Source organism: Astyanax mexicanus, chromosome 17 (genome assembly GCF_023375975.1).
Source record: "Astyanax mexicanus isolate ESR-SI-001 chromosome 17, AstMex3_surface, whole genome shotgun sequence".
Lineage (NCBI taxonomy): Eukaryota > Metazoa > Chordata > Actinopteri > Characiformes > Acestrorhamphidae > Astyanax > Astyanax mexicanus.
Window position 1 is genome coordinate 17,318,681 of NC_064424.1, and position 72,089 is coordinate 17,390,769.

General features: G+C 39.1%; 1 protein-coding gene across 1 annotated transcript; it reads left to right on the top strand.

The window, feature by feature from the left end:
• The first annotated feature begins 23,454 nt into the window (after nt 1–23,454).
• fgfr4 (fibroblast growth factor receptor 4) lies at nt 23,455–37,566 on the top strand. Its single transcript, XM_007244436.4, has 21 exons — nt 23,455–24,202; nt 25,669–25,874; nt 27,873–28,054; nt 28,141–28,279; nt 28,384–28,437; nt 28,719–28,982; nt 29,071–29,160; nt 29,288–29,454; nt 29,567–29,690; nt 30,544–30,734; nt 30,838–30,976; nt 31,088–31,275; nt 31,375–31,520; nt 31,615–31,736; nt 31,849–31,959; nt 32,264–32,454; nt 33,119–33,241; nt 33,569–33,639; nt 35,293–35,430; nt 35,536–35,641; nt 35,754–37,566. The coding sequence occupies exons 2-21, from the start codon at nt 25,781–25,783 to the stop codon at nt 35,928–35,930; spliced, it is 2,817 nt and encodes a 938-aa protein (XP_007244498.2). The 5' UTR covers nt 23,455–24,202; nt 25,669–25,780; the 3' UTR covers nt 35,931–37,566.
• The last annotated feature ends 34,523 nt before the right edge of the window (nt 37,567–72,089 follow it).

Below are 72,089 nucleotides of genomic sequence, written 5' to 3' on the forward strand. Positions count from 1 at the left end.
TTCAACTTACATTTAATTGTAAGTCTTTCTTACCTGCCTGAGACCTCAGGTGACACAAACAAAGCTAGAAACCTAAAACACATCCCTAAAACAAAGAGTAAAAGCTCATTAATACAAACTTCAGGAACATGCTGGTAGAAAAAAAACTGAGTAGCTTTAAATTTAGAGGTTAAAAGCTTAAAACTAAACCGTACACACTAAGAAAGGTAAGTACAGATTTGTACCTATAAGAGTACAAAGCTTGTCGCTGAGGCTGTACCTTATATTGAGGTACAAAAAAAAGTACCTTTCAGTGAAAGTCCTTTTTTGTACCCATATTTTTGTGCCAGTAAAGATTATAAAGATTATAAACATTATCATCAACTGAATATGTGTCAAGAACTTGATGATCTAAAATTGTCTGGCTTTCAAATGAAAAATGTGCAATTAAAATATTTATTGTTTATTGGTACAGTGATACAGAATACTGAATGTACCCTTTGGCTGGTTAAATGGTACAAATCTGTACTTATTGCTGTTAGAAAAGACTTTGTACTTCAGCGGGAACAAATCTGACCCTATAAAGACCAATATGGTACCATTGAGGGTACAATTAGGAAGAGTGTACCTTTGAGTACAAAAAAGTACTCATATTGTACCTCTGTTTTTTAGAGTGTAGCACATGATGTAACAACAGTCCTTTCTCTCAGGCAGCCATCTTGGATTTCTGCATTTAAAACGTTGGCTCCTCCCCCAATACTCCAGCCAGGTCTCCCATTGGCCAGCAGGTGGTGGAGTCAGCACCACTTCCTGTGGAGGGAGAGCCAGAGAAAGAGTGAGACAAACAAAAAATAAGACAGTGGTTTGGCATACAGTGGCATATGTCTTCAAGGAAGGGTTGTATGCTTTTATTATTATTACATCTAAGTACAGGCCTGTGCATGGTAGTGGGGGGAAAAGTGGACCTGACTACCCAGGGCCAGAGTAGGGAGTACTGTGTACTATGTCTTGTGTACTGGCATGGATAGGGGCGCACTGACATTCAAATTTATTTGTATAGCGCTTTTTACAACTGGTGTTGGCACAAAGCAGCTTTACAGAAACATGATTACAGGACAAAGAATCAGGCAAAAACATTAAACATACAAAATACAGAATACAGAACCCCCAGTGAGCGCGGAGGCAAGGAAAAACTCCCTCAGAGCTGCAGGAGGAGGAAGAAACCTTGGGAGGACCATCCTACCACTGGTCAAATGGCTTTTAAATTAAAATTTAAAAAGTCTTTTTTATATCCACATACATTGAAAGTGTACAGGACCCAGAATTTGTTGCTACGCCCCTGAGTACAGGTACACAGTGTAAAGAACATTTTGCCAACAGAATATTTAGTCAGACAAACTTGTATCAAGAATATATGTAATAATGTCATTTTAGACAATTAGTTTGCTTTTTAGCTTAGCTCAATCAGTCACATCATCAGACCAAACCCTGATGGAAATAATGTGTGGGATGCTATGTTATGCTCTATCAACACTTCAGCCCTATCATCAAATTTGCAGCAATATTAAAGCTGCATGGGATGGATTATCACTGACTCATCATCAACTAGATGTATATTTCTCAAGACTAGTGAAATTAGTGTTAAAGTCACAGTATGTTGTTGGTCCCTTAAATCCTTTAATACCAATGTCTTATGTGCATCTGAAATATGATGGATTATTCTAAATTAACTACAAGAAAAAATGTAGGTCCTTTCAAATTCCACACAGTACAGTAGACCCCAGAGAGCACTGCCCTATATTAGGTGCACACACAGCAGACATTCTTCCACAGGGACCACTGGAGCACTACTAGGGGGCCCATCTTTTTCAGCATAAAGGAGGGGGTCCGCATCCGGCTCCAAACGCCTTCCCAGAGGCTCCCGGGGGTCTGCCTGCAGCTGTGGCCCCCTTTGGATCCGTCCGCAGCACATCACAAACACTCTCACCTTCCGTCAGTCAGGGGGGCTGATCGTTGCGCATGCCACTGGCCCGTAGAGACCCTCATTTAGGGGGGAGAAGAATGTAGCTCCCTACTATTCCCTACACACTCGTGACCTCTGAACTCTGCTGGGCTCCGGAGAGCACTCACCTGGACGAGGCTGACCACCTGCTTCATGTTTCCTCTTGTGCATGTGTGTGTGTGTGTGTGTGTGTGTGTGTAAGTGTGTCTTTCTCTCTCTTAAAACACTCAGTGGTTGTTGCTATATTTACATTAAGCCTGTCTGCAGGCCAGGCCTGGGTCTAAATCTACACATATGTTTGGTCTCCATTCCTGCATTTTAGAGACATGAAAACATCCAATGAAATAAAAGACCCTATTTTAAGGGTCTAACATATTGTGTCTGACTCTTACCAGCTGTGTTTTGGGCATACAGGAGTTTCAGTGAAGTTTCTCCAGCACAGAGGCTGGAGCAGTATTAGCATTAGCTGCTAACTGCACTAAGCCATAGCCAGGCCTGTAGCCTGCTGCTAACCCCAGCTAGCACTGCTGGAGCAGCATTAAACCAGAAAATAGACGTTAATTGATAGTGCGCCTTATAATCCTATGCACCTTATAGTGCGAAAAATACAGTTCTTGAGTACTTGTGACAGTCTTGAAAACTACAGGTAACACTTTAGCATAGGCCAGTATTAATAAGGCTACATAACACCTACATAAGTGCTTTTTGACAAACAACATAATTAAATATACATAAACATACATACATACATTGTGTAACGTATTAACTGGCATTCAAGATGCATAAGTCAACTTTAATGTCTAATAAATGTCATAAAAATGTCTAGAAAATGTCTATGTCTATGTAAATATTGATACCAAATTCAAAATTGAATTGAATTGAATAAATTCAGTGAGAAGCTCCTTCAAGTTTTTGAGTTTAAATATTTCAAGATAAAAATTCTGATCTAATAAACTACAGAACGACAATTTCATTAACTGTTATTTTAACATCATGCTCTTAAAATCATGTCAAAACTAATCATATGAAACGTAAACGTAATTAAAGCATTTGAATGGTTGGAACAAAGTGACTAGTTTTGTGACAGGTTGTTTTTACAGGTCAGTTTTCATGATAGGGGAGCATTAATAATATTTTATAAACAGTGTTATTCAGGTGTGCAGAAACACGGGCTATGGAATAGCAGTATGAAAAAATGGATCATGAAGTGTTTCTTCAGAGGACAGCTTGTGTAAGTTGTAAGGTGTTATCTGTTATGTGGGTGAGGTTGACCACTATGTAGGCCAGTATTAATAAGGCTTTATGACAACTGACATCATAAACATACATAAACATTTATAAATGCTTATTCCAAAAGTGCATTAACTGTCATAAAGGCTGCTTATATTAACAATAATGTCTAGATACCAGAAGTACTACATAAAGTGACATTGACTTGCTGTGATATAAAGTTGTCTTCACATTTTCTAGACATTTTTATGACATTTATGAGACATTAGAGTTGACTTATGCATCCTGAATGCCAGTTAATACGTTACACAATGTATGTTTATGTGTATTTAATTATGTTGTTTGTCATAAAGCACTTATGTAGGTGTTATGTAGCCTTATTAATACTGGCCTATGCTAAAGTGTTACCTGTAGTTTTCAAGACTGTCACAAGTACTCAAGTGTATTTACATGTACTCACTGTATTGTTTGCACTATAAGGTGCGCAGGATCAATTAACGTCTATTTTCTGGTTTAATGCTGCTCCAGCAGTGCTAGCTGGGGTCAGCAGCAGGCCACAGGCATGGCTATGGCTTAGTGCAGTTAGCAGCTAATGCTAATACTGCTCCAGCCTCTGTGCTGGAGAAACTTCACTGAAACTCCTGTATAATGCTGTACTTTAGCAGAGTGGCTTTACTGCGCCTTACAACCTGACTGGAAAAATTCTTATATAAGGTGCACTGGATTATAGGGCGCACTGACGATTTCTGGGGAAATTAAAGGATTTTAAGAGCACCTTATAGTGCAAAAATACAATAAAAGTTTGTAAGTTGTACTTTACTGAGTATTTTCAAAATACTATATACAGTAGTGCTTAAACGTTTGTATATTTATGCATAAATATGACCTAAACATCATCAAATATGTAATATTAGATAATTTTCCTCAATAAACAAATTACCAAGTCTACATTTTTTTCTTATTTGTTTAGCTGTATTCGCTTTATCTACCTTTAGGATTTCTTTGAAAATAAATTTAATTAATGATGTTTTGGGTCAAATTTATGCAGAAATAGAGAAAATTCAAAAGGATTTACAAACTTTACAGGATTTACAAATGTTTAGGCTACTGTGAAGTTAATGTAGGTATGTTTGAGCAGGGGGGCTCAGCAGGGCAGTGGTACTTAGCTCAGCAGTGTCTTTAAGTTATTTATGGCGCTAAATTGCAGTTTTACATGATGCTAACATTTCAGCTCAGGTTTCACTGTGTATTCAGTCTAATGTGTCTGGACTTACTGACCTGAAGTCATAAACTAGGACTTTTATATTTACATACAAAACAGACAGAAAATATGGTCATGGAGGAAAAAAAACATATTCATGCTTTAACGTCCTCATCCAGTACAAAATATATATATTTAAATGTTTGTATTTTTTCTAATTAATTTAGGTTAACCTTGACAGGTCAGGATTTTTGTCAGTTGCCTGCCTGATATTACACCTCTAAATCTTGAGGATTTCTATTCAACCATTACATAAAAAGCTTTTTTATGTTTGATAAGGAACATTTATAGCATTAAAATCATAACTGTAATTGTTAATAGAAAGTATAAAAGAATATTTAAGTAAATCTGCTAATGTCAAAATTTAATGAATACAATCATAAAATTGTCTCTTTCCTGAACTTCATTTTAAAATAAATATTTTTCTGAATACAAATCAAACAGGTCATGTCCTCCAAACCTTTAGTGTTGTTATGTTTGTCTTGTTTTTTGTCAATTTTCCAACATGCAGAATTTGGGTTGATTCCTGTAACTGATTCCTGATCTGGAATTATTAAGTGAAGTAGAGAGAAAACAGGCAGCTTCTCTAAGTGTCCTGTAGGAGATTTCAAACGCCTTTAAATTTTAGAATGTAAATAACTTATTTTATTGCAGAAAAAAGTTTTGTATCACCTACACCTGTAGCCTGTATACGGGTCAAGGCACGGTAAAGGGTTTTTAATAGCAAAAATATTAAGTTTTTAAAGACCCACATTTTTGAAATAGAGATCTATCTAAATATCTATCAAACATTTGGGATGAGATATTGGAACATGTAAGAAGAATTGGAACTAAATAAAATAAAAATAAAATAATAAAAATTAATAGTGTATTTTTTTCTATAAAGCTACATAATTCCAAACAGCAAAACAGCTCCAACTTTAATATGCTGTGAATAATAGGCTTACATGCTTATATGCCCAGCTGGCATTTCAATGTTGAATAAACGTTAAATCAACGTTGATCAACGTAGATGTTATGGTTAAATCAATGTTGAATCAACTGTTAATTTTGAAAAGTTAATCAATGTTGATATAGGAACATTGTTTCAAAGTCATATGTTCAACCTTTAATAAACCATAGCTCACTAAAATGAGAAAATCCTATGGTTAACAAAGTGTTAACAATAAACTGACATCACTGCTGTAAATCTGATTATAACGAAAGTTACCCACCACTACCAATCGAATTCAACATCTGATCTCAAAAACACTAAAACAGTACAACTGTTACAACATGAACATGATGTTAAATTACAAAGCAGTTACTGCAAATAAAAGTAATGAGTACAATTCCACACTTTATTTACTTAGAGGCAGTGATTTAAATGTGCTCCACCAAACAGGTTAGGGAATGTTTAGGGTTAAAGAGGGTTAAAAAGAAAACAGAACTGTCTTAAACCTCTTGAAAATCCTATTTTCTGTGTCTGGGAAACAGACCCTATCAGCCGCAGACCCAGCCTCCGAGGTTCACCCTGACCGACTCCAGTATCAACCCTGCCTGAGGCCTGTCACTCGAGCCGCTCTCCGTCCAGGCCATATAGAGCTGACAACATCAGCTAATGACATGTTCCGTTCACCCCCCCGAGCACACTGATATGTCTCATTAACCATGCTTAGCCGGTCACGGTGCACTTAAGCTTCTTAGCGCATATACCTGCAATTTCCTTTCCTCTAGCACGCTCTTCACATGTGGGGAATCCTCTAAAGCGCCGGAGGGAGGAGAGGACTGGGAGGAGGGCTCCAGTGAAGCCATACTGTGTGAGTTAGAGGCAGCCAAAGTAGCGCCGTAAACCGGCGACGAAATAGCCAGTGCCTAATTGTTCAGTTTAACGCCTGCCGATTACTGAGGCCCGTAAAGCCTGACGTTCCTCTCTCTCTCTCTCTCTCTGTCTCTCTTTCTCTCTCTCTTTCTCTCTCTTTTTCTGCCCCCACCCAGATCCAGACCACACAGAACGCTTTCTGTGGATCAGCAAACTGCAAGCCTTCGCTGGTTTTCATTTTACTACTTGTGAGGGGGTGGTTGGTGCAGGGGTGGGGGGGCGGTAGGGAGGCCCCAGTATATTTAAGAAGGGGTAATAAACACTGGAAGCCAAGGGCATTAATTGACCATTCACGTGGAGGAGTCGTGAATCATTGTTTTGTTGCTGGAGAACATTAGCACCTTGTTCTGATGTTAGGCCATGTTCCTAATGGCCATTTGACACTCAGCACCTCCACTGGATGCTGTTACTTATAAGGTCCATGCCACGGCATGTGCTCCGTCTGTAGGGATATATACCGGAGATGTGGTGTTTGATGGAGATGGACCAATTAATGCTTAAAGTGTGAGCGGTAGATTTTATATTAAGACAAATATTGATTATTAATTGAGACTTGGAGACCAGTCCAAGTTCCTCCTCTATATTTTATACTGTTAAAAAAACAATTTGCCAAGACAATTGAAAAATATTCAAAAAATATTTCATTCTCATCCTGCATCCTCATGTTTTCATTATGGTGGCCATTATTCTTACTATCATACAACCCCAAATCAGAACAGGTTGGAACAGTATAAAAAAAAGGAAAAAACAAAGGGGAAATAGAGTTGCTCGCATTTAACTTGGCTTTTCATTGAATTACCTTGACCTTTATATATTTATTGCAATCTAAATACAGTAAATTCCAACCTAAAAGTTGGGATGGGGGCAGTTTAGGGCTATGAATATAGTAATAATGTAGTCTCTGAACAGCAACGATGAGCAGATCATCTCCAGTTCATCAGCAAATATATGAGAAAATAATTGAAATACTTAAAAACCTTTTAAAAATTTCGTTTAAGGAAAGTTTTGGAAGGAATTTTCATATTTCTTCATTTACAGTACATAATATCCAACCATTAACCCATTCAAGGAATCACAAGAATGTTCCGTGTATATCCCGTAATCTCCAAACCTTCAGTCTACACTGTACCAAAGATAGTCAATCAACAATCATTGATAAAAAAAACATATGGTTTACATAACAATGGCTTTGGCAAACTTTTGCCAAGCACTACAACAGATATATATATATATATATATATATATATATATATATATATATATATATATATATATATATATATTTTTTTTTTTTTTTTTTTTTTTTTTTTTTTTGTACAAATACCTGTTAAAACTTCACTGTTGACTTTTCTGGGCTTTGAAGCATTTGGGATGAACTATCACACAGGTCTCCAAAATGGATTCGATTAGTTGTTCCTAGAAAGTTCCTGATGCTAAATTCTGTTTTGAGAATTTAGGAAAGGTTTTTATTAGATGGCTCTTCCATGCCTGTTTAAAAGCAAAGATGGGCAGAGGTCTCAAATAGTGAGACAGTCTCATAATTGTTTATTTTACTTGTGCGAATGATCTGTTCCTGCGCCAGTGCAGTGATTTCCAATACAGAATCGTGCCTGATTTTAATACAGTACCACCTGAGGGCCAGAAGATCACTAGCATTGTACAGTATACTGACCACCATGCTTGTCCTTGTTCTTATAATCTTTTGATGATATTATGTACTGTAGATGTTGGGATATTTAAAGTCTTTGGAGGTTTACGTTGAGGAACATTTTTGGACTTTTTTGCAGCATTTTTTTATTAACAGAATGTCTTTCCCAGACTTTTCTTGCTGTCTGTCCCAATTTTTTGAGACGTTTTGCTTGCATCAGGTTTTGAACGAGTTAAGTTTTTTTTAACTAAATTGTCAAATGTCTCACTTTTAACATCATTTATTATGCTGTAGATAAATCATATACTCTTTTTTTAAATATTGGACCTCGACTTTTTTCACAACAGATAATAAAGTGATCCGTCATCCTGAATACTTGAAAACGCCTCTCAGGTATGGCATTTCTCAGCCATCTGGTTTTGGGGCCAAAGATGGGTACTTAGGAATAATCAATGCACTCTATTTGCTCAACTCAAATGTCAGCCATGTTTGCTCTGCTTCTGCACAGCTGAGTCTATACTGAGCAATGAGGCCATCTCTGTCTCATCTGTGTCTCATCTCACCAGTTTTAGCATCAAAACTAAAAAACTAAAAAAATACAGAGGAAAAAGTAGAGAGAATTACATCCCAATCATCAGACACGTTGATTTTATAGTGTTTTAGAGAGGTGTATTTGAAGGCGTTTTTTTTATTTTTTTATTTCTTTCGGAAGGGTGGGGTTTCTTATAAGAGTTGGGATGTAATTTGACGTAATTCAGTTTGGTAAACGGAGGACAGGAGCTGCCACTGGATTGAATGAGCTTTCCCCAGAGGCCGGTGGTAATTTGCGGGCTGTATTGTGCTGAGGTCTTTGGCCCCGGTGCTGAGGAGTGCTCATTAATGCAGGAGGCGCTGCGCTTCCATTGTTGTGCTAATAAGGCACAGATGTGGACACCCCAAACTCCAGCAAATCACCAGGGAGAGCGAACCAACAGCCAGCGCCTATTAAAGAAACACTGGCTGGATCTCCACCGATTATTTTTTTTCACCTTTCCATGCAGGTCAACTACAGTATATGAAAAGACCTCAAACGTGAGCTGGGTAACTGCTGTAATAAGATTTTCCAGAAGTTTTATCATCTCACCACCTTCAGTAGAAGTTAAATGAGTTCATTTTCCAAGTTTCCAGCTGTCTGAAACTCCAATAATACCAAACCAAGCCATTCTCCTGCAAACACACAGGACATTGATGAGCGAGACTCATTATGGTGGCGCATGCTCGGCCTTAAACTGGCACGCCATGCTGTGAGACTGTGAGACTGTGATCTCACACACCAGGTGGCACCTGGTCCCCTCTCCTCCCTCGCATCGCTGTTTGGAGTGTTAGCCCCTTTTGTCTCTCAAACCGTGACTGAAATCCCAAAACCAAATATACCCACCAAAAAAACCTTCACCCCAAATTCCAGCCCTCTTCATTGTCTCACAGCATTGTCTCAAGTGAGAGTTCTTGCTTCTGATGGCGGCTTCAATGGACCCAAAAAAAAAAAAAAAAAAGGGACACGGTCATGAGATCGAGGTATGGAATCTATGTTTCAGAAGCTCATTGAGGAGAATGTCTCCTCAGCAGATCTGCAGATCCCACGCCTTCCCAAGCCAGGTGTAGTGCGCTGTTCTGGGGGGGTCAGGAGGGGAGGAGGGGGGTTCCGATCTGAATGCATACACTCACAGATACACACATACACGCACTGCAGGCACACCTGTTGCCTGCTGGCCAAAACAATAGATCTGCCAACTCAGATGAAATTCCAGATAGTGAGATTGATACAAGCCCAACAAAGCATCAATCTTATTGCTGCTTTACACTAACTTAAAAAAAGAGAATAATAGCATGTGATGTAATGGACAACTAAGCCAAACAATACAAGATTATTACTAATATAAGTCATATTCAGACATTCTAACTGGAAAATAAAACAAATACTTCTTTAACACAATCCCAAATCACAGAAAATATTGGGTCATTATGAAAAAATGCAAAAAAAAAAGCCATGTGTGTTTCTTATTTTATTTATATCAATGCAGACAGTACACACTCAAGATATTTTATGCTATTTTTTAAATATGCATATATTCTGGCAATTTAGGTCTAGTAATATGGTACAATAAAATAAATAAACAAATAAATAAAACAAAGTGTTGTTAGCCATGTCCAGAAGCAGCGTCAGGTTTTCTGTGCTTAAAGGCACCTAGGATAGAAATACAGCTCTGGAAAAAATTAAGAGACCACTTCAGTTTCTGAATCAGTTTTTCTGATTTTGCTATTTATGTTTCAGTAAAATGTTTCAGTAAAAGGAACATTGTTGAAAATATTGTTATTTGGAGCATGTATTTGCAGAAAATGAAAAATGGCTGAAATAACAAAAAGATGCAGAGCTTTCAGACCTCAAATAATGCAAAGAAAACAAGTTCCTATTTATAGTTTTAAGAGTTCAGATATCAATCAATCTATATTTGGTGGAATAACCTTGGTTTTATTATAGTTTTCATGCATCTTCCACCAGTTTTACACACTGCTTTTGGATAACTTTATGCCACTCCTTTGACAAAAAATCAAGCAGTTCAGGTTGGTTTAATGGCTTGTGATCATTCATCATCCTCTTAATTATATTCCAGAGGTTTTCAATTTGGTAAAAAAACGTTTTTAAATGGTCTCTTATCATCTGTATTATGGTCTGTCAAATCCACTGTTCCAGGTCTGGTTCTTTTTTGAAAGAAATTGATGCTGTAAGCTTTGGAAAAAGACCGTCATCAGCAAACAGGTCCAAAAGCCATGGTATAGGGTTGTGACAGTACACTTCACAATACTGTACAGATTTTAGAGCAATGTGTTTTTTAAAGATGTCTATGTATTTTTAACAAGACAATGAAAAACCACATGCTGCACAAATTAAATAGACAAAGCTGTGGAAGAAGATGTGGTATGGGTAGTGGACTGGCCTTCCAGTAGAAAATGTGTGGAGAATTTAAAAATGAAAAAATGTGACATACTGTATTGCCCACGTATTGTTGCGCACCTTAAGACATGTTTGCTGGAAGTATTATTTTTAATTGGTAAGTAATAAAAAGTAATAAATGCTTTCCTAAATGCTGTCCTAACTTTTTAGGGACAGTGGGAATGTGTTGCATGTCCGAAATGCAGAAATGGATGTTTATTAACAAATGATATAAAATCTAGCAGACAAAACATGGTGTTGTAGATGTTTTAATTGCTTGTAGTTAGTAGTACTTGTACTTTGTAATTTTATTACTGTGTTTTTCAATCGCACCGAGTGAATTGTATTCATCCCTATTGAAAGAATAAATCTTTCGTTTAAGATCACTAGGTATCAAACTTCGATTGAAAGAGGAGCCCAACTTCCAGCGCTCTAATCTCACCGCATCCCATTGTTTCGCCCGGAGCCACCTTTAGAAAGAAACCTGCCACTGTGTCCTGCAACAATGTATCACATGAGCAAAGAGGAGGGAGGGCTGAGAGCTGAGAGCCAGGCTCAACTCTCCCCTTTAGCCCTCAGAAAGTTTGAGAAGCTCTTAATCAGGCCAAACAATGCAGCCCCCAACTCCCCCTTTCTTCTGCGGCCTGATCTAATAAGCTGGTGGGTGGGGATTGGTTGGCACTTTGAGCTGATCCTCCTGGATTACTTCTAGAGATACTCCTCAGTGGGGAAACCTGAAGAAGAAGCCCGAAGACCCTAATTTAAACCAGGGATGTCGACCCTTTGAACCCCCCAACACCAAGGGTGGTGGACACAACAAAAGCTGGTGTGACATTGTCAAACAGAGACTTAATGTCTTCATAAGACACCTTCTTAACAGACAAGAGAGGAGATCAGGAACTCGTCAGAAGTGGTTTGAAATGATTCGATTTCATCCGCCCCAACCAAGCATATGAAAGAGTGAATATTCAGCAGCTTACGAACTTGATTGATTCATTAAATCAAAAATCTTGATGTTTTGTCGGTCTGACCCACACTTCAAATTCTTTAAATGCTTCAACTGTGATGTTATCCGCAATCTAGCTTCAATAGAAAGGCCTCCAAAATTCCAAAACAGATTTAGTTACAAATAATTCTCCCTTTACTTTTTCTTTTTGTGTACAGTACGTCTTGATCCCCTCAGACCTAGCTTAATGAATAAAACACTAACATGGGAGTTATTGCCTGTTTTTTTTTTTTTCCAGTGTTCATAATAATCCATAAAGCTCCAAACATGGATTGGCTCTTTGGAGATATGGACTATCTAATAACGTGTTATTAACTTCCTTCTGGGCTCAGAGGTATCTATGATGGACCATCACACAGGAAATGCACACCATCATCCGACAAATCAGTATTCCAATCTTTCCAAATGGACGACTTGAGCTCTGGACCAAAGAAGAGGAGATCAGGAACTCATCAGTCGTTTGAACTTGTTTGATTGCAGCCGCCTCAACCAGGCATATCAAAGAGTGAATATTTAGGAGCTTACAAACCTGATTGATTCATTAAAAAACAAAAAAAAAACTTGATTGTTTTGTGTCTGATCCACACATCAAATGTTTCAAATGCTTCAACTATGATGTTATCCCCAATCTAGCTAAAGAAACATGCAATCTTCAGTAGAAATGCCTCCAAAATTCCATAGCAGAGTCTGACAGAGAGAAGATCTAGTTACAAATAATTCTCTCTTTATTTTTTCTTTCATGCTTATGTTCTGATCCCCTCAGATCTAGCTTTATGAATAAAAACACTGGCTTGGGGGTTATTGTCTGGTTCTTGGTTTCTCCAACATTCATAATCGTCAATAAACCTCCAAACATGGTTTGGCTCTTTGGAAATTTGAATCATATCTATTTTTATTTTCATTTCTGCATTTAGGCCTGTAATACATTCCAAAATAACTGGGATGAGGCAATGCATGAGTAGTAATTAGGTAAAAAAAAAACTAAGGCATAATGTGTTGTTAAAACAAGTTAAGAGTGGTGTCAAGTTCTCTGGGCTCAGGGCTAGACATCTATGATGGACCATCACACAGAGGAAATGCATACTGTCATCAGACAAATCAGTATTCCAATCTTTTTAGGAAGAAATTGACGATTTGTGCTCTGAACCAAGGACAAACAAGACAGGAGATCAGGAAATGATTTGATTTCATCCACCTCAACAAGGTATTCAGCAGTGTACATGTTTAATTGATTCACTAAAACAAAGAAAACTTGATTGTTTTGTGTCTGGCCCACACTTCAAATGCTTTAAACGCTTCAACTATGATGTTCTCCCCAATCTAGCTAAAGAAACATACAATCTTCAGTAGAAAGGCCTCAAGAATTCCACCACATATAGCCTCTGATGAGCAATTTCTGTCAGAGAGAAGATCTAGTTACAAATAATTCTCCCTTTATTTTTCCTTCACGCTTATGTCTTGATCCCCTCAGATCTAGCTTTATGAATAAAAAACACTGGCTTGGGGGTTACTGCCTGGTTCTTGGTTTCTCCAACATTTATAATAATCAATAAACCTCCAAATATGGTTTGGCTCTTTGGACATAACATCTACAGTAATTTCAGTTGATCCTCCAAAGAGAGGCCTTCAGAGGAACGTCTGGAACTAAACACAAACAAAACCATGTCAGTTTAACCTCATGTTTGAGGGAACTTCTTGATTGTCCTTTGGCTTGCTTGTCTTTCTGTGTATAAAGTATATACTTATATAAACCTCAGTGGGGAACAGAAGCTTTTTTATAACATTGATCCAAAATATCACTTACATCTTGAATGCAGACAATATTATCCAGGGCATCCTACAATGTAATCATGTTTCATATGGAGACACATGTAGCTTTAGGAGTCTTTTCTGAGAAATCTGATTGGTGTAACATCATAAATTTGCCAAGAGGGGGAACTGAGCTGAGTAGGAACTGAATTTCTGTCTGTTTATTCAACTATTTGATTGCCAGAAGGTCCAAGAAACAACTTCTAAATAAATGAAATTATTTTAGAAAAATAAATTATATCCAATGTCAGTGTTGCTAAGTTTCCATAATAAATGTTATCATACTATATTTACAAACCAGAAACACTTAGAATACACTAATATATGGTGTAATCCTAGTTTATGACCAATGTGTGACAGTAGCATATAGTCTGGCTAGAAGGTAGAAATAAGAATGTCTTTTTTTATATTTTGTTTGTATTACTTTTAATTGGAACCAACATTTTCTAGTGTATAAATGGCTTATTCTAATGTTGAGCTTCAGATAGGCTTATTATATGTCATGCACACGTTTTGTGTTTCTTTTTGTTTGATGGTGGCCTCATTAAGATCCTTAGATGTTACCCTGTGGTTCTTTGACTTCCTGTAATATTATAATAGTGTCTTTTGAGTGATTTATCACTTAGTGGGAGAGTAACTGTGATGCTGAATTTATTTTAATTTGTACATTCAAATGCAGTGGACTGGTGGAGGCAGAGAAATGGATGGAATACATGCAAGTTTACTTTTTAAGCCTTGTTCCGTCATTGACAATTATTTACTTTTGTCTCGTTTTACCTAACTAAGTTTATCCCATTTTGTGGGCACCTATTGTGCACCCTTATCACATTCAATCCACTGGTGAGACACTTTTCAATTGGAGGGGTAACTAACTGGGCACTGAATCATGTTTTTGACTTGTTTGAGAGCCCTATACAGCATTGCTTCCTATTTCTTCTACTGGAAAGAGCTTCCATTGGGAAATTGTCTAGTGAGGTTGGTATAGAAGGCACTTTATAACGGCACTCATTTCTACTGAATTGGCAGAATGGCACCCATATATTATCATAACTTATTGCAGGATCCACAAGTAGGGCAGCCAATATGGCACTTTGAGACTTTTTTGCCACTCTAGAGGCCAATTGAGTGTCATTAAAGGTTACATATACAGTAAAACTGTCTGTCTAGACCTGAGCTGTCAAGCCTGTCCACAATGAACCAAACAAAAAGCAGCTCACCTGATTTCACCTGTTTGCTCAGTTTTCCAGGTAAAATGAAAAACTGCAGCCACACTGGCCCAATGTGGACAGGTTTGCTACCTCTGGCTTAGACCATACATAGCATAGTTACTGTCATGCAGTCTTCCTTCCTACAGTACATGTCTGAACTGAACTGGGGGCACTGATTGCTTAATAAAAATAGTTGGAGGTCTTGGACAATGGGGTGCTGTCTTAATGAGACGGCTCATTCATCTAATTCACTCTCACAGAGATGAGGCTTCAAATAATCATTAACCAGAGTCATCCCCATCCCCCAAGCCACACACACACACATACAGACAGACACACACACACACATACACACACAGTCACACACACACATAAAGATGACATCTAGATTAGAGAAGAGGCCTCTAGATGAATATGTATGGGGACGATATTCTTCTTCATTTTCTTTGGCCACATTCTTGCATTTGATTAATGGCACATGAAATCTTTCGCCTTTAATTTCGCCTTAATGTTTCCTAGCCCAGAGAATTCGAAAACAATATCACGTTTAATTGCTACTTTCAGTGGCACCCAAGAGTACAGTTACGAGTGCTTGGTGAGTCGCCAAAAAAGGCTGCAGGTGACCAATTATTGTTCCATCCGCTTCATCTCCTTAAAATCAAAGATAATCCCACATTCACCCACTCGCACAGATGGCCCTGCTTGAAGAGATCATTCACAATCTCTGTCAGATTAATCAAATGCACCGAGTTCAGGGAAGGTTCACGTGGAGGGCTCCCCTCTCGGATGTGCGGTGGAGGGAAGAGAAAAGAAAACCTAAGAAGAAAGGGAGAAGAACCCAGAGAAAACAGTGGCTGCCGCGATATCCATCTCTGTAAAAACAGTTGGGTGTGGGACCCTCTCTGCCTATGTTTTGTCAGCGGGGTCCAACTTGCATTACAAAGTAGGCCTTTCCATCACTGGCATTGTCGGGCCAGGCCAGGTAATAATTAACACAAACACGAGACAATAGCCCAGCACCAACAAGTGTTGGGGTTAATGAGTGACCAGCTCCACCTCGCATTCACATGCTCCGCGGCCAGGCCACTCACTGGCCGCTCACCCCGGCTAATTATTCACACCACTGTCCTCCCTATCACAGGCGAGGGGCAGCCCGGCTCATTACCATAAGCATGCGAGTATCAATACTTTCAAATGCTTTCAAAGGCCCTCCAGCTAGCCAAGGTGCAAGGAGCCATCCAGCATATCACTAATGTAATCAGATAAGAGAGAGGCGGGGAGGACAGAGGGAATGTTGCTGTTGATTTGTCGCCAGCGTGGAAAAGTCCAAAGTCTCACTTTTGTCACAAGAATGCGGGCCTGGGAGACGGTGAGGAGCTTGATGCATTCGACTGTGATTTAATTTACAATTAACCATTGAAATTCCACAAAGCCGGCTCAATTCATTAACCAACATCATCAAGAGATACTAGGATAGGATATGTGAGCTATGCGCCAATAGTGTGATCACGCTATAAGAGAAAAGAGGTCACAACAATATGGAAAGAATAAGAATATCATCAATGTAGATAAACCATTGCTTTGATGTTTTAACTTTACATTGTGTCTAAATGATAACTGAACCAATAAAATGATTCCAAAATCTGTAAAAACTCATTTTAAATTAACCTATTTTATCCTAGCAGACATTGTGAAAGAACTGGGCCATGGCTTATCACTGATAACCTGATATCTGTCACACCAGACAATCAAATTACATTAGAATAAAATGTTATCATGCTGCAATAATACCATACTGTTTTTACTCCTGCTTTCAAAGGGTCCACATCCAACATTTTGTATTTTTCCTGACATTCACTTATATCATTTGTATGGGTTTAAGTTTCCAATCCAGTCAGTATTCGTTCCTACATGACCACTTTCTAACCTCTCTGTACCCCCTTTGTTAATGTACTGTGTCTCAAAGCTAAAACACTCCTTGTAATTATAATGTAAATGGGTGGTGCTACAGCGATGTTGCCTGAATAAGGTACATACATGTAAAAGCACTGGTGGTATGACATCATAACAATGACAACAAATTAAATGGGTTCTTTTTTGAAGCCTACTTTCCATATACATTAGACATTGTTGACTGTAGAGTGAACACGAAAAAAAAAAAATTATTTACAGTAAACTTAGATTCTCAAATTTCTCCAGCACTAAGACTGGAGCATTAGCATTCGCGGCTAACCCCAAGCGCAGTTTACTGCTCCTTACAACCTGACTGGTAAAATTCATACATAAGGTGCACTGAATTATAAGGTGCACTGACATTTTTTTGGGAAAATTAAAGGATTTTAAGTGTGCCTTTATTCCAAAAATGTGAGAATAAAAATTGGGAAACCTGCTAATTTATAGTGTCTTCTTAAATCAAGGGTATTAACAAAGTATTTTAAAACCTGTGCTGCTTTTGTTGGAGTCGAAACTTCATCTCTACTGTTCAGAGAGTAAGGCTTTCTGCTAGATGTTGAAACATTGCTGTGAGGATTTGATTGCATTGAGCAATCAACAAACACCAAACAGCAAGAGCATTTGTAGGATGATGCTGATATTGGATGATCTGCACCTCACCTCATCATTCCCAACTCTCCAAATCATTCCAGAAGTATTGGATGGAGCACCATCCAGTCATTCCAGAGAACACAGTTCCACTGCTCCACAGCTCAGTGTTGGGGGTCTTCATATCCCTGTAGTCCTGTATGCTTTGCATACTTTTCAATACTTAAATACTCTACAGTTACTAGACAAGTTGTGCGTTGGTATGGATTTACACCTCTGTTTTAGCAATTGGTGTAGATTAAAGATTAAAGCTGGATGCTTTAATTAGAAGGTGTGTCCACAAACATTTGGACATTATTTACATATATTTAAAAGCTCTGCAATTTAACTCTTTTAAACTGTAATATAAGGCCAGGCTCTCTCACCTAATGCCTGTGGTGTTTAGTGCTCTGCCCTATCCCTCCAACACTGCAGGGTTATATGGTGTTATTTATTCTTACGGGAGCAGCCCCATCTGCGTCACATTATCCCAAACAACTAGCCAGAATAATGTGATATCAACACCAGCAGTGTCCACAATAACAGTGTACTAAAAAACAACGGGGCCGGCTAGGTGCCGCTTTGTACAGAGGGTGTTGTGGAGTTTGATCAGTGGGGAGGGGGAAACTCGATATCGAGCGGAGATGATATTGTTTTCTTAACCAGTGGATTCCTCACATAGTTGACGGCGATGTTGAATTATTAATGGCTGACGGCTCTTCGTGTTTATCCCAGCGTGCTGCTCCCTCGGCTATGAGCGTGTGCCCATCTATCAGGGCCTTATCTTCTTTTACAACTTCCATTTTCCCCTCGTTTATTTGCGTACTTTGACTTTAGCTAAGGACGCTGTAAAATCTGACCCGGACGGTAATAAAACCCTCCTCTCGGAAAGCAGCGGGGGGAAAAAACAAGGTTAAGACGCGGTGTATAACAACCCTGTCGCCTCTCTAAATCACCGCGTGGCTCGAAATAACTGAGCCGACGTGACTAAAGTAGTCCTGCTATGTGCTCCCGTTCAAAAGCACCTAAAGTCTCTCGTCCGTCCTTTCCAGCATAATCGTTCCATTTTCTGTTGGTGCTATAAGTTTGCCTAGCACAAAAAAAGGAGGGAAGAATGCCAAAATAATACGTGTACCTGATTAGCCAGACCCAAGCAAAGCTTTGGCGAGAGAGTTCTTTTGAGAGGGGCGGTTAGGAGGGGATCTGCAGGGCAACAGAGGAGCTTCAGATAATAGGCTTTAATGGGGCATTCACATTCAGCAGGCTGCAACAAAGGCCGGGCAGTGGGATTTGGGAGGGCCGATTGTTGCTCCAGTGTGCTTTAATGCTAGGCCCCGGAGACCGAAGCTGAGGACGACTGCGGGGGGAAAATCTGCCATTGTCAAGCGGAATGTCAGCAGTTTTCAAGGAGGCCAGAGAGGACCAGCAAGAGAGAGAGTGAGGGCGAGAGAGAGAGGGCAAAACAGAGAGAGAGAGAGAGAGAGAGAGAGAGAGGAGGAGGAGAAGGTGCATATGGATATAAAGAGATATATATTGGGATAGAGAGAAGTGGACAGGAGCAGAAGGAGTGAGAGTAATTTACTTTACCTCAAAAGGCTTCTCTCTCTCTCTCTCTCTCTCTCTCTTGCCCTTTCTCTCTCTCTCTCAAGATGTCAAGATGCAGACCAGCAGCAACTAAGAGAGAGCGCCACACCACACTGCCATAGTGCACACATACATACATAAAGAGCTGGAGGGAGCCTGGCAGGGTCGGACACTCACTCTTGGCCGACACAGTTATTGGCACCGTTTCTACGCTAAGGTCAATAATGGACAGATTTCAACTTCCAGACTTCTTTTTCCTTTCCTTTTACACCCAACTTAAATGGTCCCCGGCTGGCACATGACGAGCCTTACAGAAGTTAAAATCTGGTTGAAATAATGCCAGTTGTAATTTTAAAGTTTAAAAAAATGTCAAATGGATGTGAAAAGGTTAACATAACACTTTTAAATCTTCATTGAAACTTTAATTTGAGCTCAACGTAATGCTTAGTCTTTATAAATATGATCATTTTTTCGATTGATTTAGTATTAAATTGGATCATTATTATCATGAGATCATGTCAAATACTTAAAGGTATGAGTTTAAAAAAAACTTTGTGAACAAACTTTGAGTTTTTTTTGTATTTGAGTTCTATATATAGACACTAAGAGAAGCACACTATTTATGAGTGTATTCTGTAGCATTAAAAAGGACAGTAATCTGTACTTTATTAAATGTAAAAAAAAAAGTAAGACAGGGCGCCGAGTGGTCCAGCGGTCTAATGCGCTGCAACTATGAACGGGAGGTCGCTGGTTCGAATCCTGTTTATGTAGCTCTATAATTGACTGCCGGCACCCAGAAGGAGTACAGTTGGCCTTGCGTTTAAAATCGCTGCACTTTCCTCCAAGCGCACTAGCTGCTGAGGTAATCATGCATCAGCAGCGGCTTAAACAAAAAGGGGTGACTCACTTCACATGTGTTGGAGGAGGCATGTACTCCTAGGGTCCTCCTAGGGTCGCAGGCGCCACTGGTGATGGGAACGCACAAACAGGTGGGACAATTGGATAGCCAAATAAAAAATCTAAAATAAAAAAAGATAAGTAAGACTGTAAAACCTTATAACCTTTCAAGTTATAAGGTTTATTCATGACTGAAGTTAATCATGACTGAAAATGAATATGACTTATTATATTATTTATACACAAACAACAATAACAGTTTGACTTTCAGAAAGATCTATACCAGTAGAATTGCCTGTCATATATTAAAGGTGATGATTCAATCTATTGTTCGGTAAATAGTGTTTGGTTCAGTGCCAGTGCCGACTACTGAGGCAGGAGGGTCTGTTGAACTGGGGCTAATGGAACAAGGGGGGCCCATGGTGACAAGATTCCCTGAACTCTCTATTAAAATCTCTCACATTTTGTTTACTTTGCGTTTGTGTTTGAACTTCTAGTGCAATAATAGATACATTTATATAGATGCCCTTAATAGCAATAAAATAATATTAATAAGCCTGTTGGCTAATAGGCAGAGCTATTAGGTTGGGTTATCATTGCTAACAACTTTATGATCAGTGTCTACAGCAATATGACCATCAACCATTTGATATGAAATGTCAGAAATTTTAACCAAAAAAAGAAAGAACTAACAAACTCCTGAAAGTGAATGAAGCAAAATAAGAATAGATGAAGGGATACTGACCTCAATTCTTAAAAACAGACTTTACTAGTTTGTTTTCATCAACTCTGCATAGTCTCGATGTATGTTCATCTCTTATTAATAAGAGTGCCTATGTAGGAGTTTTCATTCATAATTTAAGTACTAAAGTGCTTCAAACTTTTTAAAAAAGGGAAATAAAGGGAAATAAAGTGCTTCAAAATGTTAAAAAAGGAAATAAAATTTTAATATCTCTGTTTTCTTCACATTTGTAATGTAAAAACAGCATACCACAAACATTAAGCTGATATTAGATGATAAAAAGTGCTTATTTTAGTGTAAGTGAGGAAGGATCTATTAGATACTAGTTACCCCACTGTTTTGTCTACTAATTGGACCTGACTGAAACTCCAAAATCTATATATTGAGCGTGTTTATGCATCCTGTCAACTGCTACCTGCCTTCTGGCACTATTTTACCCCCATCAGTAAAACCTCACTAGTAGCTCAGCTGTTCTGCCAAGAGCATAAGACTATAGTCACATTAAGAATTAAAAGAAAAAAAACATTACTGGTAATAGTTTAAGAGTCTCCCCCCTTTTAAAATCTGCCTCCCAGAACCTCCAAACCAACTGCCTCCTTTGGTTCCTCGCAGGTGGAGCCACATGATCATCACTCAGTCTCACCCCAGTCAAAAACATAGGGGTGAAATCTCCATACAGGTCCACCAAGAAGGGAAAGAATGCAACTGCAAAGAGGCCTTTCCAGTATTGAGTTTCTCCACTTTGTTTTCTGGGTCAGGATAACCTCTTCTCTACTTTTCTGGCTTTAAATTGATTTTAATCACTTAAATTATTTTTGTTCTTGGACTGCATTTTTTTTTTTTGCTGTTATTACAAGCATTATTTTTTGAAAGATTACTACTCTATTATGTATACAGAACTACTCTATTATGGATACAGATTACTTGTACTTTTTACTCAATTACATCTTCAATGCAAATCGTATAATGTACTTATTATATGTTCATCTAGATTATTTGTTTTAAATCTGAAAAGCAACAATACGTTTCTGGCCTTAAGACCTAATTTAAATGTTTTGGAGGGGAGGGGGGTGTCAATTATATTAGTGTGAAATGGAATTATCCATTATGTTCTAATTTATCTTCAAACCAGGACCAGTACCACCTACTGGTCAACACACCACACAGAGTTTGTTCAAAAAGGTTAGGAGCAAAAAGGATGGCTAAAGTGTGGTAAACCAGCATTCAATTTAGATTACCTTAATGTTTATATTTTATGTAAATGGATTTTTTAAAATGTGCATTGTATGTTTATTGATTTTCATCAGGGTTGTTAAATTGTATTCATGTGTTAGCTGGACTTTGTATAAGTGGTAAAAAAAAATCAGAATACATTTCCATGACACAAAACATTCCTTACTTTTTCTTTTGGACACTTAAAGTACTATTTACATACCAGAATTCTCATAGATTTCCACAAATATTTATTTTTTTAGAGAGAGAGAGAGAGAGAGAGAGAGAGAGAGAGAGAGAGAGAGAGAGAGTTCAGTGTGATGCTCGCTCAGCCATCGCATAATCATCTTTGCGCTAAAATGCCTTTGTGGGACCTAGCCCAGTTATGGGTTTTGTTGCATTTGAATTTATGGTTTATATTAAAAACATCACATGATCACGCAACAACTGATCTACCACACTGCATCACGCCAAATAAACCTCATCACTAATTAAAACGGTCACGTTTTATTTTTAGATATGTTTGTGTCTTTAAATGTAGATAAATAGTCAGTTTGATTTTCCCTTAAGTATCTTTCTGGCTTGGTTTTACTACTTTTTACTGAGTAAGGTTTTGACAAAGTGCTCATACTTTCACTTAACGACAGTATTTTGTTTTTTTTTCCCACCCTTTTCTCAGAACTAATAAAGTGGGGAGCGTCTCAGCCCCCACTAATAAATCAATTAGGGGTCGAGGTGTCTCCTTGCAGCCTAAAAGGATTATTACGAGTATGCGCTGCGGCAATGATGTAATTACGGGAAGGAGCCATTCACAGCTATTGAATACAGTACACAAGTACCCTACAAGTGCTCGTTTCTAAAGGAACTTTATGCTTTATTTATTTCCCCCCCTAATTCGCCGTGTAACACATTCTAAACGCGAATTATACAGCGGGCCTAATGCTGAGTAAACTGTTTATTTAGGCTGCTCTAAATAGGGTAGGAAAGAAATATGTATGAATACATTCTTACGTTTTAGAATGTAATACCATAACATATTTCTTTTATAATCATAATTTATGAGGGACGATTAGCTGGACTATACGTTTTGTTTTATTATTGGTTTCACATTTTTTGCTTTGTTTTTTATCTTCAGACTAAATCATTGGCATCTCATTTTTTTGTTTGTGTATATATATTTTTTTCAGACTCATATAGGCTATTCAGAGCCCTTGCTAACACCTTGTAGTAGAGTAATAGAGTGGACAGAGCTAGGTAAGTAAGTAAGCAACAGTCTTGAGAATGAGATATGAGCCTATATTGGTTGCTGGGGGTCTGCCTCATGGGATTTTTTTTTTAAGAAAGGGGGGGGGGGGTGGTGGTGGTAGTGGGGGTTGTTGGAAAAGCGCACACACATAGCCTACACACACACACGCACTCACACCCCTCCTCCGCTCCCCTCTCCCTCCTCGTTTTAGCCCATTGTTGGGCTCCTTCCAGTCAGAACAGGGTCTCCGGCTGCTGGAGTAACGCTGCTCCTTCACTGGAGCCCGACTAGAGTCAACTCACAAAAAGGACGCGCTTCTGAGGCTCGTTTTAGCTTCTATTTCTTTTTTTTATATTTTAGTAAAGCTCACCTGAGCTGAGCAAAGGAGAAGCGGGACTAAACAGCTCTGTATTTTACAAAAAAAAAACTGAAGAACTGAGAGAAAAAAGAAACGGAGAAATAGGAGAAGACGGGGATTGAATGAGTTCCCTGACTGATCTTCTTACTGGATGTTTCGGGGTTTACGTGTTTACGTGGATTGTTGTCAGGTGCTAAACTGAACTGAACCGGTCGGACTTCGTTGCCTGTACCCGTGGTGTGGATTTAGCTGGTTCTAGTCTCTCAAAAGAGTCTAGTCTAATCAGAAGAAGAAGAAGGAGGAGGAAGGAGGACAGCTGGACTTTGTGCGCTCCTGCGTCGGCCGAGGAGTAGCGCCTCTTGCCCAGGTGGCCAGTGTCCAGAGAGACACGCTTTTATTTACTGATTTTTATCTATTTTTAATGGATTTCTGAAGATGCAGAGTCCCCCAGTCCAGTCGGAGGAGGTCGGCAATCTTTGAGGATCATTTTTGGAGGAGAATTGTGTACAAATGAGATCTTCTGAGACTATTTCAATCTCAGCTGAAGGGAAAAAAGAGAAGTGTTGAAGGAACAGGGCAAAAGGGCAGATATAAAGAAGAAGAACAAGGTAAACAGAGTGGAAAACTCACTTTTATTTTAATATCTGTGATTTTCTATTTTACTTTTTTACTTTGTTAATGTTCTCAGATTAGATCACTAAGTGGTTATTTCCACATTTCGCTCCTACCTAAAATTAACTGACATTTATTTAATGTGTGGGGATAAGTAATTCAAGAGAGATTCATTTTTTTATTTGTTATGTAACGTTTAATTTAACCTGGTAAGACTGTATGTACAATTTTTTTATTTACAACATTTACAATAATGGTCTGCCAAACGATACAGAAAGAGAAGCCAACGATAAAACAACAAAAAGGGAAAAAGGCAATTGATATGAAAAGTCAGTTAGGTAATGGCAATGCTGGCAAGGTCCATGTATCAGTAAACATCTCTCTAGTGCAGATCCTAAACTTTGAGAATATAATAAAAGTCGGTCAGTTTAAGGTTAATTTTGCAGGTCATTTGAGTGATATGCTAGTCTATCAGATTGTGGACCCGACCATTTTTACAAGCGCTTCAGAATAAAAAAAAGATTCTTAGATTTAGGTTAGGTTTTCTACACACCATGCCATACGATAATAAACATCAACAAGAAAATAATAATTCATTTGTTCCAAACGTAACTCAGGATAAAGAAATGTCAATAGTATTACGCCACCACAGTATTACGCGCTTCTCGCACGCCTCCTCTTTCGTAACTATAAACCGCATTTAGTTTACCAATTGGGTTCACACTTGTAAATGGGTTCATTCATCTTAAACTAACTCTCACTCTGGTGCGAAACCCTCACCAGTTGTGAAGGAACAGGAGCGCATGGTCTCGCACTGTTTTTTTTTTTTCTTAGTAGAGCAAGTGTTTGAAAGAAAGCACAGCTCTGCTGACTGAACAGCATCCTCTAAATTCTCTTGTTTTGGTGGTTCAGTATCAGCTATAAGCTATTTCTGGCTCTAGCTTTAGAAACTGATGAGATTTCATTCATAACATAGCCACATATTATCATTTGCGTCATCTGTCCCAACAGGGATCCGCTGAAGTGTTAAGCAATAAACGGTAACGTTAAAGTCAGTTCGGGTTGCTTTAAAGCAAACTGATTAACTTCAAGATCGTGTGCCTTCCGTGCACGATTCAAGTGTATACATACAAACGATCCATTATCCATTATGCGCGCGCTGCCCCCTTCCATTTACAAACATCAGCCCCCCTCCCTCCCCCGTAAGTGCCCCGCATTCGTACCTCCAGTTATTCATGTTATGGAAAGTGGTGCACAACAATGTCCAACAATGAACAGGTAGACAATGTGTCTGTTACCCAGTCCAAGTGGACTTGCTGAGCATTGATACACAAATGTGCATTTGAGCAGGGGGTGGTGGTTGAGGGGGTGGGATTCTATTCATATCTTAATGTTAATGTAAGCACACTAGGTCCACCAGGGTTCATGTCTTGCACACATTCATTTTAGCCCTGTTTTTCAGGTTTGTCTCTTGACTACAGAGGAACACACAGAGAGTTGCTGATGTTTGGAGTCAGCACTTGAAGACATCTCTCTCTTCCACACTGTGCAAAGGCACAGATTACCTCAGCAAAATGTTGAGCATCTATAGGATCATCCTAATGCTGTGCCTGGCAGAGTTGGCGTTCTCAAGAAGTGTGGTTTCTTCAGAAGAAGTTCGCTCCAAAGGTATTACAATATTTGAAATATAATTGTATTGGTAAATATGATAAAATTGTTTTTTAGTCAGCTCATACCAGTCCATATATGCACGAGTCTGCAGTGTTCACACTTTATGGGTACGTTTTTGACTGATGAGTAGTCAGGAAACCAGGAAAACCAAGAAAGTTAACATTTGAACTTTCTCCATGGGAGTCAACTCAATTTCCTGGTTGCATTTCAGATGGTGCACCACATGGTTGTGTCCATCAAGTTTGTCCAGTGTATGATACAAGTGTTTGACTTGATTGTCAGAGAGGTTTAAGGCAATATCCCTAATGACAGAAGAGAAGTTCAGTCTTGAAGAGCTTAAGAGCAGAGGAAGGTGAAGGATGTAATCGTTTGGAGGGTAAAAGAATCCAAGTACTTTCTTGAGCTGTAAACAGTGCTATCTGATCCTGCCAAAGCCCCGAGGCTCGGAAGTGTAAATCTGTCTGGCCCGGTGCCAGTGACAGGGGGATTGTGGGGAGGCCCTGGAGGGTCTTCTATTGATCCTTTACAAATGCCGGACTGTCTTGATTTTGTACCTGCCAGAAAGGCATTTGATGATTTTTAAGTGCTATTATGATGTTCACCAAAGTACCTGCTGTCTCAGGTAACCTAAGCAGGCCAAATAGCAGCCTAGCCCAGCACAGGTTAAGAGTGTTGTGTTTGTACTTGTGAAAGTGCTCAGTGCAGTGTAAATTATGGAATTAAAATATTTCTGAATTTCGTTTTACACAGCACCATTAGTGACATGCTTAACCTGGCAGTAGATATATAAGATTTGATAATGAGAGAGTGGAGGGGGCAGATGTGGACCCTGCCGAGGATTGGGGCAGAGTGTTCGTTAAAAGCGTCCTTTTCTGAACCCTTCATGAGCTAAGTCCAGTGCAAAAGAAGTGGTGAAGGTTGGGAGACCCTGTGGTGCAGCCCAACAATGCCCCACTAAGTTCCTGCCAAAGGAAATTAAAGTCATTTGACAACTGTAATACTTTAATGGGCAGAGCCATCCAGGAGAGCTCCGGTTACCAATAAAAACACTGGCCTAGAAAAAAAAGAGGAGTGGTTAAAAGTTTTGTTTAAAGCTTTTTCTGTAAATTCACTTGTTGGCATTATGATCATGTAGTATTTTGGATTAGACCACAAGAATGTTGTTGATAAAGTGTAACTATGGAAAGTCTTGTTTATATTTTGATGCTTTTTCTGTACTTTTTAAACATTGTAATTAAAGCTCAATTCATTTTGATTTATCAATGTAAAAAAAAAAGTATCAATAGTATTGAAAGTGGACCAGACCAGCTTCACACAGAGGCAAAGGTTTTCTAAGGTTTTAGTAATTTAATTGAATATTTACAAAACATGTAAGTAAGGAGAATTATACACTAAAAGTCATGTACAGGCATTTTCTCTATCACAACCATAGCCATTCAACCCCACAGCCTATTTTTAGGGTGTGTGCATGTGTGTGTCTGTGTGTGTTTTGTTTAGCTTGCCTTTTCTTTTCCTCCTGACCATTCACACCCTCTTTTGGGGTCAGATGCAGGCCAGGGCCCAGTTTTATTCAGTGAAGTTCATTAGTGTGTTGGTGGGAGAATGCTGTGCCTCAGTGCCAGAGGTGACATTGCTGGGTTTGGGGTTCTTTGCGCAAATGCTTATCACACTCCCTTTCGTGGCACCAGAAACACTACTGTGAAGTCAAACCTAGGTCATCTTCCAATGAGAGCTGGAGGTCCGCTCTCTCTTTTGTTGGTTGCCCCTTCAACTGCGATTCACCCCAAAACCAGAACTGATCTTTGAGAGAAGGGTCTCTTGTTAGCAGTCAGGGACTGATTGCTTAAAACTGCTCCACTCAGTAAACACAAGCTGTTCTGTTTTCCAGTGAATCACAGCACACTTGTTGTGTGGAAATGCAACCACACGGTCAGGAATAGATGGGAAGGTAAACATTATTCATGCTCAAAAATGCTTTTACTCTCTTTTGCCCAGATTCAAGAACTTCTCGTCACATTCTTCAGCCAGGCTTCCCAGCGAACACCACAGTAATAGTTGGAGGGCAGGCAAAGCTGGTGTGCAAAGTCCACCGGCCAGCCACGACACGTCTTCAGTGGTTTAAGAAGGAGAAAGATGGCCTGGGAGCTGATGGATCACCACTCCTTAAGGCTCTCACTGTAAGAAAGTGATTTAAAGAACCTCTCTGAAACATATTTCCGTCTTGAGGAGAGTGGGAGTAACGGTAGATTTGTTTTCCCTGCAGCCTCTTCAGGAGAGCATCTCCAAAGTCAACATTCTTCCTTTAGTGAATGTCTCCTTGGAAGATGCAGGAGAGTATATATGCGTGGCAGAGAACGCTGCTGGACGGACTACTCGTTCAGCTTGGGTGGAAGTCTTATCAGGTGAGCAGTTGCAATATTCAATGCAATATTTAATGATGTGTTTTGGACACACATTCATGATTCTGGGATATGGTCATGACGAGATCTGATTTCTTTCTTTGCAGAAACCCTTCCTTCTTTATCTCTGGATTCACTGACTATGCCAGAGGCACCATCAGGTATGGCATACTTGTCTATTTAAGCCACTGTTTTAAAAGTAGAGTCTATTTTATGTCAGAAGTCTATAGATGTTGAGGCCTCAATGCAAAGACCTGTAACCTTAAAAAGTTACAGTCTTGAGTTGTTGAGTTCAAAGTTGAGAGCCACAACTGACCAAACAAGAGATTGAATGGGCAATAACAATAGCAGGGTGCCCTGTGGGACAGGGCAATGCAAAGAATTAGATGTAAAAGTTTAAAGTAAAATCACCACCTTAATAAATTATATTATCTTTTTCCAGAACTTTCAGAGGAGCTAAATGAAGAGACATCAGAACACCTCCTCCTTGAGCCTGGTGATGTGCTGAAACTTCGCTGTGATACAAATCGTCCCGGTGCTGTCCATTGGTTTAAAGGAGATTCCCGGTTGCAGCATAGTGCTCGCATCCAGATCAGAGCAGGAGTCATGGAAATCACAGATGTGACATACGAGGACTCGGGCATGTATGTATGCATGCTTCGTGGCACCAGAGAGGCTTTGCGCAACTTCTCCATCACAGTAGCAGGTATGTTCAATGGTGGTTCAGTTATAATAGTTATTTGAAATATTGCTAATAGACATGTAATAATATTTGTCTCTTCTAAATCTTTTAGATACACTGGGATCAGGAAATGATGATGAGGACAATGGTCTGGAAGACTCTGTTGCAGAGACGGAAAATGACCAGGTCTACTTATCCGGAGGTTTGTGTTGTGTTCCTTGTAACTGTTGTAACTGTTAATATAATTCTGCCACAGTAGTCTGTGTCTGTCAGTAGCATCTTGAAAATTGCAACTAGTCTAATAATAATTATAAATTGTCTTTCTTCAGGACCGTACTGGACCCATGTTCAGCGGATGGAGAAAAAGCTATATGCGGTCCCAGCTGGAAACACCATCAAATTTCGGTGTCCTGCAACGGGAATTCCTCTACCCACAATCCGCTGGCTGAAGAATGGCAGAGAGTTCAGAGGAGAGCACAGGATTGGAGGAATTAAGGTGAGATAGTAGTTTTAAAGCAAACTAAAATTTAAATGAATTAACCATGATATTTTCACATATTGTTTACATGATTAATTCTTAATAACGGTTCATTCTTGCTGCGTAACAGCTCCGACATCAGCACTGGAGCCTGGTCATGGAGAGTGTGGTGCCCTCAGACCGTGGGAACTACACTTGCGTGGTGGAGAACAAATATGGCTCCATTGCTCATAGCTACCTCCTGGACGTCCTGGGTAAGAACACTTTTGCCTACTGTAGACAGTGTCCTGGCTCCATGTGGAGCCAGTGAGGGCCAGCCATACTCCTGTCAGTTGCAGTAAGCATGAAATCAGGGAGACCCAAAGCTGGCAGCGCAGTGGTGTCTCACAGTTAGACTAGACACACCTTAGAAACAGCCATGGACCATGTGATTCCTCCACAGGCAGCCACCAAGGTTCAGGGCTTCAGTGTCTACAGCTATGTTAAATTGCTACACAGGAAAGGGGCAGTAAATATCCACAGGGGGAAACCTGGGGAGAGGGGAGAACTGGCGTCAGACTGTATAGTACGTGCCTGGAGGCGCAGTGGCCCGGGCGTCCAGACCAGTTTTCTACCTGACCTGTGACAGACCTGTTTGTTAAGAGTCCGGCATGGGGTCAACTGCTGCCTCCAAGCATAGAGAGGGAAAAAAAGAGCAGGCGTCAGTGGGGGAATAGGACTCAGCGACTTCAAAGCATCCCAGTACACGGGCCTGGCTCTGAAATTTCCTAATGGAACCAATTAGTGCATGTTTGGCTAGCCTCTGCTTATCTCTTTCCATGCTTTAGACCATCTTATCAGATTAACACTTGTAATTACCATGCATTTATGCAGGCTTTGGAAACAATTATGTGAAAGTATGGCATACTTGAGGCACCACACCAAAAAGCGAACATAGTTCTGGGGTTAAAAATTCATCAGCAGTTGGGTAACTGTTTAGGAGAATATTGATGGGGTATGGAGGCTAAGGGAGGTGCAAGAACTTTCACTTTGATAGAACAGTTAACCTGATGTTTGCTATTTTTGCGGGGGGTTAAGATACTAAGACATTTCTTCTTCCTTTTTCAGAACGTTCCCCTCACAGGCCCATTCTGCAAGCTGGTCTACCAACCAACATCACAGCAGTAGTGGGAGAGGATGCTCAGTTCCTCTGTAAGGTCTACAGTGATGCTCAGCCCCACATCCAGTGGCTGAAGCATATTGAGGTGAACGGCAGCCGTTATGGACCAGATGGCACACCCTATGTCAAAGTTGTCAAGGTATTCAAATGGACCCATTCAAACTACTGTAACAGCACTGCCCTTCCATCGCAATGATGGCACAGCAGTTAGAAGATACTAACTTTAATTTTTCACTTTTTAGACAGGCAGTTTGAACATGTCTGAGGTGGAGGTTTTGTACCTGACAAACATCACAATGGAGGATGCTGGAGAGTACACCTGCTTAGCTGGAAACTCTATTGGTTTTTCTCACCAGTCTGCATGGCTCACTGTCCTATCAGGTAATTTCTGATGCTATACAACAATCACTCGATTGTAATTGATGGAAACATGGTTTCTTGTGCCTTTTGTACATTTTAATAATGTTTAAAAACTACATCTTGTTTTCACAGAGGAAGCAAAAGAAATAGATCTCATGGAGACCAAGTATACAGACATAATAATCTATGCCTCAGGATTCCTTGCCTTGGTGATGGCCATTGTGATCGTGGTTTTGTGCCGAATGCAGGTCCATCCAACTCGAGAGCCATTCGATGCCCTTCCTGTGCAGAAACTTTCAAAATTTCCACTACGTAGACAGGTGAGCAAATCTAAGAGCAAGTCTCTAGAGGGATGTATCTTGATTAGTATTTTTTTATGCATAAGATACTAATGCTGTGTACCTTGGAAACATTTACAGTACTCTGTGGAATCCAACTCCTCTGGGAAGTCCAGTGCCTCTCTAATGAGGGTGGCTCGTCTTTCCTCCAGCTGCTCTCCGATGTTGGCTGGAGTCTTGGAGATTGAGCTGCCCTACGATCCTGACTGGGAGTTCCCGAGAGAGAAGTGTGTACCATTTTCAAGTCACACAAACTATTCTGATTATTTTATTTGGCAACAATTTGACTATATTTCTCTTTTTTCACCCCCTTTTTTCTAGTTTAACTTTGGGGAAACCTCTCGGCGAGGGCTGTTTCGGCCAGGTTGTGAGAGCAGATGCCTATGGGATCAACAAGGATAATCAAGATCAAGCAACCACTGTTGCTGTCAAAATGCTGAAAGGTAGATATTTTCAGAAATGGTCAATATGGCCTTTTACAGTGTGTCCAATGGGATACAAGGGAATCAGCTTGATTTGAACCAACTTAAATATGTCTAATTATTTTTTTTACAGATGATGCAACTGACAAAGATTTGGCTGACCTTATATCTGAGATGGAACTCATGAAGGGCATGGACAAGCACAAGAACATCATAAATCTCCTTGGTGTTTGCACCCAGGATGGTGAGTTGAGTTTAGTGACTAACCCAATTTTCTATTGGTAGTTTTTTTTTCATATTTAACACTCTTCTATTATCTATTATACATCAATATATTATTATAGCAATGTGAAGTTTTTGGACAAGTTTTGTTTGTAAGATCTATAGATAACAAGCTAAAAGGCTCAGTTAATCAGTTATTCAGTTGAATGCAAGCTCACATTTTTTTCAGTTGTGTCAGCTACTTTTTTATCAAGACAATTGTTTTGTGGCAGTAGTTTATTTGTTTTTTGTATTGTTCCTTAACCCAACTTTGCCTGGTTCTGCAGGTCCACTCTATGTGCTGGTTGAGTACGCTTCTAAAGGAAGCTTGCGAGAGTATCTGCGGGCACGTCGTCCTCCTGGCATGGACTACACCTTTGATGTGACCAAGGTACCGGAAGAGCAGCTTACGTTCAAGGACCTGCTCTCTTGTGCCTACCAAGTGGCACGAGGCATGGAGTACCTGGCTTCGAAAAGGGTGAGTTGGGGCACCAGATCAGCAGCACAGCTCATTTGTTTGCATGCTAAAAACCAGGACCTCTTGTCTTATCAACATGTCCCTTTGTCTGACACACGATGCCAGGCATTCCTTAGTGGAGTGGTGGTGTGCTGTGTTTACCGCTGCGTCCATCCCGTCTCTGTGGGCTTTGTCCTTTTTAGCACTGCCATAAATCTGTTAGCAAGCAGGCGCACAGACCCGCCTGTGCGCGGGATCATATTACTAGGTCTTTGTGGCCTGCTAAGAATGCAGCTGTCTGAAACCCTTCCATTAAGGGCGGCAAACCAGGGGCTTTTTCGTCCCCTTTTTTCAATCCCCAAATACCACTTCTATTTAAAATCAAAACCAAAATAAACTTAATAACATGCGTTCAGTTTAGCAAACAGTTTGGTGGTGTTTTTCTATGAAGCCCACATCTATTTAAAGTCAAGCTTGTTTTGGAGGTTATACCAAAAGTGCTCACTGCACATGGATTTGGAGCGCATCTGTTCTTAGAGAAACTTACAAATGATCATGTTTTTTTTCTAGGTCGCGTCTGGTAAGAAATAGGTTAATGTGATTATCAGAGTCAACAAAATGCCACGGAAATGTTGCGTTTTTCTATTTCAAGTCAATAAAAACTTCTCTGTCTGTTTCTCAACAGTGCATTCACCGAGATCTAGCAGCAAGGAACGTTCTTGTCACAGAGGACAACGTCATGAAAATCGCAGATTTTGGCTTGGCAAGAGGGGTGCACCAGATCGACTACTACAAGAAAACCACCAATGTAAGCAGCTAAGATAAACTACATTTTGTTATTTTGTTATATTATCTTAAATATGGCTGTTTTAGATGTAAGTGCAAAGCATGATTGTCATCTCTGCTGCACGTCTACTGTCTGGGCCCATGTGCAGCCTTAACGCTTTTACAGACAGATGTTTGATGTGTCCCTGCTGATTGGCAGGGAGCTTAATGGGAGATAATTGGACGGTGGGGGGAGAATTAGGGGAGGAGAGGGCAGCCATGTTTTTTTGCGGATCAAAAGGAAGGAAGAGTGCTTTGCCTGTGTCTCAACCAACTGTCCCGCTCACTGCTCTGTTGTGTCCAATTTCAGGGACGTCTGCCAGTGAAATGGATGGCACCAGAAGCCTTGTTTGACAGAGTCTACACACACCAGAGCGACGTGTAAGTCTGGCTAATCATTGCAGCTTTGCCAAAGAATCAGCTGACCAGGGTTCCCCAGGGCTGGAATTTTAGGTTCTTTCTAATTAAATGGACTACTGTTTGGGTTAAGGAAGGTGCCCGCACGGGTTAATCCTGATTTCTTAGTGGTCTTTTCTATTGAAAATATGAAAAGATCAAATCAAATCAAATCAAATTTATTTGTATAGCGCTTTTTACAACAGGTGTTGGCACAAAGCAGCTTTACAGAAACATGATTACAGGACAAAGAATCAGGCAAAACATTAAACATAGAATATACATAATACAGAACCCCCAGTGAGCGCGGAGGCAAGGAAAAACTCCCTCAGAGCTGCAGGAGGAGGAAGAAACCTTGGGAGGACCAAGACTCACATTAAAGGGGGGACCATCCTACCACTGGTCAAACGGCTTTTAAATTAAAATTTAAAAAGTCTTTTATACATCCATATAGGTTTTATGTACTCAGGAGTGTAATAGCGCCACTAATGGCTTGGATGTAATCTGTAGTGGAGAGTAAGATGGTCGATGAGCAGCTGATCTGTGGTGGTGGTGGAGAAGAGCTGACTTCAGAAACTTCCATCAGTCTGGCTGGACAGGAGACGCGAGAGCCTGAGGGTCCAACATCGGTATCGGGTCAGACAGGTGGGCAGTCAGTAACTCGGAGGAAAGCAGAGAGATGGAATTAGTTTTTACTGGATTTATGCAAAACTGAGAATATTAAAACATTATCAGAGTGTGGCAAATGACTCCGGCAGAACTGAATAAAACAGCCTAACTAAAGGCAGAGAGCCAGAAGGTAACATAGACATGGAGGCACCCTGAAACACCAGCATCCACCCACTCCACCGTCCACAAACCTGAGTGACCGTGTGCAGTGGGAGAACAACAGCACCAGCATCTCAGTTTACCACAATTTCCTCTGTCCATGAACCCCTGAATCTGCAGCCATATCTAAAGGGAAAAACATTAATTACCAAAAGCTAAACTAAACAAGTAAGTTTTCAGTCTAGACTTAAAGATTGAGACTGTGTCTGAGTCCCGAACATATTCGGGGAGATTATTCCAGAGTTGAGGCGCTTTATAAGAGAAAGCTCTTCCTCCTGCAGAGCTCCTCTGAATTTTAGGCACTACTAATAAACCAGCACCCTGAGATCTGAGTAATCGCGGTGGTTCATAACAGGAGATGAGGTCTTGTAAATACTCAGGAGCGAGTCCGTGTAGGGCTTTATACGTTAACAGGAGAATTTTATAGTCTATGCGGAATTTGACTGGAAGCCAGTGCAGTGCTGATAGTACTGGACTAATATGGTCAAATTTTCTAGTTTTAGTAAGGACCCTGGCTGCAGCATTTTGAACTAGCTGAAGTTTATTTAAGTTACTGCCGGAACATCCAGACAGTAGCGCATTACAATAATCTAGCCTTGAGGTAATAAAGGCATGTACTAATTTTTCTGCGTCATGCAGTGATAGGGCATTTCTTAGCTTGGCAATATTACGGAGGTGTAAAAGATGTACTAACAAAGGAAAATGTGCCCTCAGACAAGACTTTTAAGAATAAACACAGTATAAAACAGAGACAATTTCATATATCTTTGAAAATATTTGCTAATTTATTTATGACTCTTGTCTTCACAGTTGGTCATTTGGAGTCTTGATGTGGGAGATTTTTACTCTGGGAGGTTCCCCCTACCCTGGAATCCCAGTAGAGGAGCTTTTTAAGCTGTTGAAGGAAGGCCATCGCATGGACAAACCCTCCAACTGCACACATGAACTGTAAGCACCATCATGTTACTTAAAAATGTAGCTATTTTTTTCTGGTAAATTAGCATTTAATGCAATAATTATGTGGCTAATTTTGTGACTGATGTTTCTTTTTAGCTACATGAAGATGAGAGAATGTTGGCATGCAGTTCCAACACAACGGCCTACGTTCAAACAGCTAGTGGAGGAACTTGACAGAGTGCTGCTTTCCATTTCAGATGAGGTAAGTCCATTTAAAAGAACAGCTTTTTTTGACAGTGTTGGTCATTACTACTCCTGGTATTACTCCCAGTTCTATTTTCATTAAATTATGTTTTACTTTCTTCCTTTTGCAGTACCTGGACCTGTCTACCCCCTTTGAACAGTATTCACCATCTTGTGAGGACACTTCCAGCTCTTGCTCTTCAGACAATGATTCAGTGTTTACCCATGATGCTTTGTCCACCGACCCATGCCTGCTCGGTTATCATGACGTGCGCTCACGGATAGACCTGAAGACAACATTACGATAGAGTCTTAGCTGCCAGAGGACTCCGTCAACTTGTGGGAAAAAAGTTCGCTCTGAAAACTTTCACACGAGAAGTGTCACAAGGACTTTGGCCTTCAATGCTCTGCCCAAGAACATTATTACAATGCTTGGCACTACAAAACCGGTGATGACAAATGGCTGCCTCAGATAATCATGTTTCTTATATAGTAACTGGACTGCCTGGTCATGAAGCTATTTAGTCTCGATTTCTATTGAGGAGGAGAGGATGGATGCTGCTTATTATGTATAAAAAGTCACAAGTATTTGAGCGGCATAGATTTTTTAAAAAAAAGAGAACATTTATTTTGATATAAAAAGCTGATAGCATTGTTAAATATAAAAAATTCTCTATATAAGATTATTCTACATTTTTCCTATTTAAAGAGTTGTCTTAAATCTCAGGATCTCGCTTGGTAAAATTGCTGTAGTGGCAGCAAAGTGCCTGGATTTTGATTTCCTGTGAATATCTTAAAATATTTTTCTGTACATATCATTAAATGTCAATTACATTTTATAAATTATTGTAAAAGATATGAAATGAAGGTGTTTCTTTGGTGAAGAACTTATATTTGTATCGGACCCACAAACGATCCCTGAAGTTGTATTTTTAATTCCAGAAACACAACTGAAACAGCTTTTGTACGCTGCTGCTCAGCCCATTGTATGCCGTCATGGCAAACCAGTCGGGATTCTGCTCACTATGGTTTAATTTATACTGTTACAGACAGTTTGCAAGCATGGTGTGCCTGCTTTCCTCACAAAAGCAGAGCACCATTCAAGCCAAGACAATATCGGGGACCAGTGAAGCTTCCACTGTCAGTACTGTATAGAGAGAAAAGAGTTGGATTGAATGTGAAAACCACCCATGAGATTGATTGATTTTAAATAGGGGATTCCTCCTTTGTTTCGCTGGGACCTTTTACCTAGAACAGTTTGTTTGCAAAGTCCAAGCGCAGGCTAAGGTGGACAATAGGCCCATGCAGTTGTAATGGGTGCGACTGCAGGGCAGGGTGATTGGGGGGCTGCCAGAGCCTGTGTGCAAATGAGGGAGACTCTTAATATGGTAATGGTTCCAGCTGCCCATCTTTCTCCTGCACTGTCTTTCCCCCCCGTTTTAATATACAAATGCTAATGCTGGCCTTTTCGAAGTAAAACTGCAGTATTCGTTAGGAAATGCATTGCCTCACTCCCAAGCTGATAAGAAAGAGTTTTTCTCAAGTTAATTTACACCATGTTTTGCATTTCCAGCCAAGGATGCTCCTGCTATTCCCTCAGGACACATTTCAGTCCAACATCCAGTTTTCTATTTGGGCACAGTGGTGAAACCTGACTGAAAATTTCATAACTCCACTAATATGGCAGCTACACCAGCGCTCAACCTCCATCTAAATACCAAACCTCTTTATTTGGTCCTATGAAGTCAAAAGTTCTTTGTCTGAGATGAAGAAAGCAGAAAGTCTAAATGATGAACTGCATGACATTCCATGTACCCCCATTTCAATTTGTAACAATCAACGATGTTCTTATGCATTTGTTCCCTTGAGAGAATTATTTTAGAAATATCTAATTTATTTGTTTATTGTGCTGTTTTATATTAAATAAAGGATAATTTAAACATCTGACTTGGGTAATATTTGTGTTTTATCTTGAAAATGATCTTGGATTGGAAAGTTGACTGTAGAATGCATTCTACATTCTACTGTTTTAGATTGCTATCTTATCTGTACCATCATTTACATCCCACAAATCTAAATCTAAAAGAGATTTTTGTTTACATTTACTTCAACTTTATATATTTGTAAACAGCATGAATCCAACATATTTTATTCCTAAATTTCAGGCCTGCAACACATTTAAAAAGTAACGAAAAGGGATTTGCTTATTTATCCATCTTCAGAGCAGAATATCAATTAATGCTTCAAAGAATTGGGAGGAATATCGGTGCATAAAGGGCAATGGAGCAAGCCTAAGCTGAAACCTGTGATCTCCAATTCCTTTATTGGCACTGTATCAAGATTCGTCATTCAACAATAGCTGGTAGAATCACATGGACAGGAGATTACTTGCCACTTAAAACTTTACTAAGCAGAACAGAAGTGAAATTGACACTAGAATGAACCATCACACAGTGGGTGGAAATGTGCGCTGTGGCCAGAAATATTAGTATTCCCAATTTTATTTTATATAAAAATGGATGCAAAGTGCTCCACAAGTCTGAGCTTTCAGACCTCAAATAATGCAAAGAAAACATGTTTATATTCATAAAGTTTTAAGAGTTCAGAAATCAATATCAGGTGTAATAACCCTGGTTTTTAATCAAAGTTTTTTTAATGCATCTTGGCATGTTCTCCTCCACCAGTCTTACACACTGCTATTGAATAATTTTATGCAACTCCTGGTGCAAAAATTCAAGCAGTTCAGCTTGGTTTGATGACTTGTGATCCATTTATCCATCTTCCTCTTGATTATATTCTAGAGGTTTTCAATTTGGTGAAATCAAAGACACTCATAATTTTAATTTAATAACTTTAAGAGCTGTATTTTACAGGGACATTTGTGCATTGTTCAACAAGAGAATGTAAAACCACATGCTGCACATATTACAAAGAGATGTCTGCAGAATGAATGAATTTCAACATATATAGCGCCTTTCTAGAAACCAAAGGACGCTTTACAATTTACACGTTTTTTTTTTTTTTTTACACACAAGCACATTACATCCACACGCCGGTGAGAAGCGGCAGCCAATAGCGCACAGCGTACTCTCAACCGGAAACGACCATCCACCTGGAGGACTGCATCGGGCACTACAGCAATTACCCAGCACAGAGTGCCAATCCATATCTTGGCACAGTCATGCATACATTTACACACACACAAACTTACGTACATACCACACACTTACACACACCGGATCAATTTAGAGTATTCTATATTTTTTTTTTTGGGGCAATTTAGAGTAACCAATTTACCTGATCTCCATGTTTTTGGACTGTGGGAGGAAACCGGTGTCCCCGGAGGAAACCCACGCAGACACGGGGATAACATGGAAACTCCACCCAGATAGGGACTTGAACCCAAGACCCCAGTGCTGGGAGGCGAACGTGCTAACCACTAAGCCAACGTGCCGCCAAAAGAACAAATGGTGTCATTGTTTTCTTATTTGGAGTTGTTAGTTGGGAATACATTTAAGATAATTTAAGTACTGCTTATCATCAACATATAATATTGAATATAGCTCTGTGTCTGTCAGCTAAGACCCTGCATAGCTAGCATTGCAGGTCTGATCACACTTAAATGTCGCCTTCTAAATCTCAAGCCTGTCCAGCACCAGCCTGGCTTATCTTTCATGTGTAACAAATCAGAGTCTGGAGAGGAGCAGACCAACCCTCACTGAAGCCCTGATAAGTGTCTGTGTCTCAGCAGAGATTCTAACAGCCAGCTGGAAGAAAAGAGATAAGAGCAGGTCCTCCATGGCTGGCTTCTTCTCATCTCCACATGCCCTGCATGTTTGACCTGAGAGAAAGGGCCAAGCTCGCCTGCCAAATGGCTCTCTGCATGCCCCTGGCTAGTTCCCGCCCATTCTGTTTCTTACATGTTAATGATGAGATGTTATCTTATCTCTGGCTAAAGGCAGACATTTCTACATTCCACATAGCCATGTTACATTTTAGATGATTGTGGTGTTATGTCGTCACATGTGACATAGATACAGACAACAGATCAGTGGTATCTGGTACCAAGACATTAGCAGTAGATCCTGTAAGTCCTGTAATTTGCGAGATGAGGCCTTCATAATTCACATCAATGAACCTTAGATGACTATGATCATGATGCCTCTTTACCGAATGTCCTTTCTTGGAGCAATTTTGGTAAATCCTGACCCCTGCGTACCAGGAACACCCCACAAGACCTGTCACTTTAGAGATGATCTGATCTATTGTCTAATACAGCTCTGGTAAAAATAATAGACCACTTAAAAAAGATGAGTTTCCTTGATTTTACCAAATTGAAAACCTCTGGAATATAATCAAGAGGAAGATGGATGATCACACGCCATCAAACCAAGCACCAGGAGTGGCATAAAGTTATCCAAAAGCAGTGTGTAAGACTGGTGGAGAACATGCCAATATGCATGAAAACTGTGATTAAAAACCAGGATTATTCCACCAAATATTGATTTCTAAAATCTTAAAACTTTGTGAATAAGAACTTGCATCTTTTTGTTATTTCAGCCATTTCTTATTTTCTGCAAATAAATGCTCATTATTTAAATGACAGTATTTTTATTTTTTTCGGGAATTTGGGAGAAATGCTGTTTGTAGTTTATAGAATAAAACAACAATTTTCAAAATTCATTTTACTTAAACATATACCTATAAATAGCAAAATCAGATAAACAGAACTGAGGTGAACTAAAGTGGTCTCTTATTTTTTTCCAGAGCTTTATATTGATCTATTGTCTGAATACAGATTTTGAATCAAGGTGACAGAAGGAAAAGAAGAGGACAACCAACTTTAAAAGATGTAGTTTCTTTATTGGTTGGGAATGTATGTAGGGCACTTAATTAGAGCCCTACCTTCCAATTTATTTTAATTATTCCAAAATTCAGGTTTTGTAAATTAAGAAATAATTGAAAAGGACAAAAAAAACTAAACTAAACATTGCAAAAATGTTTTTACACTAAAATGAGGTAGACTTTTTTAAATGATTCCGAATCCATAAAAACAAATCCTCTGTACTGCTCTTCCAGAACTGTCTGGTGTGTTTGCACTCCCTAGATATGTGAGTTAAATTTTTCTTTAAATTTTGGTGCCTCTTATTATATAATCTAAAGCTTATTCATATTACCATAGTGGATGGAAACATAACATATTTCACATTAATTCTGCCACAATTTCATAATTGCATATACCTACCAAACCCAGCAAGACTCACCTGCTTACCTTGCTAATATTTAACTAGCAAGAATGGCTGAAATTACTTCAGCATTAAGATCTGTAAAATCTGTAGACATTGCAGTCAAAAATAAGTATTTAATGAGTGTGATGGTTAAGCATTAGTGAGATACTGTAAATTATCGAAAGGAGGTTCTTTAGAAGACATAGACTGTAGAACAGTGTTCTCAATAACAATATCTTCATCTCAGCTACGTAGAGAGGGATATTACAGTAGAGCAGCAGAGCTCAAACCCTTCATTAGTGGGACAAATGCACATTACAGACTTCAACAAAGTAAAAAACACAGGTCCTCAGTCTACAGAGATATGGAAAAAGTGAGATGTCAGATGAGTCATTTTTCTCCATCCTCTTAACAAGTAGGGAGTGGATGTGTGCCGTACAGCATAAGAACAGTTCAGGTCTAAATTCTTGTTGCTAAAAGGGATGGGAACCAATGGCTCTGCCCTCAGCAATGCTATTCTCAAGTTCTCACCAAAAATTGTTAATGCTATTGTTTGCATGTGCTGACTGAGTTCCTGGCTCTGCACTGTTGCACATGCCGAATGAAGAACATCTTCTCAGTGTAGCTTAATGAGGATATACCATAAAAAATACAGTACATCACCTTTAATACAATATAATTACATTGTTTTACACTAAAGAGCCCCTGTAAACCAATAAAAGTGCTACAATTTCTGATCACCTTTATCTTATTATGAAACAGGTACATCCTGATTGGAATGACACAAAGAGTGACTGAGTAAAAAAATGAGGTCAATCATATGATACAACCTTTGTAGCCACCAGATCCAAATGCAGATACAAGATGCAGTTTAAAAACCCTATACGAGATTCTGAACTGATGTTTAAGACACTAGACCTTACTACGACCACCATAAAAACACCAACTGAGAGGAAAATGATGTTAATACAGCTCAGAAAATACATTGTATTGAACACCAAAGATGTTCTGGTTCTGTTCCTAGTTTTTGCTTTTATTTTAAAAGTTTAAAATGCATCACTTGCATTACTTACATCATCTGCAATCCAAGTAGGATTAAAAAATTGCATCACCAACCATGATCCATGATCTCTTATAGTAGAAAGATGAACTGTTACATGCTAAATTTATGCACACTGCTAATACTGTGCACTTCAAATTAAGTTATTTAGAATTTTGCCAATTCTAACTCTATATGTCTTATGAAGATGCTACTATTGGCCCACGCTAAGATAACTTTTAGCACAAAGAGACACTCACACTTATCACTTATCACAGAAGTAGCAAATCAATAATTAATCTGAGATATTATTAGATAAGGATGTGTGAAAGTTGTGGATGCTAGTGTTTGAGCCATTATTCATTATTTAAGGATCTTAATTATTTGTGAGATTAATTGCCCACAAATGCGCACATGCAAAACTGTCCCTCATATTGCAATTACCATCTGTTATTTAAGGTATAAATCTCACTATCAACTAAACGTTAAGCTCTCTCTCTTTAACTAAACATTTTTGCCCTTTGCTGACAGAGGATGATAGCACGACAGTTAGCTACCAGGCTAAAGGTTAGTATGGTTACACCGTAGACAGGTGTAATAAATCTTTAGGCTAGTGAAATCCATTGTTTTCATTCACTATACAAGTAAAAAGGTGCCTGTTGCAAGCTTGAAATATCAGTGTGGATTCAGCACATATTTGTAATGTGTGACAGCGACCTGAATCATTACTACATCTCTGCCCTTTGTAACAAACCAAGCAGTGTGAAAATCGGGTACAAAATTGGCATTCTATCTATACATATCAATGTTATTATCAGTACAGTGATGGAGGCTCCTGGAGCTGAAGCTAATGTGCACTTTTAGAGTTCATAATGCCTCGTTTTAAATGTCAGAGCTCTCTGGATTCTACCAAAGGGGTGTGGAGCTACTTTAAGCCTGGATAATGGTGTAAAAACTATTTATCTGGGCAAATTATGCCCCAAAGTGCACGTTGTAATAAGTGCTGGGCAAAAAGCACAAAATTACTGGATCTCAGAAAGCTGTGGGAGAACAGAGGTGTGCTATTCAACAAAGGTAAGTTCTCTTTATCTTGTTTTACTACATCAAAAGTTTATTTTACATCAGAGTTCTCCTTTAGTAGGCCTTTTGGGATCCACATATTGATGTACACTGTAATGAACTTCAAATAATTATTCCATAGACACAATTCGTCACTGTCCAATATAAAAAAAACAAGTATCCTTCTTAACTTTCAATGGAAGTCAATGTAAAAAGAGTTTTTGGGTATTTTGATGAATTCCTATTTCTCCTTTCATCAAGAAATTTTGACACAGTGTAAGAAACAGTTGGTTTGTTAAAATTATGTAGTAAATTAAAAATCAACAAAAATTTAGATACTTGTTGTTCATTGTTTTTCAGCAACGAAAGCCACTATATACACAGTTTTTTTTACAAGGTATTGTAATCATTCCTATGCATTTACACTGTCATTCTATCACCATCCCAAACCCTGTGTAAAATCTACATTATTCAACTCTGACCCAACTCTAACAATATCTGCAGATTCACATTGACTCACATACACAAGCACTACAATGCTACAGCCTCATTTCATCATCTGCCTGGGCTTCTGCCTGAGCCAAGAGAGTTGAGTCATGCCAACTGCTCAGCAGTTTATCACAGTTAATGTTCAACTGTTTAGCCTTCGGACCTCCGCTCCGGACGAGAGCATAATGGCTTATCTGTGTATGTTTTCTCTTTCTCTCTATCTGCTGATCGCAGGAAGTATTTGAACACTTGTCTATACACAGAGGCTCTGGAGATAATGCCTGAAGTGTGTGGGCACAGGAAGTGTGAAGGGTAAACTTCCCCACTAAAATGCCACTTATTTTGACTCATTCCCGCACACAGGTGGAAGCAGTTCGGTTCCTGGTTTGTTTCCTTACGAGGCTGAGTTTAACAACATTCTGATAGTATTTGGAATGAGTGCGAATATATTCTTCAGGCATTAGGTTGATTTAAACATGAGAAAAAAATGAGCCCCTAAAACAAATCCATATTTCTACTTTTTTTTTTTTAACTGTAAAAAAGTTCAAATAAAAAAAGAAAAATGTGAACAAGGCACAAATAAACTGAGAGAAGGGATGCCTGAAATGATCTAATGGAATATTAGAGGCACTACTGGCTACAACAGGCAATAGGTATCCAGATTTTTCTAAAAACAGATAATTTATTTTATCTGGTTTTGAAAATGTTTTTGAACCGTCTCCACAGATCATGCACACGATGACACTTGAACATGGCATCCCTGTATAGGGCGATAGTACCTCACACAGAGAGAAATCAATATACATTTATGTCTTTGACAAAGAAGACTGTTTACATTCATTTTTATGTTTTTTTTAAATATTTATTTAGGGCTCTCTGCGTGTAGACGTTGTAATTTTATGACTTATGTACTTTGTAGAGATAATGGCTGTAAAACATGCATGCACTGTGATGTCAGGGTTTTTTTATTATAAAACTCATGCATCCTCTTATGGGGATATTAGGACATTTCATGTCTGCTTCTTTGCACAATGATACTTTTTTTTTAACGTTGACTCTTTGGCTTTATATGGGGACACTACCTGTACCATCTTGTGGTCACATGACAAGAGCACACTCAATTCATTGAAAACAGATGAAAACAGGCAAGAATCCCAGTCAAAGGTTTCTACAGCCAGTCAAGACAGAAACATGGGCCAAGTAGAAATTATCATCCAAATTTGTGTTTGAAAGTAATTAATTTACAAGCTGTAGAAAGATTAAAATGTTGTTTTTGGCCTAATTGGGACCTTCTGATCTCAGATGGCGGGGACCATTTTTTTAAATGTTAAAATAAACTAATGTCCCCATATGAGAACATTGTTGTTTTTGCAAAAACAATTTCCTCTACAAAGACAAAGTTTAATTTTTAGACTTATTAGGTGCTACTAATCTTAAATAGCAAAAAGAAATTAAAATGCACACCAATAATAAGCCCGGGCCTCAGCAGGGGTATACACGACAATACACAACAATCATGGAGATAAACTTTTTTTTCTCTTACTCTTTTCAGTGTTCAAAAACTGCAATTCTTTTTCTAGTTTTGAAAAATCTCCGGATACATGTGAGCAGGGCCTTCATTTTTAACCGAATTAGCCATTGATTTGTGGCTCCACTGGGGAACAGTTTTTTGTAAATGGAGAAAGCAGAGGGCTTTCAAGTGCATTATGTATTTCCACACTCGTGTAAGTTGAGGCATGATTTAGAAAGAAGAGCGGAATATTTACCAGGAGAAACAGGGAGTCTGCTACACGCAGGATCACATATCCTAAGGCTAGGCCCAAGGTCACAGACAACAGAACATGCTGAAACCAGAGAGCCGGGAATCACGCAGACCACATCTACGCTGCGATGGGAAAAGAAGAAAGGAGGAGTCGGGAGAGCGGAGGAGACGCGGGCCATTCCATCGACAGCAGGCCCTCATAACTCCTTCACAGTTTTCTGGGAGGTTATTTATTGCTCTGTAATTTCGGAGGTGCCAGGGGAGCGTAATTGATTTGGCTCGGATTTCAGGCATGGGAGGAGCGGGAAAGGCCTGTGCAATCGGAGCGCGGAATCTGGGCCCCCAAGCCGCCTCGCTTCACCTCGCAGCCTGCCGTAATCTCCCAGCAGCCCCGCTTTATCAGCACACAGCACAGCGCTCCCCGGCGCCTCCTCTGCACCAGGCACTCCCAAGCAACCCAAACTGCAAACTACCACAGTTTTCCCTTCTCCTTTAATGGGCAGCTTCTTCAACGAGGCAATGAGAAGGGGTGGTGGAGTGGATAAATGTTTGTGAATGTCGACGGGCTAAACCGCAGGGCTGTGATCCTGCACACGTGCTGCCTCTGCTGACGGAGGGGCCGTGCGTGCGAAGGGGAAGGGATCTGAGAGGAAAATGGCTGCCTCCATTTAAGTGGATCAGACTGTGAATGAAGAGGTCTGCAGAGCAGAACTTTCAAGAATGGGCCGTGATGAAACCGCTGTGGAGTGAGTTACGGGTGAATGTTTTTGTAAAGTCGGGAGAGAACTAAGATATTGCACAAAGTGTCGACAAAATGAAGATATTGCGCAGTGACGTCAGCAGTTTTACGGAAATCAGATATATTGCAAGATTTAGATTTCAGGTAAAAGACATTCAGCATATTACAACATATTTAAGTACTACGTAATATATATACAGCTCTGGAAGTATAAGATAAAATAAGATACCGCTTAAAAATGATGAGTTCATTTTATTTTACCGGACTAAAAATACATATTTAAAAAATTTAATATAATCAAGAGGAAGATAAATGATCACAAGCCATCAAACCAAGCTAAACTGCTTGGATTTTTGCACCAGGAGTAAAGGCATAAAGTTATCCAAAAGCAGTGTGTTAGACTGGTGGAGGAGAACAAGCCAAAATGCATAAAAACTGTGATTACAAATAAAACAGGCTTATTATTAAAACTTGAACTTATATGAACTTGTTTTCTTTGCATTTTTGAGGTCTGAAAGCTCTGCATTTTTTTCCTTTTATTTCAGTCATTTTTCATTTTCTGCAAATAAATGCTCTAAATGACATTATTTTTATATGGAATTTGGGAAAAATGTTGTCCATAGTTTATAGAATAAAACAACAATGTTTGTGTTACTCAGTGGTCTATATATGCATATATTCACCTCCTGCCTAAAATTGACTAGGTATGGGGATGTCCTGGGGTATCTGACGCCAAAATATAAGCAGCACATCTTTTAAGTAAGTCCTGGACATTGTGGGATGAACCCTGTCAATGGATCACTAGTTGTTTTTATGGACCACTTTGGGTAGGGACTGATCACTGCATCCCAGAAAAACCTCACATTTCTGGAGCAGATAAACATGCAATGCATGGGCTAGAAGGCCTCATTTTTAAAAAAGTGAAAAATACATTTTTAATGGAAACTTTCTTACTTTCTCCAATCCATCATTTCACAGAAAGTCAATATATACCAGAAATGCAATACAAAATGTGATTAAACAAAAAAAAAAAGATTCTACATTGTATATTAATACTAATGTCATCTAAACTATAAAGAAAAACATATAGAAATATTAAGTACACAAAAAAGAGTTAAACAAATCAGAATATGTTTTATATTTAAGATTTTTCAAAGTAGGGTATATGAACATTTATAGTTTGAATGACTTCAGTATTCATTTACAATGTAGGAACTGTATATATATAATACCAGACATAAAACACATAAAATATCTTGGGGTTATGTGGTCTGCAATGCAATACAAAAAGTGTACAGCCAAGTGAATAGCCAATTGAATGTGACTATAATCTGATCATACTTTATATTTGGTTTCTCGTAACTTATATGAAGTGTGAACACAGCCAGGCTCTTTAAGTGGGAGGGACATGGTCTTCACACTTCACCTCTAAACACCATTTAGCAGAGGTGCTAAAACAAAATAAACAAAGAGCAAATGTCAAGCTGGCAGGAGTTCCTCTCAAACAGCTGAAAATATACAACTTCCTATCTTCCTTTAACTGTGTGCAAATATTTTACCTTAAGGTATGCACCTACAAAATAAGAGACGACTTCAGTTTCTGAATCAGTTTCTCTAATTATACTTCTTATAGGTATATGTTTGAGTAAATAAAATATTGTCATTTAGAGCATTTATTTGCAGATAATGAAAATTAAAAAAAAAGATGCAGAGCTTTCAAATCTCAAATAATGCAAAGAAAACAAGTTTATAGTCAGAAAGTTTTAAGAGTTCAGAAATCAATATTTAGTGGAATAAACCTGGTTTTTAATTACAGTTTTCATGCACCTTGGCATGTTTTCCTCCACCAGCCTTACACACTGCTTTTGGATAACTTTATGCCACTCCTGCTGCAAAAATCCAAGCAGTTCAGCTTGGTTTGATGGCTTGTGATCATCCATCTTCCTCTTGATTATATTCCAGAGTTTTTTTAATTAGGTAAAATCAAAGAAAGTCATCATTTTTAAGTGGTCTCTTATTTTGTTCCAGAGCTATAAGTTCAGTGCTTTATAAATGTCAAGGTTTTATAAATGTCACAAACAGTAAAAACAAATTTGGATGTATTTTTTATACATTGCATTTCTCAGTTTCCAAATTTGATATACAAGTTAGCTTACTGATTTAACAACAAACCACACTGATTTGAACCACCAGCGTTATTTATGGCTTAGAGGGGATGCTATTTTAAGGGAGGTTCCGGAAGGTTAAGGAAGGTTTTTAGCTAGTGGAGATGGTATTGTAGTCATGGGGGTTTAACAACCTCAATTTTATGTTGAACCCTATTTTTTTCTTTGAGGAGTAAAAAAAAATATGTTTGTGTAAAACGGTTAATTCATATTGTTTTTAAATATTGTTTTGTCAGAAAATACTCAACTTAGATTTACAGTAATGTCTGTAAAGTTAACATTGTTGTGTGCCTTTTGCTATTTCATTGTTATAAAAGTGCTCATAAATTTTCCTTTGAGGTTTTTCTTTTTAATCATAAGGTGTTTTCACACCTGTAGTTGGTTTCTCTGGTCTGAAACACTTAATGAATTTGCTAGCTTGCTGCATTAGTGCAACAAAATGCATCACAACAAATCACATGAGCACGTTGTCTCCACTAATTGGTCAGACCTGTCTAAATACAGAAAGAAGCTCCTGTGTTGTGGACAAGCATGTATTTCAGTGCAAATGAACATGAAGCATAGGCAGTAATAGCAATAGTTCATAGCTGTAGTAATAGTAGTAATAATCTGGGTAATAAATCAAGCTAAACTGCACCTGAACATCCAATTAGCTCAAACATGAGGAATATATTTGATGGGTGGGTCAGATCAAGGTGGTATCATTTTCTCATCACAAATAGATTGTTCTGGAGTTTGTTTGCCAGCAAAGACACACCCAACACAACACACAACATATCTAATCTAGTTTTTATATAGTTACAGTATTTTAGAGAGTGGTCGGCAAGGAAGTGTCAACATCAGGCATGAGGCCAGCAGTGATGAGTGAGTGTACATAACGCTTTAAGCAATGTGCTATATCAGGAATTTTAACCACATACACACATCATGAAGATGGATGATCACAATCCATTAAACCAAAGTGAACTGCTTGATTTTTTGCACCAGGAGTGAAAGCATAAAGTTATCCAAAAGCAGTGTGTAAGACTGGTGGAGGAGAACATGATGCCAAGATGCTTTAAAACTGTGATTAAAAACCAGGGTTATTCCACCAAATATTGATTTCTAAACTCTCACTTCTCGTTTTCTTAAAAAAAAAATGCTTAAAATGAGAATATTTGTATTTGGAATTTGGGAGAAATGCTGTTCGTAGTTTAAATATTTTCTGGAGTTTGTTTGTCACTGAACCAAGACCACCAAGGATTCAACGTACGCCGTCCTCAATCGAAAATATCTCTTGCCTCTTTGTGGTTTGGTCTCCAAACCCACATGATAGCTGAAGCTCCACGTTGACATAATTTTGTGGACAGACTCTGCTCCTTGACCATATGTGCATCTAGTGAAAGTAAGGGGAAGGGTGTAATTGTGGGGGCATTGTGGTGGGGACTCTGTGCTGGACTGCAAAGCCACAGGCTCCTCCAGACTCCAGCATTCGTCTGTTTGTTGACAACCTTCCAGTAGACGCCTAATTAGTTTCCAGACACAATGGCAGCAGTTTTCCTTCAACGGCGTCGACCATCAGACTCCGTTAGCCCCTCAGGGCTGGCCCTCCGAAAGCATCCAGGCTAGATTAGACTTAACCAAAATCCATCAACAAATGGGCATTCGCCCACAAACCCACATCCTCTTCAGTGCATACATAGGCTCATGCACACAAATCCACAAGCTGGCATAAATATGTGAACAACTAACCAAGTATGTACACCACGCCCCCCTAAACACATACAAACACATACACACATATACACAAACGTACACAGGCACCTCCCCTCCTTTCCCTCCAGCTCAGGTAATTGGCTGTAAGGCATTATCAACCTAATTATCAAATAAATCCCGCTCTTCCTTTTCAGCGCTGCATTTACACAAAACAGGAAGGGGGGATTAGTGAGGCGCGCTGTGCTCAGATCCGGAGCCCTGCAACTCACTGCAGGAAATCTACTCAGCATTTAGCACACTATACACACACACATACACACACACACTCATACATGCCTGCCAGCAAAGACACACCCCCACACACAACTTTTTTTTTCCTCAGAGTGTAATCTAGTTTTTATATAGTTACAGTATTTTAGAGAGTGGTCGGCAAAGAAGTGTCAACATCAGGCATGAGGCCAGCAGTGATGAGTGAGTGTACATAACGCTCTAAGCTATGTGCTATATCAGGAATTTTAACCACACACACAAATTCAGTCATGCACATATACACACATATATATATATACAGCTCTGGAAAAATAAATAAGAGACCACTAAAAAGGGTGAGTTTTTTATTTTTATTTTACCAAATTAAAAACCTCTGGAATATAATCAGGAGGAAGATAGATGATCACAAGCCATCAAACCAAGCTGAACTGCTTGATTTTTTTGCACCAGGAGTGGCATAAAGTTATCCAAAAGCAGTGTGTAAAACTGATGGGGGAGAAAACAAACTGTGATTAAAAATCAGGGTTATTCCCCCAAATATTGATTTCTGAACTCTTAATACTTTATGAATATGAACTTGTTTTATTTGCATTATTTGAGGTCTGAAAGCTCTGCATCTTTTTCGTTATTTTAGCCGTTTTTATATTCTGCAAATAAATGCTCTAAATGACAATATTTTTATCTGGAAATAAAGGGAGAAATGTTGTCTGTAGTTTATAGAATAAAACAGCAATGTTTATTTTACTCAAACATATACCTATAAATAGCAAAATCAGAGAAACTGATTCAGTAACTGAAGTGGTTTCTTAATTTTTTCAAATAACAAAAAAGATGCAGAGCTTTCAGACCTCAAATAATGCACAGAAAACATGAAGCTCATAAAGTTTTATGATTTCAGAGATCAATATTTGGTGGAATAAGCCTGTTTTTTTATTACAGTTTTTTATTACATATTGGTATATTCTACTCCACCAGTCTTACGCTGCTTTTGGATAACTTTATTCCACTCCTAGTGCTAAAATTCAAGCAGTTCAGCTTGGTTTGATGGCTTGTGATCATCCATCTTTCTCTTGATTATATTCCAGAGGTTTTCAATTTGGTAAAATCGAAGAAACTTAATTATTTTTAAGTGGTCTCTTATTTTTTTCCAGAGTATGAAATGCACAAGTTAGAAGAATATCAACTACATTCGACAAAAAAACCCAGGCCAGGAGACACCCTGATTATGATTACTATTATTATGATGATATTTCATGAGCCTGATTTTTTGGTGACCCTGGGCACTTGGTTGTCTTGGATTTTTGCAGGCAGAGCACCGGTACTGTTCCACAGCCATGACTTTGTAATGTGTGCAGCATGTGGTTTTGCATTGTCGTCTTGAAAACTGCATGTATATCTCTGGACAATATGTAGTCATGAGGGTAGCATACTGTATGTTTCTGTATTATATAAGGTCTCAATATATTTTTTGTGTACATTAATGCTGCCTCGTAGATTGGCACACCCTGGTCACCTTGGAATTTTGTTGATAACAGTCTGGATGGTCCTTTTAGTCTTTGGTCCATGACTTGTTTTAATATGTTTTAACTGTGTGATGGTCCATCTTAGCTGCTTCCGAGCCCAGAGAAGTCAACACCGCTTCTGTACATGGTGAATTTAACCCTTGTGTGGTGTTCATATTTTTGTTACTCGTTTATTTTGTTACTTGTATTTAATTCAGCAAAATTAAGCAATTTTACATTAAAATGCTTTACACATGCTTGCTTCACCTAAATTGAAAGCAATATAAACAGCTTACATGGTTAATATTTGCCCTTTACCTTTCTTATGTTACATTTCTTTCAAAAAGTGCTACTCTTTTTTTTATTAGTTTTTTAATAAAATGTAAAAGAAAATGAATTAAACTCAAGATATGAGTAGAACATTTGTTTAGTTTCAAATTTACAAATGAAACAATGTTTATTATGTTTATTGGCCAAACATACTGTATGTAATACATATGGTTGGGGTGGGGGGGGGGGGGGGGGGTGAGTACAGTGTGTGTTTTTATCGAAAATGTGTTTTGATATATGTTTTTCACAAAAAATGAGCCAATGCCAATGAGTTTCAGTTAGACAAAATATTTTTTTAGTATCATTTGATGAAAAAAGAAAACGGGTCCCACAAACCCGAACACCACACAAGGGTTAAGGCTTTAATTTCAGACAGAGTGTTTTAAGTAGCATTTGTAAATGTTCAGTGCTCCAATATTGTAGTGTTGGGGTTGTAGTTAGCACACATATGCAGTATCTATTTGGCACAGGCCCACTGACGGACAGGAGCACAGCTCTCTAAAGATATTGACCTTGCTGGTGAACGACCCTTCACCGAGGGGAAGTGGAACATCTGTTGAAAATTGCACAGGGGCAACAGCAGCGGTGAGGGCAGCCTGGCTCCCTTTCCCCGTTCAGGCATTATCTCATCCCCAGAACACTCCCGCTCCATCCTCTCCTGGCTGACTCTACACACAGAAGCATTACTCGCATCTGTCACCCATTAATCGCCAAATTACGGAAGAATTGCGCGTCAAAAGCCATTACCAGTGCTGCGTCCCTAGGGGTCTGTGCTTTCTTTCTCTCTCACAGTCTTCTCCCGGCCTATTATAGACCTTCACCATCTTTCTCAGCGAACAGGAATAACAGTTTGCTCCTATTTGAAGGATCATGGTGAAACATAATACTTCCAATCCTCTGTTTGTTTTGCATCGAGAACTCTCTGGTTGGATTGAGCTTGGTGATTTGAATTTCTAGATAATATGTGCCTTTAGTTTAGTAAGATTAAACGAGATCACTATGTTTACCAAACATTTTTTTTATTTTGCTTAAAGTTCATAAACTGTACTTATTCACAAGGGACACACATATTACGGATGGTGAGAAAAAGTTTGGAAAAATATAAAAAAAAAATTAAATCCTACACTGTAAAATCATATTAGCAGCTTTAACACAAAAACCTAAGTTCAAAAGCTGCCTTTAAGTTTTATGTTATATTAAACCAGTTCAAATTAAATTAGATTAACTATTTTCTTTGACTCAGCACTTAAAGTCTGATTTGGCTTTGGACTCATATCTGCAAGCTGATTTGACTACATAATACATGCTGTTTTAACTTAGAAATTCAAGTTTAAAAGACAGATAACCTCTTAACATAACATGTTTCTGAACAGTTTTGTGACTAAAATGTTAAGTATGACAATGAGTTTTTACACGTATGTGAATTAAATATTTTCACTTCATGAAACAAACATAAAAAACATGAGCTAAAAGGCTCAAACACTCTTGTTGAAATCACAAAATTTAATTTGATGAGTTAGGATAAATAAAAAAAAATAAGTTATTGCTTAAATATTTTTTACACTCTACAATCCCGAAACATTGATTGATTGTATTTGATTGCAGACAGTATGGACCCAAAATATTTAATGTTTTGTCTGAATAACTTTTTTTATAAAATTCATTTATTAAACTACAGTCTTGCTTTTCAAGCCTGCAAAATGTTTTATTGTGTAAAAAGCACGAAAGAATTCAGCAATATTCAGAGGCATTACACAGTGGAAATGAGCACAGTAACAGTTTTACAGATAATTTTTTGAAGGCAAATCAGACCATCCAGACTGTTGTCAGCAACAAGTCAATAAACAGATGGCAGAATTAATGCAGAAATGTACAATAAGATCTTAGAGCAACAAACAGTATGCTGCCTTCAAAACAGTAAAGATCTTTTTTTCAGGGACATCCATGCATTTTTCAATAATATAATGTAAAATCAAATGCTGAAAACAATACAAAGACATGGCAGCAACCTTTAAAACAGAGTGTATGGACAATTTTGAAAGGAATGATGTCACACAAGACTTGTTTGTAAAATAGAAAAAGAACACCTAAATACTTAATCCCAGGTGTTGAATTTTATTGTGAAGGTGCAATACATATACATATTGTTTATCAGGTTGTATTTATGCTGGCTTTGCCACTCTTGAGTCTGAAAAATATTCCTGAAGGTATTTTGAAATTGTGGTTATTGATTTTCCTTATTTGCTTGCAGTGTTGTGAGCATTCCTCTCTGGTTTTCTTCTTGTTTTTGCAGACCTCAACTTGATCTCCACTCTTCTTGTTAACTGCTGTTTCTTAATTGCACTATGAACTGAGGAAATGACTTCCTGAAAACACTTTGCTATCTTCTTCTAACTATCTCCTGCTGTGTAAGCATCCATTATTTTAATTGTTCGAGGCAGCCGGCTGCTTTGAGGAGTCGATGACTGCTGATTGTTGGGACAAAATCCAAATTTTTCTCATTCTATAGTGAGCCACTTTTAGCTACATATATATTTTAACATATAAATAAATGTAAATACTGTTCTATTAAAAATATATAGGGCCAGAGTCAAATGTGTCATGAAATTCTTTTATTTCAGAAAAGAAAGGAGAGTGAAAGCTTATCTTTCAGGGCATGTTCGGAACACCGTCACCATCTTTAAAGCTGCCATATATTTAGTTTCTGAAATGATTCACCCTGTATAATGCTGGTTAGATTTAGAATTTGTAATTTCACAGTAGACTACTCAGGTGAAAAAAATATATACTTAATTGTTCTAAAAAAAACATATTGAGAAATGTCAGATTTATGAACTTACTTAAAATATATTAAAAGTACATTAATATGATGCTTTCTTCAAATGTTTGAAAGTAAACTTTGATCATACTTTAAAAAAAGGTACAATATAGTGTATTTTAAAAAGTACTACTACCATGAAGTACACTTTTAGTGTAATGTAATATAATAATATACTTCTAAAATACTTATTTCCAAATATACTTTTGTACATTTTAAGCAAAGTGTGTTACAAACAAAAGTATATTAAATATATTTTTATACCCAACAAAGTATAATAAAAGTGTGCTATATACAAAAGACAGGGACAAGAAGCATATTTGTACTCTAATGTAAATAGATCACATATATTTAACATCAATTCTTATTACATTTCTAATATACCTGGTGTATAATAGTGATACAGTTGTAATACTCACTAAATGTATTATAATCTTACTGTAAGCATATTTAAAATATGGGGTTACATACATGAAGTAGTATGTTTAAATGTTACTTAAGTATATTTAAAATAGTTCCATTTAGGTACACTTATATACACAATATATATTATATACACACTTATACACAATATTATGTATAACTTTTGTACTATTTTTATACAGTTAAAGTATAATAAAGTACAATAGGTACAAAAAAAGTTGTTCCATTTCAGCACTCTTTACATATTCTGATTAATAATAATGTGGCTGCAAGAACACTTTAGTGCACTATAGCATAGTAAAGCTTAGTATACTTTAATCTACTTTTTTCACTGGGGTACAAAGAGAGTAGTTTATAATTTTGGATTAAATCTCTGTGTTTTCTTCCTTCTTTGTGATGTGTTGATGTCTCTACTGTTGTCTTTAACAAAAGGTGGATCATTGTGATAATGTACTTATACTATTACTTATACTACAAAAAAAGAGGCAGCAGCATAAACTGCCTGGCCCTGAAAGATGCATTTCATCAAACTGTGAATATCCTACACTGTAAAAAAGAAATCCTATTTTTACAGTATTCATCCCTTTTCATTTACTGTAGTCTAATTCTGTGAAATTACAGATGTTTTCTGTTAATTACAAGCCCCTGTACAAATGTTTACACATTTTGACAATAATGAGAGATTACGGTTAAAACTCGTATTTTTATGGCTATATTGCTATATTATTTATATGGTATTTTTCCATGTTCTTAAATATATAATATATATATGTATGTATGTAAAATTACTTATTATATCTGTAGTTATATATGCGTTATTATTTAAAGGATTATTTCTTTCCCAACAACTAAATGTTTTTCTTCATAATAGTAAGGTACATTTATTTATTTCTAGTCCCTTGTACTACTGCTCACAATACACAGTATTTCTGGACAGTAAAAAGTGAATGGATAAATACTTAAAAAAAAAAAAAAAAAAAAGAACGCTATGTCCATTACAATCTCTGATCAAAGCTTCATTCTGGCATTCAGTCACGCAGATTCTCCCAGAATCAAGCTACCCATAAATGGTCCCTGTGCAAGAAGCTGTGGAGGATTAAACTGTCCTTGCACTCTCATATCACCGTACGAACAGGGGTACTTTGCCCCTTCACTCACTCAAGTGCTGTGTTGACAGAGAAAACAGCCCGGCGGAATACATGCCAGAGGAACTTTGAGATCCAGTTGCAGGCTTCCCTCTGTGTTGGTGAAGTAGCTCAGCCTGTAACAAAGAGTCTCGATTCAGGTAAGGGATCGCAGTGACCTCACATCACAGAGCTGTAGGGCTGGGGTGGGGGAAAGGCCAGCGGAGGCTCAAAACCAGACCATTCACAGCACTCAGGGAACAAAGCTCCACTTATACTGCCAGCACTGACAGCTGAAAACATCTTTAAGCTTGGCCTTTTGTAGGAAGCGTGGCCATGTACTGTATGTGTACCATGGAGAGAAAGATAGAACAAAAAAGAACGTACAGCTATTAAAGCAGCAGTATCCCATATTTTTTCTTTTAAATTAAAAGAAGAACAGGTAACACTTTACTTGGATAGTCCATTTGATGGCCATGTTGATGCTCAACTGACATTCAACCAACATTTAACTGAATGTCAATTAACTGCAACTTAACCATATGTTGAATGTAAATGATTCAAAGTAGAACATAACCCTACACCTAACCCTAATCTTAACCCTAATTCAACCATAAAATCTAACCCTACACCTAACCCTAACCTTAACCCTTAATCAACCATTAAATCTAACCCTACACCTAACTCTAACATTAACCCTAACCTAAACTTTAAATCTAACCCTAACCTAACCCTAACCTTAACCATCAATCAACCCTAAAATCTAACCCTAACCTTAACCCTAAATCAACCCTAAAATCTAACCCTACACCTAACCCTAACCTTAACCCTAACCTAAACTTTAAATCTAACCCTACACCTAACCCTAACCTTAACCCTAACATAAACTTTTAATCTAACTTTAAACCCAATGCTAAAATGTTAAGATTAGAGTTTTGGTTAAAGTTAGATGTTGGGTTACATTCAATAGAGAATCATTTACTTTTTACCTTATAGTTCAATTGCATTTAATATACATGAAGTTGAAAGTTAGTTGGATGTCAGTTGAGCATCATCAAATGGACCATCCAAGTAAAGTGTTACCGAATAATATTCCAAAGCTGTAAGAGAGAGGACATTTTTCTATTTTATTGTATCAGTGTTCTGGTACAACCATCCCTGCAATATCTAATACTGTCTATCTTAGCTGTCTATCGTCCTTTGTTTTCAGATTTCTAGTTTACTACATGATTGAAACACACAATTTCTCTCTTGCAACATGAACGGACCAATAGAAATGTATTAAAATGATCTGAATGAAACTCTTTTTATATTGACTTCCATTAAAAGAAGTCTCTTCTCTCTTCTGTAAAGTTGCTGTTTTGGACATACATATTTTTCACTGGACAGAAAAAATCAAGTCAAGTCAAGTCAGTACTATTACTCAGTAGGCTACAAGATAGACCTATAACACTACAATAAATACAACAGATGAGACAGTCTGACAGACAGGACAGTACAGTACCAAGGTGCAGAGATGAGTAACAATCTGTAACATATAGAACATACATGATCACAGCAGTTACTGAGTTAAAGAGTTTATAGTTCTATAGAATGAACCAGAAAATATTGCTGGTAGAAAACATTTATTTAAAAAGAACAGAGGTCTGGTAGGTTTGTTGGACGTAACAGCTCCCTTCATTTTGACAGTATTTCATAAATAAACAATAAAATAGAACATCATTTTGCACAGAGTTTTTTTTTTTTACATTAACCTGCTTTAAAAGTACTCTTCCATGCTCTGTGCAATTACACATTCTCACCAGAGAGGTCTCCAAATCCCTAAAACTCCCAACCGTACATACTGGCGAAATGGACAGCTAAAGGAAAATTATGGCAAAAAAAGAAAAATATCAGCAAACTGACCCACAGCATCTACTCTTCCCCTGTCCTGCAGCTAATTCAGAAATATCCCGTAGTAGCCTGTCACCTCCTGTTGTTGGTGGAAGGCCGTGGCCAGCCTGCCTGAGGAACAGCAGGCCTCCCAAGCGTGACCATGGCCACAGGCCCAAGGCTCACCCCTCCTCCAACACAGCTGTTGTTTTCAAGGCTCAGGGCTGCAGGTCAAGACCCACAGACAAGCAGTGCAGACTCAATGCAGCCTTTGTGTGGTTCGGAGTGGACAGTAAGGTGCGCCTTTTGGCCCAGCACCCCAACAGAGAGGCTGGGAACCCCATACTGTGAAGGTCCAAGGCGGCCATTTTGAATGAAAAGACCCTGTGTAACAGATACAATTGGTGGCACTGTCAGAGGTAGGTGAAGTCAGAGAAGAAAAAAAGAGAAAAGAGAGCCTCACATAAACAGGAACCAGCTGAAAAAAAATCTTATATCGTAATAATGGTTCTGTATTGTATGTTCAATGTTCACATTTCTGTAAAGCTGCTTTGCGACAACATTTGATTTGATTTGAGATTCATTTTAGCTCAGTAATGAATAGTTAATTTTTTAAATTTATTTTCTGCACCATTTACTTAAATGGGATTGAGTGGTCTTAAAAGTTGTACTGCAGCCAGCCACCAGAGGGTGCAAGGGACAGGTTGGCACGAAAATACAAAGGCAATACCGTTGCAAAAACAAAATTGTAATAACATGGTAATAACAAAGTAGCATTAAAAAGTTAATAAGACACCATTCATTATTTGGCAGTAACACAATAGTCATAACATTACAATAACACTGTAATATTACTATTTTAATAATAGACATTTTAATTACATGCTTATAACACAGCCATAATAATACTGCAATAATATAATAAGAATAATCGCAATCTATTGATTTTTCTTTATTTTTTTTATATCTTTAATTTGCAACCCATCGTCTTGCGTTTGTTACACTATCGGGATAGAAGTACAGTATATTCTTCTGAAATGAAATATTATGAGTATTAAATAAGAAATAAGAGTTAATCCTGCTTTTTGTTGGAGTAACTGTCTCTAATGTTCAGGGAAGGCTTTCTAACCAATTTCTGAGCATTGTTGTGAGGATTTGATTGCAGTCAGTGACAAAAGCAACAATGAAAACAGGTTGTTTTACATTGTTTTGACAAACCCCACCTTCTCTCCAACTCCCCAACTCTTCCCAAAAGTACTGGATGAGCAACATCGAATCATTTCACAGCTTAACGCTAGCCCATGCCTGGCATTAGTCATGGTGCCAGTAAGTTTATACTTATCTGCTCTGGAGAGTCCTATTCAATGAGCAATACTTCTGCACAGGAAGTATAAGCTGTGTGTGTGCAATTGCACATCTGTATCAGTGATTTAAAGAAGCTGAATGTGTTAATTAAAAGGAGTGGATGTAGTATATTAATGTACTGCAAGAGACTAAATTGAGATCAATTTATGGGTCGTCTAGCTCATAAATCAGGCATATTATTACATGTTTTGGTCTTAAAGTATTATAAATGGTACACATTAAATAAACCATCTGGCTGAGGACACCAGCTTTTCTGCATACTTTCTTGAACCTTCTCAGACTCTCTCGTTTTTTTTTTTTCCCGGAGGCTGCAAGCTCTTTTCTTCTGTTTTGGGATGTGGGAGGATAACATAATGTGGCAAATCACTTCCTGAGGAACCGTCTCCACCACTGACAGTGTTCCTGGGGCGACTGTTATGCTAATCTGGACAAGTTGCAGAATGTCGGCGGACTGAGTGGGGAAATGCACCATGTAACGCAATAGCTCCGGGCAGGAAGCCGGGATCCAGTAGAGGAAGTTCCAGCCCCCCACCACCACCAATACTGCACCTTCAGCTGGGTCAGACCCAATCGAGTGGCCAGTATCTTGTTTTCAGAGGGGGTCTCGTCTCTACCCAATTTTACAGCTGGATGGAGAACTTCAATGGAGTCACTGAAGCCGGGTCCAGACAATAGACTGGTAGCCAGGCCAGCACGCCAACCCAGGATTTCCTGGCTTATGCCACAAAAAAACTAGGCACAATTGTTGTACAATAAAGAATGAAACTCTTGTACTTTTGGGAACTAGTGAATTAGCTGTCAATCGTACTGCCTCCACCAAAGGTCTGAATTTTTTCTCGGGTTTTATATCGGCTTTTCATTCAAATAAAGACCCGTCACTGCTGTGACCACTTACTGGAACTGAGCCGAGTGCTATCAATACATAGGACATGAAAAGTAAACAGAACTACCAGGGTTGGCTCAAACACAGAATTCCTGAGATTACAAGCAGAGACAGTTGGCCGTGAAAACTTGGCCACCATATGCTTCTCAATGGTATCACACTCACATGGACGCTGCAGAACATTGTAAGCTGTAAGTGACTTTGACTTTGACCATGAAGTCCAAAGTCAGAAAAAAAAGGTTTGGATAATAAAAAACATAAAATTTGACTTATATCTTATTGCAGATAGTATGAACCTGTTATATTTCATGGTTTCAGGTACAAAAAATGAAATAATGGGGCTCCGGGTGATCCAGCGGTCTAAAGTGCTCCCACTATGATCAGGAGATCACCGGTTTGAATCCTGTTCATGCAGCATTCCATCGGATAGTGGAGCCCTGAGAGAGCACAATTAGTCTTGCTCTCTCTGGGTGGATATATGGCACTCTCCCCCCCCCCCACTCAGTGTGATGTCGATCAGCACAGAGCGCCTCTGAGCTGATATATAGAAACCGAGTCACATCAGCAGCAGTTTGAAAAAAAGGCGGTGGCTGAATTCACATGTATCAGAGGAGGCATGTGCTAGTCTTCACCCTCCTGATGTTGTAGCATCACTAGTGATGGAATAAGTGGAGTCCTTATGAGTGGGTTGGGTAATTGGCCTTGGAAATTGGGGAAAAAGTGGGATAAAAATATGAAACAAAAGGAAATAATAAATAAATTACTGCAATCAAGATTTTGTACAAAAGCACTATCCATGAATGTTTGAGTCTTTGAGGACCAATGATGGACAGAATATAACCAATTTGTCAACAGCTGTGTGAGGAATTTGATAAATAGTTTAGTAAGTGTTATTTAAAGACACGATTAATTTTGAATTTTATTTGTTTATTTATTTGTTCCCTCTGCACTGCAGTATATCGGTAAATGGAGTTCTAATCTCTCAGATAGCACAACATCAAGAACAATACCTGATCAAACCACATGAGCAAAGGATTACTTTTAGTCAAAAAGCACTACAATACAAAGTTATATTCACAAATATCACTTAAAACTCTACTGTGAAAAATTGAAGCCTTATGTTAACCATGTTCAGCAAAGAATTCTCTAGGCTTGGATGAATCTGGGATGGAACAGAGGTACCGGACTTGCTGATTGCCTACTGTTCTGACCTGCTGTTCTGACCTTTGACTGTGTGAGACTGTGTGAAAACCTTGTTGTACTGTTGCACATCTTAAGTGTTTGTAGGAAGATTTGGACAAAATAACATCTGACACACTTACTTTATTTGAACCAAAATGTCTTTTTAGTGTTGTGAGAAGGAATTGCATCTTTACAAAGTGGGAAATTCTTTATTGTCCCAGCATTTTTGGAATCTGATGCAGGCTTTAAAGGCTTCATTCAGTAATAGAAGTTTATTAAATGAGAAATCTGGTGTGAAATGATTTTGGGGTGTAGTGAAACATGAGATTGCAACCTTCAAATTAAGTCACAATCGACGAGTGATGAGTCGAGTGAAGAGTATGAACAAATAGGTAGGAAAAGGGAATGTAGACAGTCTCTCTTTAAATAAGAAGATCCCATTGTGTATTTTTAAAAGCTTATGCAGTCCATCAAAACATTTCTTAAAAAAAACATGTTCAGTTAGACATGTTCTGCTTCCCATTTTGTAGATTAACATGTGCGAAAATTACTTAAAGAATCTCTGAAAAACAGTCTCTACAAAATTGGCCAAACAGCTAGACGGAATATAACACAATTGATAGCTAGAGAAACTGTGGGTTTAAATCTGGCACATTCTCTTTACATCTGTTTTCCTGGTCTTTTCCTGTTTTGTTTTTTTTTCTTTTTCTGGTCATTCCTCTGCCCTTCACATCCCAGCCGTCAGGGCCGCCGCTCTGCATACGCAGACAACGCAGCCAGCGTTAGGCCTCAACCATTTTGCAGTTGCAGGGAGCCAAATTGACTGAGAATGAAATGTGTTGAAATTATGACATTATTAAATTTAAAACCCAATGTGAATTATTTATGATACGCTCATCTTTTTTGTCTTTAAACATTGCATGGGGCACCTACTCTACTACTTAAAAGCGGCACGTTATTATTTTTGTGCATAATATAATGCCCCCTATTGCCTGAAATGGCACGGCTCGGTTTGCTCTGTTGGTTGTTGCCAGATGTGACATTTTCCAGTCAAATAAATAATCAAAAAATGCATGGAGGCGCTAAATCTTGCGCATGTTTAACCATTTTTAAAGTGTATGTGGCCATTCTATACAAAAACTTGTCCAGTGCAATATTTGTGTAAAATCTTAATAAAGGGGCGCCTCCCTGACCAGTTATGCTTAGGGCCTCCAAAACCTTAGCAGCGGCCCTGCCAGCCGTAATGGTTGGTTGAGCTGATGCCCTCATTCTTCCACTGCTTCCTACCACCACTGGCAGAGGACATAAGCCTCTTAACGGCAGTCCTGTGGGCTGAAAGGCAGCAGTGGAGGGTGGCTCTGTTTGTCTTGTGCCTAGTGTTTGGGTGGCTAAGCAAATGCTGGGGAGGTTTGTCGACCCATGCAGGCTCAACTCCTTCAAAAAGAGCCCAACAGAGTGTCCATTGTGTGTGTGGAACAGGAGAAGCCACTGATTACAAGCACCAAAGTGAAAGATCCCTTCCTCCTTAAATCCCAAGGATGGCTAAGAAGCCAAAGTTAGCTCTATTATTTCACTTCATTCCAAGTAAAAAAGATCTACTTGAGCACGACTTGAAGCAGAGGGATAATGACATTATAGCCTCCAATTATTATTGATTTATTATTGTGTATAGCTTGTGCTTATAAGCCAACATTTTCCAGATTTACACTAATTGGACTGTGATATGCAATAAACAGGCAAATCAATGGTTTTCTAGCATCAGTTTGTGTTAAAATAAATATGAGCAAAACTATAGTGACCACAGTGACAAATTCAACTATGTGATTCAAGGCCTGTGTGTGTCTACAAGTGTGCATGTGTTCAATTGCATGTCATTAAAACATTAAATAATTTACTAATTGTAACCAGTGTTGGGCACGTTACTTTGAAAAAGTAATTAGTTGTAGTTACTAGTTACTTCTCCAAAAAAGGAACTGAGTTACTAACTGAGTTACTCCACTATAAAAGTAACTAGTTACAAGTAAAAGTAACTATTGTGTTACTTTTGTGTTAGTTGCCCTCGTATCCCCCACCCGGGGTGTCGTAAATCATAACAGGGTTATAGTGACAGTCAGGGTAATTAGTTAGATTACTCGTTACTGAAAAAAGTAATGGCGTTAGTAATGCTGTTTATTTCAATGCTGTTATTCTCATCACTGATTGTAACTGAGGTGAAAAATAAGTAATTTAATTGTTTTATTGATCTGAGGTCATGGTGCCCATCAATAACACAAATAACGCTTTAGTTTTACATTCAACTTCTTGCCATGACAGCTATAAATAAATCATAATTGTTGTCCTCAATGTAGGGAAATGCAAAAAGAAGAAATTCTATTTTTTATTTGATTTTAAGTGTAACCATCACAAACACTATTAAATATCTGGTACTTAAGACTGAATTCCCTCATTTAAACAGCTTACTGACGATCAGACATTGTCTATATAAACTTATATAGATGATATGATTACCTTCAAGTGGCATCCATGTTTTTCCATGACAATAAAATACAAAGGTGGACTGAAATCTCTGGTTTGAAAAAATTGGTTTCAGGAGAGCTGACGGAAAAAAGGCAAGTTTTGGACTCTAAGTAGTCACTATGATCCAATGATTGCTGGTTCAAATCTTAGATCATGAGTCTGAAAGAGCACAGTTGGTCTTGCTCTTTCAGTGATAGGTTGATGGTATTTCCTCCCCACATCACTCCCAGTGTGTTGCTGGTCAGCAAAGGAGAGTCTGTTATCTAAAGTATTGGAGTCCGAGAGAACTGGCTATCTAGTCAGCTGCATCTGCACCAGTTTAAAAAGAGATGGTGGCTGACATCACATGTATCGGATTAGGCGTGTGCCTCCTAGTGTTGGGGGCACTAGGGGGCAAAATTAGGCATAAGTACCTCACCTTTTGCTGTGTTCTTAATGTAGGTCCTACCAATGTACAAAACCTGTTCAAGCGCACTCCCTAAGCCTCCTAAACCTGACAATTGGTGTCTTCCACATACTGCATACACAGAACTGCTTTAAACTATGAATGGAAGCTCTGAATGGAAAAACAGTTTGTAGATCATTGGGTCAAAAAAGAATGGTCAGAATCCTGCAAGCAAATAATCAGGCCACAACCAGACCAACCACATCTAAATTCAGCCTTATCTGTTCATTATCTACAACAGCCAAATACCATGTCCAGATGGTTAACCAATGTTAGTAAGTCCAACGAGTGTAAACTGGGCATTAGCAAAGGACAAGCTTTGCAAATGTTAGTTTATAAAGAATGAATTGTACCATTTTCCAAGTTTTTAAGGGTTTATTAGGTTTGGTGATTGTGTAGAGGGTTAGAAAATTGCCTCCATCTACAGTTGTAGTAACACAGACACCCCCCACTTATTTTTTTATTTTATTATTTTATTGTTATTTTATTATTTTTGTATTTTATTGGAATTATCAGAACCATTCTAAAAGCTATTCAAGCTAGTCTTACACTTTTACATGGTGTTACACCACCCAACCGCTGGATGGCGCTTCATCCCAGTGAGCTGCATGGAGAACACACTAAAATTCGAGGACTGAGCATGCTCAGTTTAGAAATAAACTCGTGCTGCCTTCGAACAAGGTGCTTAATTGCTTTGTGTCCTCCACTGACTTGCAGGTAACTAAAAACACTACTTTAAACACTCTAGTTTACAGAAATAGTAATAAAAATGGCTAGGAGAGCGTTTTGTTAAGTGTTTTGAGGTGTTTTGTTGTTTAAAAAACGTTTAGTTTTGCCTGTAATCTAATCTTTGGTTCTGGGGTGACTAATCACTAAGCTGAGGGTGCCATCTTACCTAACAATGAGAGAGTCCATACACATGCTTTTCATGAGTATTTCTGAATGTTTTGTTCATGTAAAATAGCCAACTTTGTACATATTACAGAGTCATGCTTTGTTAAACAGCACTTTTGTTCTGAAACTAGAGCTAGTGACACCATATCGGTGCAGTTTTCTAGTATTCTGAGGTATGGTATCCACCATTTTGTGAGTTTCTGAGTACTATGCATAAGTGAGTTATGAGTATCCACGCAAATGCATTTCGTCTGTGTTTTGGAGTTAAAAAATGGTTGTTTCTGATCAGTCGAAGCCTTATTAGTGCAGTTCATAAAGTTAAAATGTACTACAGTGCAACTTCTATTTTTTCTGTGAGTGTAAGCAGTAATACTGGCAGTATTAAGCTACCTTGGCTGCCTCGAGTATATGTGTTTGTTGAGATGTTGGTGTAAATGTTGTATGTGTAGCTGTGTAATGGGGAAAAGGTAATGTTGAGTAAATGTGTGATAGTATAAGCTAATATTTGAATATCTTATATATATATATATATTTAGATTTACATATACATATATTTTACATATACTCTGAAATGCATATTCGCATTTTACTGTCATGTTATTGGAGATACTATGAAACTAGCTAAACTTGTATATGTTGACAAAGAAACCAAATATAATAAGTATTCTGTATTTTACATATTTACAACATATTTACAATGGGAAGTATATACAGGGTAAATTACAACAAGAATGTGTATGTGTATTTCTATATGAACAAATTATATTTTATACCTTGCTATTATATAAAAAAAAACTAAATAATAATTATTGAAGTGATGAAATGAATGAAAGAAATGTTGGTTTTAGGAATAAACTCGTGCTGCCTTCGAACAAGGTGCTTAATTGCTTTGTGTCCTCCACTGACTTGCAGACTTGCAGATCCAGTTATTTCTCAGGATACACAGTGCTGATGGGTCTGTGTATCCCTTGCTGCTGGCCCAGAAACCCCTAGACCTGGCGCCGGCAACAATTGGGGGCTCGTCCGGGATCTAGCGCCACCTAGCGGGGAAGGAGAGTACTGTAACTGAGACGGGGAGTCCAGCTTCAGGGAAGGCTGCATTATCGTGCGTCATCCAGAGAGCGGAGGCCACTGTTGTCCAGTCCCAATGGCTACTTCTACCCCACGACGGATGCTAGTCTACACGATTCAGAAGAGACTTTCAGCTTTGAATGAGAGTCAGCTGCGGACAATTGCACACGCCATAGAAGAGGAAGAGTCAGCAGTCACCTTAGCTGACTTAGGTGAGCCAGACCTTTATGACTTCATTGTTGATTATCTACGGAGTGAGCGATTGAGAGACATGGAAGACGAGGGCATGACTCAACTCCTCATTCTGAATGACATGCTCATTGAGCTGTTGGCCAAAGAAGTAGGAGCTGATAAAAGTGACTGGGCTGCATCACTTCAGACCGACCATGCACCTTCTCATCAGCCAGATCCTGTCACGCCAGCTCATCCCGATCCTGCTCCTGTTCCACATCAGACTGCTGGGACTGCTGTCAATGACACTAACACCTCACATCAGAACAACCCAACCTTGACACCAGCCAGGTCTTCCACAAGGGTTGCTGATAGTGTCCCGCCAGGTAGATCCAGTCCACAGTCCAGCATCGCTGATCAGGTAGTGAGGTTTACTGATGTAGCTGCTCTGTTTCCACGCAGGGAATTCAAACTTCATGGTGGTCAAATTTCTGATACAGGGTCTGACATGTCATACAGTAGCCTTTGTAAACAACTTGATGAAGGGTTACAAGAAGGGTTTAGTGAGTCTGAGATTATCCGTACAGTGCTCAGGATAACCAAACCAGGTACCTTTAGAGAGATGCTTACCAATAAGGATGACTTGTCTGTAGGAGAGCTCAAGCGGTTTCTCCGCTCCCACATTAGAGATAAAAACAGTTCTGAACTCTTTTTAGAGTTAAGTAATGCTAGGCAACAAGATAAGGAGAGTCCACAGCAGTTTTTGTATCGCATTATGGGTCTAAAACAGCGAGTTCTTTTTGAGTCCCAACAATCTGGTGCTGACTTTTGCTATGACCGAAAGCTTGTTCAGGGCACATTCCTACACACGCTTTACCAGGGTCTTCATGAAAAAAGTAGCCATGTTAGACGTGACCTCAAACCTTACTTGACAGACTTGCAGGTTAGTGATGACTGCCTTTTAGAACAGATCACTAAGTCCACCAGTGAGGAGACAGATAGGTTAAAACGCCTTGGGTCAGTTGCCAAAGCCCGAACATTGACTGTAAGTACAGCTCAGCATACCAGTAGCGGACAGAACGATCAGTCTAAATCTGCCCATGTTGACTCAGAGTTACAGGCCAACCGAGCTGCAATCATGGAATTGACAGCCCAAGTGTCTTCCTTAACTAAAAGCTTGGCCCAGATGGTAAAACCCACTGAGAGCATGACCTCTAATAACTCCTCACCTCCTGTTTACCACCCAGCACCAATGCTTGAGACGAAAGGCAGGTGTCAAAACTGTGTACAGCGAAACAACTTGAGCTGTCCTCACTGCTTTATATGTGGTCAAGAAGGGCATAGGGCAATTGGCTGTCTGCAGAGGAAGCCGCCGGGAAACGGGGTGGGGTCACTGGGGCGGGGGCTGCCAGTGACCGTCGCTACTGAAAAGCCCTCTGTGCAGAAGCAATGTAAAGGAACCACCAAAGAAAAAAACCCACAGCATCCTTGTCCCCCTCCTAGAAAACATGTAGCTCAGCTCATAGGCAAAAAGTGTATGGTGTCGTGCACAATCAATAGGGTCCCAATCCAAATGCTGCTTGATTCAGGGGCTCAGGTGACTATAGTAGGGAGGGAATGGGTAGCAAAAATGTTGCCTAAGCTTAAGATAATGCCCCTTAACACTCTTTTGACCGATCACCCCCTTGAAGTATCTGCTGCTAATGGAACCGGGGTTCCCTTTGAGGGTTGGGCAGAAGTTGATCTTCAAGTATGTAGTGAGAGTCAGGGTCATGTAGCCATCCAGGTACCAATACTAATTGGTCAGAGCTCTGTTCAGTGTGCTCTTTTAGGTAGTAATGTCATAGCAGAGATAATTAAAGAAAACAAGGAAGAGCAGAGTGCAATTAATGTTATTGCCTTACTAAAGGAAGCTCTGAGTGTCAGTGAGAGTACAGTGGAGTCTCTGGTCTCTGTTCTTCAGATGTCAATACATAGAGAGACATCCCAATCCTTTAGTGTGAGAGTGGGAAAGCAGGGTGTACTAGTTCCTGCTGGTGAAATTTATGAAGTCAAGTGTAGGGTCAGAATCAAGCCAAAAGGGGGAACGATGCTCTTCCAACCTAGTCCCGAGTGTTATTGTCCTGAGGGGTTAGAGCCATTTCCCACACTAATAGATGTTCCCAGTGGTTTCTCTAAACTTGCAAAGATTCCCCTCCAGAACTCAACCAAACATGATATCTATCTTCCACGGAGAACTGTGTTGGGCACCCTTGAAGATGTTATAGCAGTGCAGCCAGTAGAGCATTCCTGTGGGGCACCAGAATCTCAGAATTTCACCAGTACTCAAATGTGCACAGCACAGCTCAAACAAAGTGAAGGGTCTAGCTCAAGTCAAGAAAATGATGGAAATTCATTTATGGCAACCACAAAGGACAAGTGGCACCCCCCTGTTGATCTGTCACACCTTAGTGAGGATGAGCAACAGGTGGTCAGAGAAATGTTATACTGTGAGTCAGATGTATTCGCGAAAGATGATGCTGACATTGGGTGCATACCGAACCTACAACTGAAAATACACCTGAGAGATGAAACACCTGTGCAGAAGTGTTATAATTCAATACCCAAGCCTCTGTACCAAGAAGTGAAAGAGTATGTCCGGAATTTACTAGACCATGGTTGGATAAGAAAATCCATCTCTCCGTACTCGTCCCCTGTGGTCTGTGTCCGGAAAAAGGACAAGAGCTTGCGTCTCTGTGTGGATTTTCGTGAGTTAAACCGCAAAACAGTTCCAGACCGCCACCCACTTCCACGTATCCAAGATTTGCTTGATAATCTTGGTGGTTATTCCTGGTTCTCTATACTTGATCAGGGCAGTGCTTACCACCAGGGTTTTGTTGATGAGGCTTCCAGACATCTGACTGCTTTTAGTACCCCCTGGTCCCTTTATGAATGGAATCGGCTCCCGTTTGGTCTGACTAACGCGCCGGCTGCATTTCAAAGGACAATGGAGGGCATCCTTGATGGTCTGAGGGATGAATGCTGCTCTCCATACCTTGATGACGTCCTTTGCTTTTCCAAGACATTCTCTGATCATGTCAGGGACCTCAGGCGAGTGCTCTGTCGTCTAAGAGAGCATGGGGTGAAGTTGCGTCCTAAAAAATGTGAGCTGTTCAAGCGCCAGGTGAGGTACATAGGGAGGCTAGTATCTAGTGAAGGAGTTCAGGTAGACCCTAAGGACCTGGAAGCAGTACTTCAGTTAAAAGAGAGAGAGCCAAAGACTGTAGGAGAGGTCAGAGCTTTATTAGGGTTCTTGGGTTACTATAGGTCCTTCATACAGGACTTTTCAAGGATTGCACGACCCCTGTTCAAGCTCCTGGAGGGTCCCAGTGAAGATAGCCACAACAAGACAAACAGCAAATCCAAAATAAGACGCACCACTCAGGGTCAGATGTCATCCAAGACACCTGTGCAGTGGACGCCGGAACACAGTACCATCCTGAGTAACCTGGTGGACATGTTGACCCACCCACCCATCCTAGCATATCCAAACTTCGAACTACCATTTGTGTTACACACAGATGCTTCCAATGAAGGTTTGGGGGCTGTGCTTTACCAGCAGCAGGGGGGAAAACTCAGAGTTATTGCCTTTGGCTCTAGAACACTAACACCTGCCGAAAGAAACTACCATCTCCACTCTGGCAAACTTGAGTTTCTCGCGTTGAAATGGGCAATCTGCGATAAATTTCGAGATTATCTGTATTATGCGCCCACTTTTACAGTATATACTGATAATAACCCCCTTACTTACGTGTTAAGCACAGCCCGGTTGAACGCAGTTGGACATAGATGGGTGGGAGAGTTAGCTGACTTCCATTTCACCATTAAGTACAGGCCAGGTAAAGCAAACACCGACGCTGACACCCTTTCACGGTATCCACTGCAACTCCAAGATCATCTTAAGGAGTATACTGAAATCATGCCTCCAGAAGTAGTGTCTGCTGTCTGGCAGGGAGGAGAAGCTGTGAAAAATCAAGATGTGCCCTGGGCGGCTGCCCTACAACTGCAGAGTGGTGACCAAGATGAGCTTTCGGTGAGTGTTCCATCCATAACTTCAGAGAATATTAGAGCTGCACAGAAGGAGGATATCGCCATCTGTGAAGTGATCAGATTAAAGAAAGTGTGCTGGAATCCTAACGACAAAGACAAGAGACAGATGGGACAAGAGACACGACGACTAGTACACGAATGGAATAGACTGAAAATTGACAAAGGAATTCTGTACAGGCAAATAGGACCACGTAAACAACTAGTACTCCCAGGTAAACTTAAGCCATTGGTACTTAAGCAACTCCACAATGATATGGGGCATGTGGGGGCTGATAAGGTCATCCATTTGGCCAGAGAAAGGTTTTACTGGCCTTTCATGCAAAAAGAAATCGAAGACTACGTCATCAGACAGTGCTCATGTATCAAGCAGAAGCGGCCTAACATTCCAGACAAAGCACCTATGGGGTCCATAACATCTACTTTCCCTTTTGAGCTTGTGTCTGTAGATTATCTTCACCTTGAACCAAGTAAAGGTGGCTATGAGTACATTTTAGTCTTATGTGACCACTTTACACGTTTCGCTCAGGCGTATCCAACTAAGAACAAATCTGGCAAAACAGCAGCCGAAAAGATTTTCTCTGACTTTATTCCTCGCTTCGGCTACCCTGAGAAGCTACATCATGATCAGGGGCGGGAGTTCGAGAACAGTCTCTTCCAGCGACTTGAGCAGCTAGCGGGAGTCTCCCATTCTCGTACCACCTGCTATCACCCACAGGGTAATCCAGTCGAAAGACTGAACAGAACTCTTCTCCAGATGCTTCGTACTCTGCAGGAGGAGAAAAAGACGGAGTGGAAGGACCACTTGCCTCATCTCATCCACGCATACAACTGTACAAGGCATGAAGCAACCGGCTATTCACCATTCTTTCTCCTTTATGGAAGAGCTCCACGCCTGCCTATTGATTTGCTGTTCGACCTCAAACCCCAAGAAGAGACTCTGACCAAGCAGGAATATGCACAGAAGTGGGCTTCTCGAATGCAGGAGGCATACAAGATCGCCGCAAGTAACAGCCAGAAAAGTTCTGCCAAAGGTAAAAAGCACTATGACCGAGGTGTTAAAGGCATTGTTCTTCAGCCAGGGGATCGTGTACTCGTCCGCAACTTGTCAGAGAGAGGTGGTCCAGGCAAGCTTCGTTCATACTGGGAGAGCAAGGTGCACAAGGTCATGGAACGAGTGGGAGATGGACCTGTGTATAGGATTCAAGCTGAGAAAGGAGACCGAAACATCCGCGTGCTGCATCGCAACCTCCTTTTGCTTGTGAATGACTTGCCAATTGAACCAAATGAGCAGACCAGTCAGAGACAAAACAAGCATCAAGGACGAAATCGTAACAC

What these genes read in the sequence shown, in the direction of transcription:
- fgfr4 (XM_007244436.4), top strand. Translation starts at nt 25,781, where the DNA reads ATGTTGAGCATCTATAGGATCATCCTAATGCTGTGCCTGGCAGAGTTG. An exon ending in ACAGGATTGGAGGAATTAAG is followed by an intron (nt 29,455 to 29,566) that starts GTGAGATAGTAG and finishes GCTGCGTAACAG; the next exon opens with CTCCGACATCAGCACTGGAG. An exon ending in TACACACACCAGAGCGACGT is followed by an intron (nt 33,640 to 35,292) that starts GTAAGTCTGGCT and finishes TTGTCTTCACAG; the next exon opens with TTGGTCATTTGGAGTCTTGA.